This window comes from Eublepharis macularius, chromosome 1 (assembly GCF_028583425.1).
Source record: "Eublepharis macularius isolate TG4126 chromosome 1, MPM_Emac_v1.0, whole genome shotgun sequence".
Lineage (NCBI taxonomy): Eukaryota > Metazoa > Chordata > Lepidosauria > Squamata > Eublepharidae > Eublepharis > Eublepharis macularius.
In genome coordinates this window covers 234,886,260-234,955,951 of record NC_072790.1, presented here as the reverse complement: position 1 = coordinate 234,955,951, position 69,692 = coordinate 234,886,260, and the positions used below count along the sequence as shown (strand labels likewise).

At 49.3% G+C, this 69,692-nt stretch overlaps 3 protein-coding genes and 1 non-coding gene across 6 annotated transcripts in view; 1 reads left to right on the top strand and 3 right to left on the bottom strand.

Annotated features, from left to right (window-relative positions):
• The window catches only part of ZFTA (zinc finger translocation associated), a 10,980-nt gene extending 8 nt beyond the window's left edge, over positions 1 to 10,972 (bottom strand). Inside the window, exons 1-5 of the mRNA XM_054973090.1 lie at positions 10,773 to 10,972; positions 8,676 to 9,164; positions 7,359 to 7,751; positions 4,902 to 5,327; positions 1 to 1,700 (exon numbers count right to left, since the gene is read on the bottom strand). The exon at positions 1 to 1,700 is cut by the window's left edge and continues 8 nt beyond it. Coding sequence (XP_054829065.1) covers positions 1,183 to 1,700; positions 4,902 to 5,327; positions 7,359 to 7,751; positions 8,676 to 9,164; positions 10,773 to 10,818 — 1,872 coding nt within the window. The 5' untranslated portion in view covers positions 10,819 to 10,972 and the 3' untranslated portion in view covers positions 1 to 1,182. The remainder of the gene's footprint in view (positions 1,701 to 4,901; positions 5,328 to 7,358; positions 7,752 to 8,675; positions 9,165 to 10,772) is intronic.
• A 6,226-nt stretch (positions 10,973 to 17,198) lies between these two features.
• On the top strand, positions 17,199 to 32,940 carry SPINDOC (spindlin interactor and repressor of chromatin binding). 3 transcript variants are annotated; one of them, XM_054999810.1, is made up of 8 exons: positions 17,199 to 17,251; positions 18,056 to 19,631; positions 21,808 to 22,092; positions 23,721 to 23,822; positions 23,911 to 24,015; positions 29,659 to 29,778; positions 30,592 to 30,651; positions 31,701 to 32,940. In XM_054999810.1, the coding sequence occupies exons 2-8, from the start codon at positions 19,481 to 19,483 to the stop codon at positions 32,123 to 32,125; spliced, it is 1,248 nt and encodes a 415-aa protein (XP_054855785.1). In that variant the 5' UTR covers positions 17,199 to 17,251; positions 18,056 to 19,480; the 3' UTR covers positions 32,126 to 32,940. The 3 variants fall into 3 exon arrangements, with proteins under 3 accessions (XP_054855785.1, XP_054855792.1, XP_054855777.1); XM_054999817.1 differs by lacking the exon at positions 17,199 to 17,251 and having other exon boundaries at positions 17,880 to 18,158; positions 19,493 to 19,631; XM_054999802.1 differs by lacking the exon at positions 17,199 to 17,251 and having other exon boundaries at positions 17,880 to 18,158; positions 19,447 to 19,631.
• Positions 32,941 to 37,806: 4,866 nt separating this feature from the next.
• Positions 37,807 to 56,833, bottom strand: LOC129333631 (dual specificity protein phosphatase 10-like). The gene is made up of 4 exons (XM_054985430.1): positions 56,645 to 56,833; positions 45,047 to 46,239; positions 40,389 to 40,688; positions 37,807 to 38,548 (listed from the first exon to the last, which is right to left on the bottom strand). Exons 2-4 carry the CDS (start codon positions 46,224 to 46,226, stop codon positions 38,283 to 38,285), a joined length of 1,746 nt encoding a protein of 581 aa, XP_054841405.1. The 5' UTR covers positions 46,227 to 46,239; positions 56,645 to 56,833; the 3' UTR covers positions 37,807 to 38,282.
• Positions 56,834 to 60,131: 3,298 nt separating this feature from the next.
• Positions 60,132 to 60,203, bottom strand: TRNAT-GGU (transfer RNA threonine (anticodon GGU)). The gene has a single exon. It is a non-coding gene; the product is annotated as a tRNA-Thr (tRNA).
• Positions 60,204 to 69,692: the final 9,489 nt, after the last annotated feature.

The window sequence follows — 69,692 nt, the reverse complement described above, 5'->3', positions numbered from 1 at the left end:
CTTACCTAGAACAAGGATTCTGTGAGCAACCACGAGGACAAGGTTCTCCTTTCCTATCTTTCCAGGCAGTCTCTTGGGCTGCTGGCTGGGGCCTTTGGCCAGGTGCTCCTGTTCAAATGAGTTGATAAATATCCATTCACGTTGCTCTGTCGATTCTCACACAGAGCAAGAGAATTCCCACTGGCCCTATGTACAAGAATTGGATGGTTGGTATAGTATTCTAGAAGGTAGCTTCTAGAGAAGGGGAATTCTTCTCAATTGAGGTGAGGGAATCTGTTGTTTAGATGCAAGCATACAGCTTGCCATAAGGATAAAGAGAGTATACCCCTTCATACAGCAGCCAAGGGGCTAAAACCTACCATAAGAGTAGGCCATGTTTGATCAAAGTCAGGTTGCAGTGCAGGGGATCTCTGTGTGCAAATGCAATGGTGGTTCACCCAGGAATCCCCAGTCTGGCTACCATTGTACCCATATACCAGACCAGGCCATTCATCTATCAAGGAGCAGTACTGGGAGGTCTTTCACGTCACACATTGGCTGACATTTTAATGGGAGATGCTAGAGATTGAACCTTGGACATTTTGGGCCGCCGTCACAAGCCCTTCTGTTTTTGTTGGACTAACCAGTACCTACACTGAGGTGGCTAGTCCAGGCTAGCCTAATCTTGTCAGATCTCAGAAACTAAGCTGGGTCACCCTTCGTTGGGGAAACCACCAAGGAAGTCTAGGGTTGCTAGGCAGAGGCAGGTGATGGCAGACCATCTCTGAACCTTTCTTGCCTTGGAAACTGTACCGGGTCACCATATGTTGAGTGTTTTTTGATGGTCCCCCCCGCCAAAAAATCATTCAGGACCACCTTGGACTGATATGACTTCATCACTCTTAACAGCTCCCTTTTCCTGTACCCCCCCCCCAATTCTTGGGGCAAGCAAACAATTTCTAACTTCCTCCCTAAATTTGTTATAATTGGAACAGAATATGCAAATTAAACCCACATTTTGCAAAAACAAAAACACAAAACTGTTCCTGGCTTCTGCACCACTTGATCCAGCTGCCCAGCTTTTGAAATATAGAACTGCAGGGGCCCCTCTCGAGTTCATGACAAGGGGTGGAGGTGGGGAAGGGAGACAGCCCTGCTACTTGTTCAGCAAAGCTTCCACTGCAAGGTGGCGACAGTTTGCGGCTACGCCGTACACACAGGCCGATTGTAACCAAATCCCATTTTCCCCGATCCTTTGATATTCGGCTTGACGTCCTGGTTCTCAGAGTCAAGACCGGGTTCAGGCCGGGGGCCTAGCTGGCCAGGATTCAGGGCCTGGTCATTTTCAGCATAAGCTTCGAGGATCGTTTGTTTTTCCAGGGCCGTGTACTCCAGTGAGAAACGATGGACCTGAAGGATGTGCCGTTTGATGGTGCTGACCTTTAGAGTAGCCAGCGTGCCTCCACAAACCATGCAGATCAGCCCGTGCCGCTGCTCGTCGTAGTCCATCAAGTACTCCACACGCCAGCGGGGCTGGTAGTTCCGACGCTGCCCCCGGCGGGATGGGGTACTGGTTGGTGGAGAGAGAGCTTCCATGGGTTGTTGCGAATGAGCCAGTCTCGCTCTTCCCGATTCCTCCTCCTCTTCCTCCTCTTCGTCTCCTGCAGCCGTTGCTCCATCCTCCGGGGACGCCTTTGGGGACAATGGCATCTTGAGGGCAGCTGGAAAGACAAAAACAGGCGCCTGCAAGTCACCCAAGGATAATCAGACGTTCGAGCAGCTCTACCAGCAATTTATATGCTTAATATGGGCAGGGAACCCACTTAAATGCCACTTTTCATAGCACAGAAGTCTGCAATCTGTATGAAAGCTGCAGCTTTAACTTGCACGCTTTCTCTTAAAACAACCAGCTTCTGGGCCAGAATCCTCATATAGAAGGAGGCAGAAAGCCACCTCTGAAAAAGTCATTCCGCTGCTTCTCCGTAGCAGGTAGACAACAGGAATAGGAGAGACGAGATCCCAGAAAGTAAGCTGGGTCAGCCTTTGGAGGGGAAAGCCCCAAGGAAGTCTAGTGTTGCTATACAGAGGCAGGCGATGGCAGACCACCTCTGAACTAAGCAATAATTCATGCAGAGGTGCAGCAGGCCACCTCCTCTGTGAGCCCAGAGTACCTATTTGCAGAAACCTTCTAATATTACTTAAAATTTTATATTATTTTATTTATTATTTTATTATTTCTGAATAAACGGTTTGGATTCCTTGGATCCATCACATTATTCGTGCATGCAAGGAAATTTCTTTTCCTTGACAAAAATACACACTTGGAACCTTTATTCTGATGGGAATTTGATATTGTGGCCACCTGATTTTTTTAAAGAACAAGTTTTCAGTTGTTATGATGGTGGAGAGGAAAAAACGATAAATCTCCAAGTCTTTCATAATTTTCTATTCCTAGACCTCCCTTCAGGAAGAAACCCCAACGATGTTTAAAAATGTTATTCAGGAAAACACAACAGTGTTACACACAAGTTAAGGCAGCTGCAAAAAAACGCTTACTACAATCTCACTCTAGCCTGGAAAACGGCTTCTTATCTTGACACGGCCGACCTGGATCCATGCTATGGTAACATCAAAACTTAACTATTGCAATGCATTATACATTGGTCTCCCATCTAAGTTAACTAGGAGGCTTCAATTGGTGCAAAATACTGTGGCTCGACTATTATCAGCAGGAGCTTGAACATCACTCCCATCCTACAGTCACTCCATGGGCTACCTATCAGTTACCGTGCTCAGTTCAAGGTAATGGTTATTACATACAAACCCCTTCACGGCCTTGGTCCAGCATACCTACGGGACTGCCTCTCTCCCTATATCCCTCCACAGCAGCTTCACTCATCTGAACAGGGTCTCTTGCAGGTGCCAGCCTGTACATGGGTGAAATCAACAGCAGCCTGTACACAGGCTTTCTCTGTGGTGGCCCCTACCCTGTGGAACGGCCTGCCTGAGGAGGTCAGGAGAGCCCCCACCCTCCTGACTTTCCACAAACAATGCAAAACGGAATTATTCAAAAAGGCCTTTTTCTCAGCTAAGAGGGGTGGTATTGTAGGAAAGGGATCCCAGATGTTTCGCGAATGAGTTAGAAACCATAGATTTCACCATTATTGTTGCCTTACATATTATCTATTGCTTTAAATATGTACTCCTATATCCTACCTGTGCTTTATGTTACTCAGAGTAAGTCCTAGAATTGATTATGTTCTGTATCAGCAACTCCTCAACCCCGTACTGGATCCTTGCTAATACTACATCTTTGTAAACTTACATTCTTTTACCCCGTGACATTGTTTATGGAAATGTTCTTGACACTGTATGGAAATGCCTGCCCTTGTCCTTGCCGCTAATTGTACTAATCTCACACTTGCCTTGAGTCTCAGTGAGAAAGGCGGAATATAAATAACTTAAATATATGCCAGTAGAGAATTTAGGCTGCCTGGGTCATAAACAATTTTGTGTGCCCGTACATTCTAAAGATCTTCTGTCATAACAAGGCTCTCTCTGTGCACCTGCAATGTCACCGAAACACACAAAAAAGAGCATGGAATGTCACTCTGCTGAAATCATCCTGCTGCGAATCTCAATTTTCACTTAAGGAGCAAGTTTCTAGTCCTGATGGTTATATTCATATGCTTGAAAGAGAGCGGACTATGAGTCCAATAATAAATAAATAAAAGGGTTGCCTATTTCCTGCTGTGGGCGAAGGATATCCTCCTCCCAGCTCCCATTGCCACTCAGTTAGGAGGTGGAAGGAGAGCTAGTTTGGTGTAGTGGTTAAGAGCACGGAACGCTAATCTGGAGAGCTGGGTTTGATTCCCCAATCCTCCACTTGAAGCCAGCTGGGTGACCTTGAGTCTAGGGTTGCCAAGTCCCTTTAGTCACCCGGTGGGAACCTGGCACTCACCCTCCGCGGTGATCAGCATCCCTGCGCACACTTGGCATGCGTAATTATGTCACTTCCAGGAAGTGACGTCACCACGCAGGTCAAAGGGCAGTTTGGCGTGCACTCCTGCACTCGCCAAAGGGTGAATCCCCCCCCCAGGCCCAATTCAGCCTGAAATGGGCCTGTAGCAGGACGTGGGGGCACGCCGCACCACCTAGGGATGGGCGCCCCAGGGGACACGCCCCCCCCCGCTGGCCAGGTAAGTGGGGTGCGGGGAAGGAGGTGGGAACGGGGGTTAGCAGCCCTACTTGAGTCAGTCACAGCTTCTAGGAGCTCTCTCAGCCCCACCCACCTCACAGGGTGTTTGCTGTTGTGGAGATAATAATGACATACTTTGTAAACCGCTCTGAGTGGGTCATAAATTGAATGTTGTTGTTGTTATAATAATAAACGCCTGGGTGAAAGGGAGGAGGGTGACTGGGTCACATTGGAAGCAACATCATCACACGGGAGATGCCAGTCCCTCTCCCAAAAGAGGTTCCTCCCTCACCTCCCACTAGAAACAGAGCCCACGAAAATCTCAGTCTGCTGTCGCCTCCAGGCACCCGTCACTACTGGTGCAAACCATTGTCCAGGTCGGGCATTTCCTGGAGATTTAGGAGCAGATCCTGGGTAGGGTTAAGGAGGAAGGAGATCAGCAGGGATGTGATGCCATGCAGTGCACCCTCCAAAGCTGCCATTTTTCTCCAGGGGAACTGATCTCTGTAGTCTGGAGGTCAGTTGTCCTTCTGGGAGAACTCCAAGCCCCATCTGGGCACTGGCAACCTTAATTCCAGCTCCCATTAGCCCTGCCGGCAGTCATATAATTAAAGGAGCACTAAAGGAGTCACGCTCCTCCTACGTCAACGTGCCTTGTGGCAGTGGTGCTGATTTCAATCATACCATTTCCCGCCACACTCGCTGCAGTACCACACCCCCTCACCTTTGTCTAGCTCAGCATCCCTTTCCGGCAGGGAGTCTTCCGCATCTGCCAGACGGGACGCTTTCCGGTTCCACTCCTGCACAATGAGGGCCTTGACCTGGTGGCTGAGCCGCATGGAGTCCGGGTGCTTCTGCTGGATGTGGCGCTTGATGGTGCTCATCTTGAGGGTGGCCAGGGCACTACCGCAAACCATGCAGACCAGCCCGTGGCGCAAACCATTGTAGTCCATCAGATACTCCACCCGCCAGTGCTCTTGGAAGTAGCGCCGGTGGTCCCTGCCACGGGGTGGGACGGGTGGGCTGCTCCCTTCCGTGTCCCAGGGACCGGCCTCTTCAGACCCTTCCTCGCCAGCGGGGTGGTCAGGAGACAGAGACGGATCCGCTTCCTTCACGCTCAGGTCCTGTGGGGTTGCTTCAGCTTCAGACTCTGGGTTGGGGGGACAGGGCAGATGTTACATCCTAGATACTCAGGTGTCATTTCGTGGGAAAAGAGGTGGAGGAACTTATTAGCATAACTCATTCACATAACTTATTAGCATATGCCACGCCCCTTAACATCACCAGAAGTGTGTCACTAGCATAGCTGATTTGCATATGGCACACCCCCTGACATCACCTATCCTGGCTGTTTTGGACCCAATCCTGGCCATTCAGGACTGAAATTGGGCTCAAAATGGCAAAAAGGGGCTGAAAAGGGGCCCAAAATGGTCAGGATCGGGCCGCTGCTGAGTGGGAGAGTGATCCACCACCCATCAGAGGCCCGATCTGGGCCATTTCGGCTCCAATCCAGGCTGAAACGGGCCCAAAATGGCCGAGAGTCAGGTGGACGGGGCCACCTGACGTGACCTCTATGGGGAACTACCGGAACTGCGTTCCTGCACGTTCCCCCTCAAAATGAGCCCTGTAGATACTACAGAGGTCTTCCATAGCTTTCAAAATTATGAGTAGATGAGAAGAAAGAGACTGGGAACCTTGAATAAAACCCAGGATCTGCACCCTTTGTCTCCCTGCCAATAGACTGTGGCTGCTGTGTGCTGCATGGTGCCTTAGTCTGCATGCACATGCATTTATATGGCTGTGCGCATGATAGAGGATGTATCCATTCATCACTCAGAGATTTAGATTCTAAATGTCCAGGGAGAGGGAGCAGAAATTTGGAATATGCTGGTGTGCACAACTTGCAAAATGTGAAAGCAGTTTGGTGTAGCGGTTAGGAGCAGGAGGACTCCAATCTGAGTGGGTCTGATTCTCCATTGCTCTACTTGTAACCAGCTGGGTGACCTTGGGTCAGTCCCAGCTTCTTGGAGCTCACTCAGCCCCACCCACCTCACAGGGTGATTATTGTGGGGATAATAATAACATACTTTGTAAACCACTCTGAGTGGGTGTTAAGTTGCCCTAAAGGGCGGTATATAAATCAAATGTTGTTGTTGTTCCCTGAAATGCAAAAACAAGGACCGTGATTTTTTTAGGAACAGGGACCAGGAAAGCACTTTTAGGACTAACCAACTTTATTCTAGCATAAGCTTTCGAGAACCACACCTTTCTGACGAAGACCTTTAAGACTAACCAACTTTATTGTAGCATAAGCTTTTTGAGAACCTGTTCTCAAAGGCTGTTCTCGTAAGCTGTTCTCAAAAGCTTATGCTACAATAAAGTTGGTTAGTCTTAAAGGTGCTACTGTACTCTTTACTATTTTGGGATTTCTAGTATTCTAAAAGAGGAGGAAAGAAAGTCCTCTCTCTCCACTGAGAGAGCATATACTTCTATCCCATCTTCCCTTTTAAAAAAATCCAAAAGGCCCACCCTCTTAACCAGTCCTTGTACAACAACTGTACTGGGTGGGCTGGTGGTGTTCTCCCTACACTGGAGGTGAGATGAGGCTGGCAGACTGTGTTTTTTTTTAAAATAAAATCTAAAGAGAGAATCTCGTGTAGTGGTTAGAGTGTCAGGCTAGAATCTGGGAGACACAGGTTCAAATCCCAGCTCTGCCGTGGAAGTTTGCTGGGTGAATCACACACTCAACGTAACCTTCCTTACAAAGGAAGGAGTGAATATAAGCCGCTTTGGGTCCCCGTTGGGGAGAAAGATGGGGTGTAATGGTGGAGAGTGCCCTCAAGTCAGAGTTAACTTATGGCCACCCCTGGTGGGGTTTTCATGGCAAGAGACTAACAGAGATGGTTTACCATTGCCTGCCTCTGCAACCCTGGTCTTCGTTGGAGGTCTCCCATCCATTTACTAACCAAGGTCGACCCTGCTTAGCTTCTGAGATCTGACGAGGTCAAGCTCACCTAGGCTACCCAGGTCAGGGCACATAACTTAAATAAACAAAGAAAAATTCTCCTGTGCAGAAACCAATATAACAAACTTTAAAATGGCATCTCGAACGTCAACCAACCACCTTCCAAGCCCGTTCCTTCCCTTGATAACTTCCGCTTTGCCTCCCTCCCCATCTCACCCATGGCGGCTTCCTCTCCTCTTGTGCCCTCAGCGTCCAGTGCTGGCACATGAGAGTTCCACGCCTCAAGAATCGTGGCTTTCTCAGCGGGGCTGAAGCCGAGCGAACTCGGGTGAGCCTCCATCACGTGCCGCTTAATGTCGTCCAAGTTGAGACTGGGCAAGGAGGAGCCGCACATCATACAGAAGAGACGGTTGCCCTGCGGATCGTAGTCCATGAGGAATTCGGACTGGAACCAGCTCTGCAGGGATTCCTTCAGGTACCGCTCCAGGTTCCGGGTCTCCCCCACAGAAGTGCCTTTCAAGGCCAAGCCAGAAGATCGACAGGCCCCGTGAGAAGAAAGGGGGCCCGGACCACGCCGCCTCCTGCGACCTACACCCAACGGTAATTCTCCTGTAGGGAAGGCAAGTGAAGACAGGGTTAATCTTCCCCTTGAAGGGACTGTGCATGCTGCTATTCCGGAAGAACACAGAAAACCTACAAAAAGTTGCCCTAAGCTTCCACAGAGACACTTTTTTAAAAAAAGTTTCTAGTCCACATGGTTGTAAATGCCTGTAGAAATGTGTGACTCCTAGGAAAACACTGAATTGGATTTCCAAGGAGAGAGACTTCAAGGCCCTCATCTCATTCTCATGATTAACAAAGCCAGAATAAATTACACAAAGGGTTCATCCTAAAAAATTACAGAATTATGCAGAACACAAGAAATCTGGACAGTGGCTGTTGTGGGTTTTCCGGGCTGTATTGCTGTGGTCTTGGCATTGTAGTTCCTGACGTTTCGCCAGCAGCTGTGGCTGGCATCTTCAGAGGTGTAGCACCAAAAGACAGAGATCAGAAACCCCACCCTCCCCAGGCTCCACCTTCAGATTTCCAAAAATTTCCCAACTTGGAGTTGGTAACTCTAGGCCTACTTTTAATCTGAACTGACCGTCTGGAACCCACTTCAGTTTTTTAGCCTTAGAATTCCTTCTTCCGTTATCACATCTGTCTCTCTGAACTCCTCCCCTCTCTTTCTCTGGGGGGGGGGGGAAGTATCACTAGTAGCATTAAAAGCCAGAACGACGTACACAACTGCATAGAGGAGAAAAGGTCTATCAGTGGCTATTCGTCAGCCTGGCATGTACAGAGGCAGCGTACCACTGAATACCAGTTGCTGGGGGAGCAACACCTGGAGAGGGTATTTCCTTTCATGCCCGAGACTGTGAGCTTCTCGGAGATACCAGGATGCTCAGCTGGCTGAAACTGGTTCAGCAGGGCTCTCTGTATGCTGTGAATGGGATCCACCCACGGAAGACCCAGAAAGCTAAGCCACCCTACCTCGGCCCCCTTGCTGGCCACCGGATCCACTGGTAGGATCTCTGGCTCCGTCTGTCTCTGCCTCCAGCCCCAAGTGGGCATCCCAGCTGTTCATGATGACCTCCTTCTCGCGGGCACTCCAGGCCAGGGAATACGGGTGCTTCTGCCGGATGTGTCTTTTGATGGTGCTGAGCTTGAGCGTGGCCAGGGAGCTGCCGCAAACCATACAGATCATGCCGTGCCGGGCGGCATTGAAATCCATCAGGTACTCGGCCCTCCAGTGCTCGTGGTAGTAGCGGCGATGGTCCCGCCCGGGGATGCGGCTCTTGCCGGGCCTCGAGGCCCGTTCTTCGCAATGGTCCGAGTACTTCCGCCCTCCAGAAAGAAGGAGAGCCGGATCTTTGGAGGATCCTCGCAGCAAGCCATTCCCAGCGGGACGGAAGGGACTGCCTGCGCTCAGCTCAGCACCGTTCTGAGAATCAGCTGCCTCTCCCAGGAATGGGGACTCTCCTGGTAAGGCACAAACACACACAAAAAAATAACAATAAAAATAACAATACCATGAAAACTGGACAAATAATTCTTAGCATTTTTATCATGCTTCAGAGTGTTCAGAGCAACATATGTACGCTATTATTATTATTTATATTTCTAATCTGCTCTCCCCGCAAATGGGCTGAGAGCAGAATACAACATATATAAAATACATAAACATATTACTTTAAATCCAGATAAAAACATGAATAAATATATTATATTATCTTATCCAGTCTTTGCAAAGCCCTGTAAGGCCAGTCAGTTGAATTATCCCCAAATTGCAGAAGGAAAAGTTGAGGCTGAGATAGAATGACATGTAAGGCCATCTCCCGTGTTCAAGTGATAGGGGAGAGTTGAACCCAGGACTTCTGGATTTGAAGCCCAGTCAATAGAGAGCGGGTCTAGGGTAGCAGTTGGAAAGACATGGGTTCAAATCCCCATTCAGACACACAGTTCCCTGGGGGAGTTTGTGTTTGTTTATTTTGGACAGTCTCTCTTTTCCAGTCCAACTGACCTACCTCACAGGGTGGTTGTAAGAATAATAGGAAAAAGAAAATCTGTACATGCTTCTTTAGAGGAAGAACAGGATTAAAAAGTAACAAATCAACAAGGCAACAGCCCTCATGGAGGACTGGTCTATCTCCACCAAAAGCCTTCAAAGCTAAATGGAACCTCCAAGAACAGAGGCACTCTATCTCTGAAGATTAGAGCTCAAACCGCTTATCACTAAGCTGAAAACAGAAGGCTGGACTAAACAGTTGAACTTCTTGACCTGATCCAGCAATTAATAACATGCTTCTCTTTAGACAACTTGCTGGAATATTGCAAAGAAGATGCTGCTCGCCTCCTTTAAGAAACCTGAGCTAAGGTTGGAAATTGAGGGGGAGGAGGACAGTCTTAAAGGGGCATGCGGGGGAGAAAGGGGGACTCTTAAAGGGGCAGGAATTAAACCGGCGAGCCTTTACCATCCGGTAGGGGAAAATGAAAGAGCCATTGGGGACGGGAGGGGGTTTGGTTGGGGAAGCCAGCAGAGGGAGGGGGAAGAAAGAGACCTCCAGAACAGGCATTGCAGACAGGAGATGGCTTTAAGAAACCTGCTACTCGGTGGGGAGGAAAAATTAATCTTAAAGGGGCATTGTGGGGGGGGGGGTCTTAAAGCAGCACAGCACTGGAGAGGCACCTTCAAAGGGCCCTAAGAATACAGACCCACCAAACCACATCTGGCTACAGGGTAGGGGGAAAGAAGGGTGGGCAGCGGATCTCCTGCGCTACACACAAGGAGACCGCTTCCCTCCTCCCTCCCATGCAGAATGCGCATGGGGCATTCTGGTGCCTCCGGGGGGGGGAACAGGGCTTATTTTTTGAATGGGATGTCATCTGCGCGGCTCCTGCGGACAGGAAGATGGCAGAGGGGAGAGGAGGGGGGGCGCCTTAAAGGGCCCTCGCTCTTCTTCCCCCTCCCCCTCCCCAGATGTGCCAGCCTCCCCCCACCCCCTCCTTTCGGCGGCCGCTTTCCGCCCACCTAAGGCCGGCAGGTGGCGTTGGGGGGGGGAGCGGGCGGGGGCGGCCTTTTGTCCTCACCTGGGTCGCGGGGCTCCTGCTTGACGGGGCGGCTGGGGGGCTCCATGCCTGCGGCGGCTCTCCAGACATCCGCGCCCCCCCCCCTGCACCCGGAGACCTCGGCTGGCCGCCGCTCGCCCCAGCCCCGCGCCGCGGACCGCTTCTCTAGCCGCACGGCCGGGGGATTCTCGGATCTGGCGTGAGCTTCATCTCCAAGGGACCTCGGGCGGCTTTGCGGCTCGGCCGGGGCCTCCGGCGCGCCCCTGTCAGTCGCCTGGCAGAAGGGCCCCCGCCGCGGCCGAGGAACCAGGCAGGCTCCGGCGAGCCAGGGTGGGGATGCCTTTCCCCCCGGGGCCCCTGGGGCTCCTTTAAGGGCTCCTGGGTAAATTTAAAGGGGCCGCACTCCATTTTTGCAAGGGAGGAGAAAGAAGGGGGGGGGAGTGGGCGGGTGGGGGAAGGGGGCCAACAATTTGAACCTCCCTCCAAATAAGCATCCCCCTCCAGCCCTCGCCAGATTCTTTCCCCTGGAGCTGCAAGTCCATCTCTGGGGTTCTAGCTCCCTTCCCACCATATTTTAATCCCCCCCTCCCCAGCCTCTGGTGTGTTTCAGAGGAAAGGGAGGGGGGCCTGCGCCGCTCTCCCCACGCAATTCAATTCGACTCTTTCCCCTCAGGGACTCCCAAAACCCAAAATCAAAAAGAGTCCAGTAGCACCTTTAAGACTAACCAATTTTATTTTAGCATAAGCTTTCGAGAATCAAGTTCTCTTCGTCAGATGCAAACATGTAACAGGGATAGTTTCAGGTGGGTGGCCTTATTGGAGTAGAAGAGCAAGATTTGGGTCCAGTAGCACCTTAAAGACCAGCTGGATTTCCAAGATTTTCGTGCCTTGGAGCTCTAGTTGGCCTTTAAGGTGTTTCTGGACCCGGATCTTCCTCTTTGACCACAGACCGACACGGCTACCCACCCAAAACTAGATTTCCGAGTCATGAGCTTTTGAGAGTCAAAGCTTTGACTCTCGAAAGCTAGTTGGCCTTTAAGGTGCTACTAAACCTGAATATTGCTGTTATGTAACAGTGAGGTGAGGAGGGAGATCCAGTTTGGGGTGTGGTGATGGCTGCATTTGTCATTCCTACATTCCCCTCCTGGCAGGGGTCCTCTATGTTTGAAAGTTGTGCAATGGAGAGAAATTCGGGCATGGAACTTCCAAATGCAACAGCTGGGAGGGAAGCTTTCCTTGTTGGATTTCTGCCTGTCAAAGGCAATGACCCTAAGCTAAGAGAGGAGAGACTGTCCTATTTAGAGCCCTTGTGCATAACAGAATGTTGGTGAGAAAGAAAGGATTCACGCCATCCAGAGGGTGCCCAATATGGCCAACTGACCAGAGGCAGCCTGGCCTGTTTTTGTGCCTTTAAGAGAGGCCTGGCCTGCAGAAATTGGCAGGTGAGGCTTTTCACAGCCCCAGGAACAAGCTATTTTCTCCAGATCAAGTTGCCACAGAATGCACATGAGCACTGGCTCCTGAAACAGTGAACAAGGTTGACTGGGACCTGTGCAGATTTTTGGCATGGAGTGATCTTGCGACTGATTCGACACATTTGTGCCAACCTGCTCCTGGACGGCTGCGTTTTGTTTTCAGCCAGGCACATTTGGGTTACAAACACACGATTGCTGTGTTCTCACCTAGCAAAACTCCTGTGACTCTGGGGGGTCAGCTAGAAATTGATGTGTACAGCTTGGCCTGGAACAGCATCCCAACAGTGGGGAGAAATGTTACATGCTAAATTTCTGCACAAAGATACCTACCTGCCAGCCCAGATTGGCATCAGAGATCTTTCTCCAAGTACGCCCTCAACTAGAAGAGAGGCAATCGCTTTTAGATGCAGGGCGTTTTCTGTGGTTGCACCCTACAAATGAGAATTCTGCCTAAAGAATGTTCACCTGGCAGCATGCTTGTTGCCATTAAGATGCCAGGTGAAGTCGGCCCTTTGGGGATTATGATTTTTGTTTATTTTTGTTCACAATAGTCCTTTATTGGACTGCATTTTGATGTTGTTATTTTAAGACTGCTGGGTTTTTTTATTTTATTGTTGCTGTTTAGTGTGTTTTTGATGAACTGCATGTTGCCAAGATAAATATGCCTGTGTTTTGTTAAGAACATGATAATATCAGGAAATCCCTGCTAGATCTGACCTACGATCCATCTAGTCCAGCATCCTTTTTCACATAGTTATCAACCACTTGCCACAGGAGAGCCAACAATCAGGCCACCTTCTTAGCACTGGGTTTCAGAGGTTGACTGCCTCTGAATATGGAGATTCACTTGGCACATCTAATCTTGCCAGATCCGAAAGAGTTGGCCAGATTTTTACAGAAATCATTCAACAAGAAGGGCAGTGGGCTGGCAAAGGAATGTAAGGGTGAGACTAGCCCCCCCCCCCCCGATAATCCAAGCTGAGCCCCACCCTTGCCTGCTGGGAATGGCACATAAAGGCACAAAGGATCTCTAGAAGACTCCTGGGAAGCAGACATAGGTGAGCACAGAGGGCATAGCTATTACGTTGTAGATTTTGATCCAATCGCACTCTCTGAGCCACAGTCTAGGGACAGGCTCCTTTCATACCAAAGCTTCCATCACCACCAGTTCCTGTTCAAGCCGACTAATCAAGCCTCTTTCAAGTGTCCCAACCCTCCCTTCCTTCTGTGTTTGGAGGGTGTGGCCGGCCTCCATCTCACCCTGAGATCCCTTTTTACACCAACCAAAAATGCTAGTCCCTTTCCACGTTCCTCCTCCTACTGGCAAACCTGCTGAAGTCGGAATTTTGTTGTCTGTTGCGCTGGATGTCTATCACTGAGTTCCCTTCCCAGGGTGCAATTGCACATTGCCAGTACATGCATGCACACCTTGCCAACTGGCACGTGTGCCAACGGGCTTACCCTAGGGTTGCCAGCTCCAAGTTGAGAAATTCCTGGAGATCTGGGGGTGAAACCTGGAGAAAGTGGACTTTGGGGAGGGAAAGAACCTTGACATGGCATAATTCCATAGAGTCCACCCCCCAAAGTAGCCATTTTCTCCAGGTGAACTGAACTCTGTGGCCTGGAGACCAGTTGTAATTCCGGGAGATCTCCAGCCACTACCTGGAGGCTGGCAACCCTAGCTTACCCTCTTACTTGCCTCCTGCGTGCCTGGGGTTCTGACACATGGATCATACCCAACCTCGCTCCCACCTTCTGGATAGATTGCCTGGAATTCTACTGGGTATTCCCCTTGGCACCTCCCAACCCACCCAGCCTTCCTCTGCCAAATATCTTTCCTTGGTCCTCTTGCCAGGATCTGAGGATCAACAAAACTCAGCGACTTGGATGATTCCTCAACACAAAATACGCAATACTTTCCTCCTTCTCTGCCTCCTTTCCCTCCTCTGAGATATGTACTGCTCTGGGGGGGTGACTACTGCGTGGGGCTCAGAACCAGGTACTGGTATATTGACACTGCTTGCCTGTAATCTTGATTCTCCGTAATAAAGAGTCCTCAGTTACTCCACCGTATTACAGACTTTGTTTTCCTAGAGACCACCGAGGAAGACCAGGAATGCTATGCAGAGGCAGGCAACAACAAACCCCCCCTGCTCATCTCTTGCCTTGAAAACCCTTTGAGGGGGGGTCACCATGTGTCAGTTGTGACTTCGTGACATGTAATTATTAATTATTGTTTTCTTCGTTGGCCTGCTTTTCATTTCGATCCCAGACCGCCAGGCTTGTCATATTTATTTGTTTGTTTCATTTCTAACAATGCCATAGGGTAAATAAACACAATTTTATGAAGACTTAGCATTAGCAAGAATCCAATACAGAGTTGAAGAAACGCTGAAACAGGACAGAAGCAATTCTAGGACTGACATTAGACCACATAAAGCACAAGTAGCTCATAGGAGCACTTATTTAAGACAACAGGTAGTACGTAAAGAAACACAGTGGTGAAATCTATGGTCCCTAACTCATTAGTGAAGCATCTGAGACCCCCCCCCACTCCCTACAATACAAAAGCCTTTTTGAATAATTCAGTTTTGCATAGTTTGTGGAAAGCTAGGAGAGTGGAGGCTCTCCTGACCTCCTCAGGCAAGCTGTTCCACAGGGGCCAGAGAAAAAAATATGTATTCCCTTCCACTGAAGCCTGGACACAACTAACAGTGCCATCCTAAGAACACTTCCCTGGGAGTAAGCCTCATTTAATAGACCTGTGTAGGATCCTGAGTAGACCTTCTTAGGATTGCTCTCTGAGTAAATAGTGCTGAAGAACTTCTCTGTCCTGCCCAGTTGTGAAGGTCTTGGGGGGGGGGGGCTCATCTTCTGGCGTCCGCATCTTTGGGAGCGATGTGCATCCAAGGGGGCCTCTCCCATGGTGGCCCCTTCCAAAAAGTTTGTCTGACACCAAACCATTTTAAGCACCAGGTGAAAACATTTTCTCCCTCTTGTTCTAATGGGTTCTTACAAAATAAATTTTACTTCATTTATACCCTGCCTTCCTCCCCAGTGGGGGACCCAAAGCATTTCACACTGTTCTCCATTTTATGTTCACAAAACCCCCAGTGTGGTAGGTTAGGCTCACTGCACAATACCCTAGATCCCAGACAATTTAGGTCAAAAGCAGCACTTTGAATTGCACCAAGAAACAAACTGCCTGCTGGTACAGCTCTGGCAAAATCTAATCATTCCTCCTTGTTCCAGCAGGCTTGTGGCCATATTCCGTATAAGTTGATGTTTCTGAACAGTCGAGGACTCGATTCTCTCCCCTCCACAAAAAAATGGGGTCCAGAGTAACTAGGAAATCTCATCTACAGACAATGGAATGCTCGGTCTGTTACATTTAAAAATTGCAGCTATTCGCTTTGGTTTTCTCATGCAGAATGAGGGGACGGAGGCCTTAGGCCATAGAAAAGATTGCAGTGCATGTTTCTTCGCATTAACAAAAAATGTGAACAGAAAACTAGCAGAGCATGAGGAAAGGTTCTAACCGTCTGTGGAGTTGAGCCTGAAAATGCTTTAAAACAATCCTGTAAAGTAGTCCAGTGTTGTTATTGAGTATTTAGCAGAGTTTTATTCCAGCTTTCCTCCAAGGTACATACGTAGTTCTCCATTTTGTCCTCCAAACAACCTAGTGAAGTAGGTTAGGCTGAGAAAGAGAGAAACTGCGTTAGGCCTCATGGCAAACAGAGATTTGAACTTGGGTCTCCCCGGACATAGTCCAACACTCTAACCACACCAGCTCACAATATTACCCTCATACTGCAAGAATGATGCCAATTTCTTTTTATGTATTTTTAAATCCTCTTTCTCACTGACACTCAAGGCAGATTGCACAGTGTAAGGCAATGCGACCAACGGCTGGGACAATCAATACACAATACAATTGAGTATGGATTGCAAAAATTTGAAAAGAAGCAGAAATCCAAATGCGGAGCTGAAACTTTGCTGAAATCAAACACAAACAGTTTCAAGCTGGTATTATTATTTCCCATATTGCGGGAATATGCTTAAGCCTATGAAGGGTATATTTCCCATGTTGTATATACAACAACTGTGCAATGTATCCTGATATTCTTATCCCCAGTTTTGTGGGTTGTGTGTTTGAGGCTGCAACAAATCTTGAGGTCAACAGGTGGCCCTGAGTAAGTCACTTCACTCAGCCCTAGCTGGATTGTAGGGATAATAATATACTGACATTGTTCACCCTTCTGAGTGGAGCACTAATCTAGCTGGAAGAGCACAGTTAATATTAAATATGCAACAACAATCCTGCAATGTAGCCCCAGGGTCATTCCATCCCTTAGCCAATATGCCCCTCTCTGGACTTCACTCAAGATTGCTAATTTAGGGCTGCCAACCTCCTTGTGGAACTTGGCGATCACCCTATTTTATTCGTGTCATTTATAGTCCGCCTTTCTCACTGAGCCTCAAGGCGGATTACATAGTGTGAAATTAGTACAATCAGTATCAAGGGCATTTCCATAATGCCATAGGGTATTTCCTGGAGAAAAAATGGCAGCTTTGGAGGGCAGAAGCTGTTGTATCATACCCCCCTCCCCAAACTCTGCCCTCCCCCAGGCTGCAACCCCCCAAATCCCCAGGAATTTCTCAACCTGACCCAAACGAAGTGAAAGCCAAAACAGTTTCTACCAGACGCATCTGACGAACAGAGCTGTGATTCTCGAAAGCTTATGCTACAGTAAAGTCGGTTAGTCTTAAAGGTGCTACTGGACTCTTTTCGATTTTACCAGAAACTGTTTCGCACGTTGCTTGGAGCTGCGCCCCCCTCCCTGAAAAATGCCGCCAACCCTCCCCACTTCCCTAAAACAGGAAGAGAGGGCGTGCCACTCTAGCGTCCAGCTCTATGGCCAGGCCCACCTATCGGACAATGAAACCATAGAGTGGACAAGAGGAGAGGAGCGACGCGTCGGCTGGAGGAGCCGCTCTGCCTCGCTGAGAGAAGGGGCCTCTATGGTGCGAGGGGGACCAGTCCGGCCAGCAGCTGCAGCAGCAGAGCCGGGAAGGGCGCCCAGCAGCTGTGCAAGGGGTGGGGAGGGGGCTTGAGGGGTAGGGAGGAAGGGGCTGGCCTGGTCCCCTCACCTGGGCTGAGGGAGGGGCCGGCTGCCGTCCAGGTGGGGGTCCAGCCAGCAGCTGAAGGGGGGGGAGAAGAAAGGAGGAGATTGGCTTGGGGGGGGGGGGTGCAGTGGGGCAAGTGTGGCTGGAAGGGGCTGGTGAGCCAAGGCCTGGGGGGACCTTATGGAGAGGGGGGGCAGATCAGGTGGTCATTGGCCTGTGGTGTATTATGGGATGGAGGCGGGGTCACTGGGTGGGCGTGCAGATGGGGCCCTGAGGTGGGGGGAGGAATACCTGAGCTGAGGAATACCTGAGGGGAGGGAAGTTCAGTTGGCCCGGAGCCAGGTGGGAATGTGGAGGGGGGCAGGGGGGAAGCACCTGAATGGAATTCAAAATGGTGTTTTGGGGGGGGGGGTAAAGGAGAACGTGGGTCTCTCTGGCTTTGAGGAGGGAGGCTGAGGGCATGGAGGGGATGGACCCAGGTGTGTGGCGGTGGGGGGCTTGAATGTAGGAAGGATGGAGAGAGGAAATGCTGGGGGTGGGAAGAGGTGAGAATATAGACTTAGGGCCGTAAGGGATAGGAAGGGGGGTTGGAGACTCGAAAGGTGTGGGTTTCTTTGGGTTTGGCATGAGGAAGGCAGGACTCCATAGCTAAGAAAATGATTTTTCTTCTCTCCCTCTTTTTGTTTGTTTGTTTTGTTTTAGCAGTGGTTGTGACCCCCCCCCCACTCCTTGTTCAGCCAACCTTGAGTGGATTCTGTCCTCTGCTACAGTGAGATTCTCCCCCCCCCCACATACCTACACAAAGGTAAGAGATTTTAACAGTTAAGGTAAAATACCAGCCTCCGTTTATGTTTTTATATGTATTTTAGCTCTGGTTTTAATGTTGTGGGGTTTTTTTACTGGTTTTAATGGATTTTACTGTGTATATTTTTAATTTGTTAGTGCCTTGGTGGCCCTTGTGAAGGCAGAAAGGCACAGTATAAATTTGGTAAAATAAAATAATTCCTTCTGGAGTGGAGTAGTTGCACTGAGTACAGAAGAGCAACCTCAATATTTTTATTGAAAAGGAGTAACTTCAGCCACCCTGAGGGCTAGACGCTTAAGTTTCAAAGATATGAAGCCAACTTCTTTAAAACGTTTCCTTGATGGAATAGCAAAAAATAAGGAAGCAGTTTATTTTGACTTTTTGAACTCTTATGATCAGTAAAGGGGGGCGGGTGTCTGCTGCCTTCCCCCTTTCTCAAACTCATAGTATTTGATCAACTTTGATCTCTTTTTTTTCCCAACGGGTAGTGGATGGGTCAGGCATGCAAACTGGCTCTGTCCCTCTGCCTTGTGGTAGAGGTTCCAGTCTCACCCAGTTGGTGGCCCAGGATCTCTGCCCACACCCTGGATTCTGCGGTCTGAAGAGAAAAATGTTTTTATGAGTAGAGATAATTGCTTTGATGGAGAAAAAGAGAGACAAATCTGACTGGAAACAGGATGTGTCTCCGGGATCCCAAGATTTGCATTTATTTTTAACCCAAACGTCCTCCGAGGCATCCTGGGAGTGACTTACAGCATTCCCTTGTCCATTTTTGTCCTCACAACATCCCTGCGAGGACTGCCTGGCCTGTGGTCACCCAGTTAGCTTTATATCTCAGTGGGGATTTGAACGCACATCTTTTCAATCCAGTACTCTAACCATTACATCAGACTGGCTCTTGGTGGTCTCTCCTTCTACGAATGGATTTTGTTTTTTAAACTATCAATTCTTTTTAGAGTGTTGCAGTAGGGACTGGAAGACCAGGTTCGAATCCCTGCTCAGCTTTCTGAGTGACTTTAGGACAGTCACACTCTCAGTTTAACCTACCACACAGGGTTGTTGTTGTGAGAATAAAATGGAGGAAGGGAGAATGATGCTGTAATCCTCTTTGAGGAGAAAAGCAGAGTATAAATATCTTGAGGGATTCCATTCCGGTGAGCTAAGAGTGCACTTCCCTTGTATACTCTCAAGCTCATTCATTCTAATCTCAGAGCAATTAGGGCTGGCAATGGGGCGCCAGGCTGCATTGGGGAGGGGGGTTGCTTTGATGCTTTTCATTCTTTTGCAGCTGGGCTTCTGACCCCTCCCTTTTCAAATTGCTCATGGCATTAAAGGCAGAACGTCCCCTGCTGGATTACATTGAGGTATCTCTGAAGTGCAAAAGAGAGGAAGAGAAAATGGTTGCTGATCGTCTTGTCCCAGTCCGGGACCCCGTTATCCAGGATGGAGCCAACACGGGCCTTACGGGCAGAGGTAGAGAGTGTGCCTCGCAGAAAGGGACCCTTCCCCCTTTTTTACACACCTCCATGGGACTCCTAAATAGATGGCTCTATAAAGACAGTGGGAACTAGTGGTTACAGAGACCAGTCTAAGGAAACAGAACAAGTGTGGGTACCATTACCAGCTATGAGGAAATGTTAGACCTGTAGCAGAGAGACTCTTGATAATGTTGGATGGGGAACAAGCTCTGAATTTCTATTCCCAGCTGTGTGATGTGAGTTTGGAGCGACGGTTAGGGTGGTTTAAAGAGCTGGTGTTTATTCTCAATTTTGGGGAAGGAGCAAATGGCAATGGAGACCAGAGTCCCTCCATTCGCAATGACGGTTTCCGTGGGGCCACTGTTCCTTTTGTGCTGGTGTCATAAAATATCTGCAAAGTCCATGCACAAATTCTATCCTTAGATCTGGTTTCTAGCAGCTTCGGTATTTTATTAAAAAATAAAATTAAAAGTTATGGCTGAAGGACAGGAGGAATTTTTAAAAAATATTTTTATTAATTTTCCAAATTTTTAAATATAACAATAGGAACATATAACAAACAGCAAGTGACTAAAGAATCTACAATTACAACTTGTAACTTTTAAAGATTTGATAAAACTCCATACATTGGCATTTTGGTAAACCACAACTTACATTGTGTTGTTTGGCTTCTTCATGAGTTATCATAAGCCTAACATTCTCAAATTGCAAATTGCTTGTTGAGGAATTTTTGTGACCAAAAATTCATTTCTAGAGAGAAATTCCAAAAAGGGTTCCCATTTAGTGTAAAATTCTGTTCTCATAGAATCATAGAGTTGGAAGGGGCCATACAGACCATCTAGTCCAACCCTCTGCCCAGTGCAGGATTCTCATCGGATTCGTTTGAAAGCATATTTTTTCTGTTATTTTTTCGAAGGGCAGGAGGAATTTAATGGAGAGAAAATAAAGTCAGCCCCAGACTTGGTTCCCTTCACCCGAAATTCATGATATAAATTAGACTGTAGGCTTCAAAACATTTGTCATTATTAACATGGAACCTCTATGCCAAGGGATTACTTTGATAGGAAACAAGAAGAACTTTCACGTGCTAGTCTCAGTTATACTGGGCTGGCTCTGCATCCAGAATTACCTGGTAAATGGCCTATTCCACATCAGCCAGTAAATAAATAATCTTGTAAGGATTATTGATCACAGTGGGGGAAAAAACTTTTAGCAGTTTCATAAGGACTCAGTCATCAGAATTCCCTTATTAGCAGGTTCGGCCAACAAAGCTTTGAGTCTCCATTGAGGAGGAAGGCAGGTTATAAATTAAGTGACCTGGACAGCCCAGGAGAACCTGATCTCATCAGATCCAAAAAGCTAAGCAGGATCGGCCTTGGTTATAAACTGGATGGGAGACCTTGAACAAAGACCAGGGTGGCAGAGGCTGGCAGTGGCAAACCACCTCTGTGAGTCTCTTGCCGTGAAAGCCCCATCAGGGGGTGCTATAAGTCAAGTATGACCTGAGGACAGGATTTTATTCATTTCAAATAAATATAGCATGTGCACATATATATATATATAAATGTATGAAGCTGCTTTATATCGAGTCAGGCCATTGAGCTCAGTATAGTTTCCCCTGGTTGGCAGCAACCGTCGTGGATTTTGTGCAAAGGACATTAGAGGAAGGCACTGGAGGGATAATGGAGCAGCGAGAACTGTGAACCAAGTCTGTGGGAAGGGAAACTCAAAAGGGACTAGTTCAATGAGGGATTGGGGCCAAAGCTGTGGTGTTGGGATGAGGAGCTGCGTCTGCTGCATATCTTGATTCAGGAAGAGAAGTGGTAACTAGAGGGCAGTCCAGGAGTTGGGGAGGGGCTGAGGCTCAATGGAAGACCCCCCTGCTTTGCATTCAGAAGTCCCAGGTTCAATCCCCGGCATCTCCAGTTAGAAGGACCTGGCAATAGGTGCCAGAGACCCTGGAGAGCCCCTCCCTTTCTGAGTAGACAATACTGGCCTTGATGGACTGATGGTTTGATTGAATATAAGGCAGCTTCATGTATGTTCATGTGAGAAGATCGTAAGGACTGATGGCTGGAGAAGAATGGAAGGGACCAGGACTATGGAACAGTATCTGTGGACTCTTTCATCTTAATGTGCCTCGTTCTCCTCTCCCTCCCCCCCCCCCTTAGGGGAGCAGTCCGTTCCAAACTTGGCGACCGGGGACAGTCAAGCTAAGCCAGGCAGCTCCTGGAGAGAGGAGTACCTGATAGCCAAAAGCGCGGGACACGGCCAGCCCCTGTGCATGGTGTGTGGCGGAGTCCTGAGTGCCTCCACTCCTGCAGTGGCGCGGGAGCACATTCTGCAGCATCACGCCCACTCCTTGGACTTCAGCCCGGAAGAGAAGCAAAACATCCTGGAGGCCTGGAGCGAAGGAGTAACGCTCGTGGATGGAGGAATGCAGCCTGCCCCTGAAGGTACAGTGTGCGCGCGCGCATGTGTTAAAATTTTGGCTTCATTTCTTGGAGCTGAGCAGTGTTGGGAAAGCTCAGCGGTCTGAAAGAGCCGCAGCCGGCTCTGTTGAAAGGCTCGGAGATCAAAGGAGATAGTTACAGAAACGCTCTGCGCTTTTATCTCCCTCCCTTTCCTTAGCCGCCACCCCCTCCCCACTTGCACCTGCCTTTTGAATGGGAAGGGAATGTGATGTTGGCAATGCTTCGGTGTGGGGGTTGGCTCAAGGCTAAGGGTGGAACGGGCAGTGCTTGCTTTGGAGGCACGTGATGGACGGGGAACGTGTAGATTGAAATGAGCCACCTGGACTATAAACCTTTTGTTCTGTACACCCTTGCATAATCCCGCTGTGCATCTCCGTGTGTGTGTGTGTGCGCGCGCATGTCATAACATGACCCCAAAAAGCTACAGGACTCACTATCTGAAGAAGTTTGCTGCTTTCTCCGACCCAGCTCCCACCAAGTTACGACTGTCTACAACCTTATTAAGATTAGAGCCCTACAACCCTATTACGATTAGAGCTGATATTTAATGAGTGAGTGTCTCTGAGGGGCTCTCGCACTGGCTCTCTGTGATCTCTGGCATCTTTCTGTCAGTTCTTTTCTCTGGAGAGGCTGGGGAATTGAACCTGGGTCCCTTCTGGTGCAAAGGAGATGCTCTGCCACTGAGCCATAATCACTTCCCTAGGACCTCTGAAGCTGAGAAACGGTCTTTTACCTGTAATAATAATATCGTTTGATTTATATACCACCCTTCAGGACAACTTAACATCCACTCAGAGCGGTTTACAAAGTATGTTGTTATTATCCCCACAACAACAATCGCCCTGTGAGGAGGGTGGGGCTGAGAGAGCTCTGAGAGAGCTGTGACTGACCCAAGGTCACTCCACTGGCTTCAAGTGGAGGAGTGGGGAATCAAACCCGGCTCTCCAGATTAGAGTCCTGCTGTTCTTAACAACTACACCAAACTGGCTGTACCTAGTATTCTCTTCTCTACCTGCAAGTAGCTAGCCAGGGTCTTGGGTGAAGAAGGGTCTCTCCCACCCCTCACTGCCTACCGTCCTTCAAAGCAGGGGCTTTCTGCATAGGGCACTGCTGCAAGAGCCAAATTGCATTGTAGAAATTAATTAGACCGGGCGTATTTGCGTCTGTGTTTTGATAAGCTGCTGACTACCTTTCTCAGCTCCTGATATATGTGCCGTGATTTCGTCAGGGTTTGCCCCACATATGGTGAAGCGTTCCCTTTAAACAGAAACGGAGATTCGTCAGATGCTAAATTGTGTGCCTGCTTTCTGTACTAAACCAGTGCATTTATGAAATGCCATGGGGGGGGGGGGCATGGCTCGGTGGTAGATTGTGTGCTCTGCAATCAGAAGGTCCCAGTTTCAATCTCCAGTTAAAAAGGTCCAGGCAGTAGCGGATGTGAACAACCTCTTGAGACCCTGGAGAGCTGCCGCCAGTCTGAACAGGCGACACTGTCCGTAATGGCCCGACGGCAGCTTCGTGTGTGTGTATGTGAAATAATGCGCTGCTCAGTGCACGGCGTCAAGTTCCTTTTTCCATTTTTCAAGACTTCCTTCCTTCCCCTACACCAGACAACTGCAGGAAGCAAGAGGAGCCGGCAGAGATCGAAGTGTCCATCGATTCAGAGGAGCAGCCAGCAAGTCGGAAGCACGGGCCGCTGAAAACACGCTGTGGTGGGTGCTGAAGTTCGGGGCAGAGGGTGGGAGGGAGGATGGCCTTCTAGACCCCGGGCTCACCTGATCCTACAATCTTTTGTGGCAGAGACGGTACGCTCAGATGCTGGACAGCGAGCACAAGTTCTGCGAAGGCCGCACAACTCAGACAATGCCAAAGACGTCCGGAACGAACAGCTTGGCAAGGTCACAGGTGTGTGTGTGTGTGGGGGGGGGCTACCGTTGTGTTTGTGACCAGCTACAAGAGGGTCTCCCCTGTCTCTCTGGCCCCTTTCCCATCTGCACAAGCTAAGATTCCAGGCTTCATGTTTAAGCATTTCACATTCTGTGGAAGCTCAGGAAAAAGCATTTAACAGCCCAAAGACCTGCTCCTCTCCTCCTCTTAAAAAAACCACCAAGTTTCTAGATCTTATGGTGGCCGCCAAGACTTCATTTTGGATGTCCCCCAAGCAACTCTTGACTTTTGCGGGTAAGAAGAGAAAGGTGTTCTTCAGGACCACATCCTTGCCTGAGAAGACCCCAGCTGGTTTCAGTGCAACTTCTGATGATTGGGTTGGGGGGAAGACTGTGATGACGGCTCAGGTGAGGATAGCTCTGGGGTGGGAGTTAAAAGCTACGTCCAAAATCATGTGTGACAATGAAACGGAAGCAAAGCCAAGACCAGGATAAATTGTGAAAGGCAGAAATAAGAAAACTTAACGTGGGACATCCAGTTCCAGGTAAAACAGCACTGCATAATACATGAAGACAATAATAATATAATAATAATAAGAGTTAAGAGTCCCGCCACTCTTAACCACTACACTACAAAGGGGGAAGGGGTGCTCTCCTGTTTGGTGTAGTACAATTTGTACTTTTGAGGTGGAATGGCCAAATTTTATTGCAAACACATTATTTTGTAAACCCTCGTGCCAGTTGCCAACAGCATGAAATATATTTGCGATATACTTCGGCCATTTCACCTCAAAAGTGCACATTTTCATCACGTATTAGGTGGAATTAGATATTTCTCATCTGTTGTGAGATGCGGTCTGGTGGAGGGGTGAGGATATCAGACTAGGATCTGGAAGACCCAGGTTCGATTCGCCACTCTGCCATAGAGGCTTCCGGGATGCCTCTGGGCCAGTGACACATTCTCAGCGTAAACTACCTCACGGGGTTGTTGCAAGGATAAAATGGAGGAATGCTGTAAGCCGCATTGGGTCCCTATTGGAGACAAAGGCGGGGTACAAACGAAGGAAAAATAAAAGTCATTCCAGCCCTTCATCATTCGTATTGGTCTTGGCATTGCCTCTGCTTTGTTGTCAAAATCATGTGTGATGGCAGAGATGCAGATGAAGGAGGACTTCAGGCATCCGCTCCGAAAATTCTCCAGCAGCTACAAAGCAGGTCTAAATTTTCCTTTGCGTGCTGGCAATGTGCTGGCGTGTGCTGGCAGTGGCTTTCCGGGATCTTGGGAAGAGAGAGGTCTTTATCAGCACCTGCTTCTGGATCAAGCCTTCTGCATGCAAAGCCGGTTCACCAAACAGGAAGTTGTCTGCGGTCTTTGTGACCCAAAACACCTTTCCCACTGGGGTCTTTCCCAGCCTTCCCACCAGAGGCTATTTTAACTGGAGATGCCGTGGACTGAATGTGGGCCCCGCATGTGCCCTGCCGCTGAGCCACGGGCCCTTCCTTGCACAGCAGGCAGGGGTTGGAGGACTTCCAAACTATAGCACTTTTTGTCTGGAGCATCCACACGACGTTCTGGTGTGATCGTCCAGGTTTTCCTTGTCTATAACGTGCTCTTTCCAAAACCCGCTTTACTCTGAACTTACTGGAAAGAACATAGTCTGAGCGTGGTGTTATGCTGTCTGGAAGGAACGCTGATGAAGTGAGTTGTGACTCACGAAAGCTCATACCCTACTGGAAGGAATACTGTGCATTTCCCTATCTTGCAAAGGCTTCGTCCATGCTGCACTGTTCTCCCACTATTGGCCCCACATAGGTGCCATTTTGCCACCCAATTTTTGTGTGCGCCACGCTCTCATAAGTCCTTTTGAGGGCTTTTAACAACAACAAAATCTGGGAGATCTGAAACCTGGGAAAGATTCTCTGATCTGTTTAAGATAGATCAGAGAACCCTGGATTTCTTTGGCCATTATTCACTATAATAACAACAACAACAACAACAACATTCAATTTATACACCGCCCTTCAGGATGACATAAAACCACTCAGAGCGGTTTACAAAGTATGTCATTATTATCCCCACAACAAAACACCCTGTGAGGTGGGTGGGGCTGAGAGAGCTCTGAGAGAGCTGTGACTGACCCAAGGTCACCCAGCTGGCTTCAAGCGGAGGAGTGGGGAATCAAACCCAGCTCTCCCGATTAGAGTCCCACCACTCTTAACCACTACACCAAACTGACTATGGGGCAAGCTAACCATGGGAATGAGCCGGGGGTCATTTTTCAAACAAATCCCACCAAATTCTGTGGGTCCCTAAAGAAGGTACTCCCGTTCACTCTCCGTTATGAGGAAAACTATCTGCTGGCTATATTGGGGGGGGGGGGGCTGGGGACATTGTTCAAGAAAACAGCTCCAGATTTGCAGGGGACCTCCTCCTTACTGTCCTCTAAGAACCACCCAAATTTTAGGAAGATTGGCTCCTCGGGTCCAATTCTGCGGGCCGCTGAAGATGTCTCCAGCCACTCTCCATTCTTTGCTGTGGGGGGAAACATTTCCAAGCAGGCTGTCAGTGGCCAAAGGCACACCCTCAAATACAGAAGGAAGCCCATCAGAACCAAACTGAAGCAAGGGGATGGATGGAACCCCCCCCTCCCCAGAACCGAAGTGAATGAAAGGGACCGACATCAGAGAATCATGTCAAAACAGAGAATTCCACCCAAGCCAAACTGAAGCAAGGGACACTATTGCAACTTAGCCCAACTAAACCAGTGTGACTCACAAGAGCCAGGCAGGCAAGGAGAGATCTCGCATGGATTGGCCACTCAGCCCCCACCCCCACCTTCCTGCCTCACTTCCCCCTCCCAGGAAGGAGCCAGGCAGAGGCTGAAGCCACATTTCCTGGATTTATCCCTGTTCCCGTATTGCCTCCTGGATTCTCTGATCTGATTTGGGAAAGCTGGGTTGACCCAGATCAGCAAAACTCTTGGCTTTTTTTCCTGAATCCCAGATCCAGATTGCACACCCCTGTCCGTAATCACTCGTGCCCTGTAACAGTTTACAACTGCACAAATCTATGTTTCTAGTTTTAATAGAATCGTTATATAGGTGTAGCTTATACTCAAAGGGGCAGCCAACCAAAATCGGGGTTGGTAATCTCAGGGTCAGTCTCTCCAAGGCCCCCGTACCCTGCTTCTCGGGGGAGCCCATTTTATGCCATCCATCCATCACAAAGTTCCATTTTTCTGAGAGCTTTACACCTTCCTCTTGAAGAATTCTTCCCTATTAAACCTTTGTCGTTCTTGTTTGTTCATTTAATCTGCATTTTTCTGAAGCAATTTCTTTTCCAATTTTTTTCAATCACGCCAGCTGGCAGTTGGGGAGGGGGGGCTTCATGAAAGCACACAGAGACTCCGGATCCTGTTTGCCCTTTGGGGGGAACAGAAGGTGCAAGAGTCTCACCAGAGCTGCCGGAAGAACACTGACTCATTCAATATGATCTGTCCAGGGCTGCGATTGCTTAGCTGTGGAGTGCCGTGCCAAGGCTCGGGCTTTGTGGTTTGACGACAAGTTGGTGCTGCAATTATCTTGTCCCATAAAGATTTCATAGACTCAGGGCTTTTTTTCAGGGGGAACGGAGTTCCGGAACCTCTTGAAAATGGTCACATGGCTGGTGGCCCTGCCCCCTGATCTCCAGACAGAGGGGAGTTGAGATTGCCCTCCGTGGAGGGCAATCTCAACTCCCCTCTGTCTGGAGATCAGGGGGCGGGGCCACCAGTCATGTGACCATTTTCGCCGAGGGCAACCCACTGAGTTCCACCACGTCTTTTCCCAGAAAAAAAGCCCTGCATAGACTGGTGCTTTTTCTCCTTCAGCGTATCTTTATATTCCCTTCTGGCTCGTATCGGTGAATGCCTTGTGAAGGTTATTTTACTGCATCTAAGAAGTTTGTAGTTCTGTTTAACCTCTCAAGCTTTTGACTAAGATCAAGTGTCGTGTGTGCATGTAGTACAAGTGGGTGGCTGGCCAGAACTGCCATTCTGGGAACAGCTGCCCGTATTTCAATGAGCGCCACTGCATTTTCCGCATGACGCCGAAACAGGTAGTGCCACATTTAAACTCCCCACTGCAAGCATGGTTGCCACTCAAGTCCACCTCTGCACTAGAAGAACTTATTGCAAATGATCTTCCTACGATCGACACAGACGATGTGCACTGCTCCAACCCGGGACCTTCCGGTAATACTAATAACAGTGCTGCTGTGTCTCCAGTTATTAGCATGCTTATCCTTCTTATTTCCTTAATAAATATTGCCAGTTTCCTTCTTAAGGAACCTTCGCTCTGGATCCATCAGGCAGCCTCCCTTCCTCCTCCCGAGGAACATGGTGGTGAGATATGGCTAAAGGAGCCACACACACCCCGCCCGCCATAGGTAGATGATACATTCCCTTAAGATTGCCCCCCTGCAATACAACCATTCAGTGTGATACCATCTCGTGACATGCTTTAGAGTGTGTGGTCTTTTTCACAAACGACGATGTCCCTTTCCGGCTTGCGCATCTGGAGACCGGGAATGGACCAGAACCCATGCAAGTCCACAATTGGACCCAAGAGGGGAGTGTGAGGCCTTGTTCTGGGGTGCTTCGGAGTTCACAGGTCATTGAGCCTGTCTCCCCATCACAGTCGTCCTCTTTCATCATCTGCAGAAGTGCGGACAGCCCCGTCCGGCACAGCTCTCCCCCAACACATGCCTGGCAGATGCAAGCACCCAGAGGTGATACGTGTCCTCTCTGCAGTGTGGAGGAGCACATGACGGAACTGTCCAGCAGGGAGCACACAGCAAAAATGGAGAAGAGCCGCAGGCAGTATGTGGAGATGCATGCCGACAAGGAAGAAGCAAGAAAGAGCAGGAGGGTGCTAGAAAACAACTCCTGGAGCACAGTTTCCGCATCATAGACATCAAAGTGTGGAGTTTGGTCAGAGTGGGGGAGGCCATTATTCAGAAACGCCGAGGCTCATCCCACCCCCCAAGCTGCACCTCCTGTTCTGCCCTGACCTATCCACTACCACAGCAGACATCTGCCCTTCAAAGCCAGTCTAAGGAGAATAGGGTCTTGGTGACTTGCCAGATTTCTGCTCCCCGAGCCTCCCCCGTTCTGTGATGGGGGAACCCTCTCCTAGAAAGTCACCCCATGTTGAAATCTCCTTTGTTTCCTGCTGGATACCACCCAACTGTATTTCTAGGCGTTCTAAATAAAACCTCAGAATTTAGAATCCGTCTCGCTTTGTTTTGCTTGGTGCCTTTGCCTAACTTGTGTCCTTCTGTCTATCTGGATGCTTAAGGTGAAGCACCGGACGGGTCCAGAGGCATCTCTGTGTGTCTGGACTCATTAGAAAAGAGTGGAAGGTGCTCCCGGCTTGGGTCTTCCCCTGCCAGCTTTCTCTGCTGCAGCAGAAGCCAGGGGCGAAGGAGGTCATTTCTCACCCTTCCTATTGCCCTTCCTGTTGTAGTTGAATAAGTCGTTCCTATCCTGACGATTTCTGGGGGTTTCTAGCTGCAGAGCGATGTGGGAAAGGAGTCAGAGTCGAATTCTAGAGGGTTGCTTTTGGGTTCCGAGGTGGGTGAGAATCTAGCCGCACTACTTCATGCCGTTTCTTTGCTTCGCAGGGAAAGAGTGGCCGTCAGAATGTGGGGTCCCGGGTTCAGCGCCCGCCGAAATACGGATCTTCACCGACGGCAGCTTCCCTGCTGGCTTTGCCTTAAAGCTGTACTGCCGGACTCAGCCAGGTGGGGAGCCTCTCTTGCGTATGTTTTTGGGTTGTCATTTAAGAAAACAGAACGGGGAGCAGGAGCACGGAGCAGGTTAAATTGTACTTGTGAGCAGGCCAGTGTGTGCTGCAGAATGAGAAGGGTAACAGATGCTACCCACTTTGGAAAATCTCCCTGCAGCTAGAAAGTTTGCAGCAGAGAGCCGTACCCAGTGAAGCTGATAGGTCATCTGTTCAGGATGGGCAAAAGGGAGCACATCTGTCTGCAGCAGGTATAAGGTGTGACGTTTACTGGAATGACAACCGTAAGTGTAGATGGCTTTACAAGAGGGCTGGGCGGATGCGTGGAGGAGAGATTCATCAATAGCTGCTAGCCAGGGTGAATAAAGGGAACCTCCATGCACAGAGGCAGAAATCCTGTGTATCCCAATGCTAGGGGGAGGACTTGGCGTCTACACCCTGTTCGTTGCCCCTCCAGAGTAACTGGCCGGCCACGGTTTGAAACCGAATACTGGACCAGATGGACTATGGGTCTGATCCGGCAGGGCTTATTTTATGTTCCTTGATGCGTTCGGGCTTGTTTATCTTTGTTTTTCAGTGCAAAGGAGCGTTCAAAGGTGGGCTGAACCGCCTACAGGCTGAAGTGGTACAGTCTGTTCCGGCCACCTTAGGCCTCTGCTGCCTCGTTCTGCCGCCTGTGTTAACTGGAAGATCATGTTGCGGATCTTCAGCTTGCTGCTCACAATGAAATTTGGGGGTGGATGTGTGGGAGGAACGGGGCTTTCTGACAGCGCTGCAGAAGAGGACAGGCATACAATCCTTCTCGTTTCAGAACCACCCCAGGACTCAGGAGCAAAGCCGGCTACCAAGAAGAGAACGGGGGATAAGCCTTGTAAGTTGCCGTCTTCTGTCTTGTATTTTATTATAAGGAAGCCTTACAGTTGGTGTATGCTGGGAGCTGCATCTCTGTTAAGTTACCCTGGAGCTTCCTAATGTTTCTGTGTAGCCACCCGCCAATACTTCCCCTGGCACCTACCAAGCTTTTCAGAAAGTTGGTGGGTGAATTGTAAGGCAGGGCTGCCATTATTCAAAAGAAAAGAGTTTCTACAACTGCAGTAGCTGCCCCTGGAAGATGAGGACTGCTAAGCATTCTCCCTTCAGGCTTTCCTTCTTTTTACTCCTCTTTCTTCTGTCCTCTGCCTGGGCTTTGCTTCTTTCCTTTTTATTCCCCTTCTGTGATTCATTGGCAAAGCAAGGAGGGCGGTACTAGTTTTGGCTTTGCTTCCTGTAGCAGCCATTTTAGGTTGGGCTCCACCAGCTGTGGCAGCCATTTTGGGGTGGAGCTCACCACACTAAAAACTCCAAAGGCGCCCACGGGCTCAAAAAGGTTGGGGAGCCCTGAGTTAGAGGGTCCTCTCTGGTCCCCAAACCTCTCAAATGTTTGTTTTTGGAAATTTAGCACACAATCTTCCTAAACTTTTTTTTAAGAATGCTTCTAATCCTCATAGTTTTGGAGAAATAAATAACTTAGAACCCACTGTAAAATCTGGCACCTCTTTGAAGGGGGAAAAGTAGAATCTGTCTAGTGTGTTTTTATCCCTTTCTTCCTCCCTAGAGTTCAGAGGGGCCTGTACAATCCCCCTTTCTCCATTTTTCCCTCTCAACGACAATCCTGTAGGTTATGCTGAGGGAATATGACTATGAGCTTCATAGCAGTTTGCGGATTTGAACTCAGACCTCCTCAATTCCAGTGACACACTTTTAACCACTACACCACATGGATTTTGTTTATGTCTTTGGAAAAAGGGAATTTCGGCATTTGGGAAATATTTTTTTTAAACTGCGTTCATGTGCTGGGAGCTTCTTAAGCGGAATCTCTGCCCCAAGGGCTTGTGGGTATTGGCTGTTAAATTACTCCCGGTCTCGCTCCCTTCTTTCCAGATCGCGACTGCTCCGTCTCTTTGCTGCGGCTTCACTCCACGGACTCTTCCCTCCATCTAGGCCTGAGGCAGCCCGACACCCCACGCCCCCTCAGCAACTCCATCGCCCGTGGCAACGTCAAAGACTGTGGTGCCAAACCAGGCCAACGAAAAGCCCCGGAGGCCAAGGGGGATCCCTCACTCCTGGCCAAGAGCTTCGACCCTGCCTGGCGAGCCCGCTTCCTCATGGACTTCGACGCGGTCACCGGCCGGCTGGTGTGCATGGTTTGTGAGAATGCCCTGCGCCAAGTGTGCCTGGCTACTGTCAAGCAGCACATCCTCCAGTGCCATGCCGAGACCCTCCACCTGCCCCGCGAGGTCCGCCGCACTATCCGGGAAGTCTGGGAGTCCCGGGCACAGTCTCCCACTCCAACCCTGAGGAAATGAAGGGCCGATCAGACTCTTTCCTACCCCGCCGGCCTCTGGGATGTGGGGAAAGGAATTGGCTATCCCAAATACTACAGTTTGAGGGCTGGAGGGGGAGGTGACGCCACCCGCCGTTAAACTGGGTGGACAAACTTTTTGGATTCCTATGAAGCTGTCGGGTTTCCCGCACGTAGGTTTCCAGGTTCTCTCTATCTCTCTCTTTTTTTTTTAATCGCTGCAGAATTATGAGATGAGGCAGTAGCGGCTTCCCTTATCCCTTTTTTTCACCCCGTGTTCTCCCCCCCCCCCCGCCCTTCCTCCCCTTGTTCTTCTAGTCCAGTAGACAGGGCAAGTCCTGCCGCCTGGAGAAGCCAGACCTGCCTCATAGCCCACGTGGAGGCGAATTTAAAACCACGGGTGAATTTCTTTGCTCTGTGCTTCGGCCCCCCTCGCCTCAATCTGAAAAATTCATTGTGCTTCTGTGTCTCCTGGGAACAAGAAAGCAGGCCGAGGGGCTGAGGCCAGCGCCGGTTAAGAGTGGCCTTTCGAGCCGTTTTGTCATAACCCGCCGGTTTAGCAAACGTCCCGCAGGGAGAGTCGGCCAGTGGTTCCCATTCTCCTGCATCAAGCAATAACCAATCTCTTGCACTGGCAATAATCGAGCTCTCTTTTGTCTTCCCTTCCCCAATGTTCCACTGATCCCACAGCTAGCGCCACGCACCATTTTGTAGCCGTGACTGGGCACCGTGTTTTGTGTCCAACTGTGAACCTTCCTTTCGTAGACCCTTCACCGGGCTGACTTGTACTAAGCGGACAATAAATTATTTTTTATGATATATCGTGGGATCGCGTTAGGTTTTTGTTTCTGGGCTGCATGCTCTCTCTGTTTTTCCCCATTCCAAGCACAGAAGCCCCGTGTAGCCTTTTTCTGGGTGGAGTGAGGGAGGGGGGAGATGAGATCAGGGGTTCCAGCCTGATACTGGCCGGAGCGATGCTCAATTGAACGGGCTTGGAGAGCTCCCATCTGCAGGACATTTGGACCAACTTCTAGGTTAGTGCTGGATGTTAGAAAGGACGTGACAGTCTGGAGGTGGTGGGCAAGTACACACGAACTTAATTGTTGTCGCTCCATACCTTGTCTGTCTGTGGTTTGGATTCAACGGAGTATTTGTGCAGACGGGAGAATTCCCATCCCTGGAGCATGACTTTCTCATCTCCAGCTGCAGCCCAAAATCCCGCCCCCCCCCCCCAATGCTGCTTCTGGAGGAAACAGCATTTCTGGCTGGAAGGCGAGGAACTCAAGCTTTGCCAGCAGGAATCGTGTGACCTCTCAAGTGCTCCATTGGTGGAACCCCTGCTGGATCAAACCCTGTGTCTTGTTCCGCCATTGGACAGGGAGAGGTTGAACAGGTACAAGCGTTCCTTGGTATATGTAGGAAGGAAAATGGAATCGCCTGTGGAATTTCTCGCTGCTGTAGAGATGGAAAGGACCCATTTGCTCTGGTCAAGAAAGAAATGGCAGAACCAGGCCAGACAAAACATGAAATGAATGGCAAGGCTATTTCGTGGAGGCTTTAGAGATTCCCTGGTGTAACAGCAACCTCAGACCCAAGGAAGGAAGAAAATGACGCAGAGCGAACAGCGACACAGTATCCAGTTGAAAGCTGCTGTTTGTAAAGAGGGAACACAACTTCAGTGCAGAAGCAGATCAAGTTTAGAGGGCTGGCACCCTGTGGATCTGCAATCTCTAACTTCCCCTACCCTTGTTGGCTGCCAGCAGGGGGCCTTCTTCACCGCAGGACATCAGAGCGGAGTCTTGAATGGATGGCAAAATTTTGAGCAAGGGCCACAGTCTACTTCAACGTAAACACAGCTCTGCTTGGTATAGCTTGAATCTGTTCCATGAAGCTTTCTCCTAAGACAAGACAGCTGCAAGAGGGTCGCCGTGGTCTGCAGTGTTGCATTCAGTTGCACCTCAAAGCCCAACAAGATTTCCAAAAGTATAAGCCTTCTGACAAAAGGAGCTCGACTCTCGAAAACTTATACCCTGGAAATCTTGTTGCTCTTTAAAGTGCAACTTGGACTCAAATCGTGCCCTGAGACAAGGCGCTTGGAGCTTTGTCAGAAGGCTGTTTGTGCCAAGGAAAGTATGAACCATGAGACCCAGCCCATAAAGTCCAGTGCCAAACGCACCACCTCTGGCATTGGTTCCAATGTCAAGAACAACTCTCACAGAGTTAAAAAATCTTGGTTGAAAGGGATGTCAGTAGATGCGACCCTTTGTGGATTCCTGTGCAAGGGTTCCGGTCCAAGAACATAGATCCAGAGGAGTTAGCCGTGTTAGTCTGTAGTAGCAAAACAGAAAAGAGTCCAGTAGCACCTTTAAGACCTTGGTTAGTCTTAAAGGTGCTACTGGACTCTTTTTTGGTCCAAGAACAGAACTCTTGCATGGGGACTGCCTTGAGATCTGAGAAATGCGGTGGTCAGCGCCGGTGTAGATGTCTTTGCTGACCAGGTGGCCGGTGATCCGACACAGATTACTAGAGAGTCACACATACCCCTCCCCATGTCTCTTGCACAGTAGTGAAGGGATTATGTATGGACAATCTAGCAAATGAATGTTTTGATATATTTGTTTCATTTGCAAGGCTGCTTCAATGGAGATGCCCCTGTAGCTCTGCCGGTGTGTTCCGGTTTTTGGACCCCTCCCTCTTCTTCCCCAGTGCCTGCCCCATCCCTGAGAAAGAGAGAGACCACTTTGTTACAAAAGAGAGAGATCACATTTAATAAATTACAGCGGAGGCCTCACGAGTGGGCCCAATAAATAACAAAGACAAGAGCCAAAAAGAAACTGCTGGAAGGGGAAGAAAACCCCCGATGGGCTCAACTTCTGACCATGGCTGATTCCGCACACGTTGGATAATGCACTTCCAATCCTCTTTATAGATCATTTGGAATGGATTTTTTTGTGTGCGGAACAAAAAATCCACCTCAAGCGATTGATAAAGTGCATTGAAAGTGCGTTATCCAACGTGTGCGGAATCAGCCCGTGTCTGCTTCCTGCCCAGTTGCCTGGGAGGAGGATTTTCCAGTTATTTGAAGGACAAACATTTTTAAGGGAGAGGGAAGACGTTGTACACTCACTGTTGCCACTGCTGCTGATCAGCAATGGGTTGAGGTTTGGTGAAAGGGTGGCTGGGTGGCAGAGGAGACGGGGATACACCAAAGTTTGGATCCTGGCTACCAATTTTATGGCTGCAACTTCTGCTTGCACGGCCTGATTTTTAGTGGTGGCATGTGGAGGGGAATTTCTTTTTCCCGAATTTACTCTTTTAGATACAGCCACTGAGTCATCTCCCTCTTTTAAATAGGGGCATCCATAGACCTTTTCCGCGTTCAGCTTTTGAAGTTGTTTTATGTGAAACACTCATGGTGGTGCTGTAATAGGGTAAGTTTGGGAAGACATCTACAGAATGAAGTTCTGAAATCGGGCGCAAACTCCTTTCCCTTCCTCTCCCTGAATTTCATTTTGATTAAAAAAAGAACTGATCTGATACTGAATCCAAATTCATGAGAAGAGATGGTGGGGTTTCAGAGAGAAAGAGGTTAAGACGAATTAAGAGGATCTCTCTTAACAACAGTCCTTTTCCAGCCTATGTAGCCCAGCCTAGCCTGATCTGGTCAGATCTCAGAAGCTTAAGTAGGGGCCAGCTGTGGTTAGTGCTTGGATGAGAGGCCACCAAGGAAGACCAACGTTGCTACATGGAGGAAGGCAATGGCAAACCACCTCTGTTCATCTCGTGCCCTGAAAACCCAAGATGGGGTTGCCGTTAAGTCAGCTGCAACGTGATGGCAACCCGCCCCTTGGGCAGCAGCCCCAAACGGCCCCTGAAATGCTATTTCTGGGGGAAAGTTGGTCTCCAGGAACAGGATTCCAGGGAACATTTTGGACTGCCGCAGAATGAGGAGGGAAGCAAAATCACAGTCTGTGAGTGGGTTATTGCATCCACAGACAGACTAGTTGGGAACCAACCCCATCTTGTGCAAGCAGGCCCGATGTGATGGAAGTCTCCGCAAGGTGAGCGTGGAGTTGTCCCTCTGCTGGGATGTGCGTATTTCTAGGACAGCTGTAAAATTTTTGTGGTTGGAAACTACGGGTCGAGCCTGCAAATCTGTTCCATTAGCAGCAGTGCTTTCCTTCCGGACACAAGAGGAAGGGTCCAATGTACCGGTTTTAGCTGAACAAATCCAGCCCTTCACTACCACCTCGTCAATTTTGGGAACTGAATTTTGTAATTTTAGGCGGTGTGGGGTTCTCCCCCCCCCCCCATGTTCAAGTTTTTAGATCTGGGATTTAGAAGGCCAGCATCAAGTGCAGGAGAGAGGGAGGACACAGCGTCCCTACACTGCCTACAAGGTGGATTATTTTTAAATGCTTTTTTGTTGTGGTCCGCTTTTCAGACGTGGCCCTAGATGAATCAGGGTGCATATTAGGTAATCTCATCACAACCAATTTACACTATAGTTTTCCATCAAGCTGACTACAGCAAATGCCCTCTAGTATGGTTGCGGGGCAGGGAGGGATAGAGGGACTTCATAGAAGTACAGGCGGCTCTAATGAATTGCACTGTAGGTTTTCCAGACCAGAGAATGCGAGGTTGTTGAGATTCAGAGCTGATGCAGAAGTGTGCTGGTAGGATTCTGGCGGTGTCTGGAGGAATTAGGCAACTCCACTCATGTTTGACAAAGCAAATGGGAGCCGGGGGGGGGGGGGCTATGCTAGTTATGATCAACTGACGGTACTTTTTCTATAGGGAGGCACCTCTTTCCTCCAAGTTCTCACAGCTTTGCCTCACTTTAGGCAGTGTTTGATGAGGTCACCAGGGAGAAGAAACAGGGAAAGGAAGGCCTGCACCAATCCCACCCAGAAGTCCATGCCGGTGATGGGTTCAAACGTCACAAGGGGAAACAACGGGACTGCCTGGAAGACTAACAAAATAAGGGAACCCGCCAGCCGATGAGACACACACACACCCAGCCTTCCAGCAGCAGGCAGCAAGGAAGAACAAAGTGAAAAGCCACCCCCAATACATACAAGTATATTGCATCTCCAGATAAATCAAAAAGCTCTCTCCCGTACAGAATTCCCCCAGTTCTTTGCTCCAGGAAATCGAGAGCAAACCCCAGAGGAAGAAGATCTTTCCTTGCTCCTGCCCCCACCCCTCTTCTCCCCCGCCCACAAAAAGAGTTCCAATGTTCCTACTCTATAGCCTTATAGTGGAAGACTTGTCCTTATATTGTATTGTCCTGAGAAGCGGGACAGAGGGAAGTGTCTAAAGGGACAGAGGAAAGAGATGCCCAGTGATCCCCCCCCAATCTTAGACCCCCCCTCCCAATATTATCAATTTTATTAATAGGTTGGGGGTTATAAATGAACCTCAAAATAAAAGACCAGCAGCGCAGTTCCAATAAATAAATAGCGGAGGAGGAGACTGTGAAGCATCCTCCCCAACTAGGAAAGTTGCAGGGGGACGGTGTTATAATTCGCCTCTCCCCCTCCAGTCCTTTCATACGAAAATGTTTCTCCAAAAGAAATAACGTGATCCTGTAGAAAAGGGGGAGGGGGGGTCTTGGGTCTATGCTTCCTGTCTCCTCCCCCCACCCCCCACCCCGCCCTCTGAATCCTTAAAGGGGCCCCAGCCCTCAGTTCTGCCTCCAAAACGGTGGAAAAGGAAATAAAAGCAGCATTCGGATCAAAAGGGAGAGGGGGAAAAGGCACCCCAAAATGGCACACACTCCCCGCCCCAATAAATTAAACCCAGCAGCATCACACGCGCACACACAAACCCCACCCTTTCCCCCATCCCAACCGCCCCAGTAAGAAAGTTTCGAGAAGCCGACGCCAGCGCAGAAGTCCTCCCAGTTTCAGGCCTTGCCTATGAAATCCAGCTTTTGCAGTAGCTTGACCACCTGAATGCCTGAAGGCGTTTGAGGATTATCTTGATGTTGCAAAGCTTGTGGTCAGGTGGCCGTGAAGGTCCCTGGCCACGCAACCCATGCGCCTTGCTTTGGTTGGCCTGGCATCCGTTGCGGCGCTGTCCGTCGGTCCCTTATTGCACAACCCACCCACCTTCCCCAGTCCTGAGATCGACGGCGGCTGCTCCCCCTCCCATCGCGCTCACACCTCGGTCTCCACCCCGGCCAGCTTGGGCCTGAGGATACGGGGCGTGACCCCGGCGTTGAGGTCCGTTTCAAACTCCAGCAATTGGCCCATGAAGTTGAGGTTGGGGGAAATGACGGGGCGCCGGCCCTTCACATACTTGTACGCATCGCCCATGGTCATGAGTGTGTGCTTCATCAGGTAGGCGATGACGATGGTGGCCGAGCGCGAGACGCCCGCCTGGCAGTGGATGAGGACTCCCTTGCCACTCTGGTGAGCCTCCTCTGGAATAGCAGTAGGGAGAAAACGGGGCAGGGTTAATGCAGGAGACTGAACCACTGGGCCTCACCCTACGTTGCCCCAGATGTTGCTTCACCCAGATTTTGCTAAGCTATCGCTTCCATCTTCACCTGGGGTGAGCAGTGACTGCCTCCAGGTGAGTAGCCAAGGAAACACATGATCTGCTTTCTACCAAATCAGGACACTGATCTATTAAGTTCAGTATTATCTCCTCTGAACAACAGGGACTCGACATGGTAAAGGACTTCCGCATCACCTCCTACCCGATCCTTTAAATTGGAGACGGTAGGGATTGAACCTGGGACGTTCTACATGCAAAGCAGGTGCTCTACCACTGAGCTACCCAGCCCCTACCTGTGAAAGGTCTTTTTTTAAATCTTAGAATGCTTGCTGTCTGTCAATGGTGTTTTAAATTTAATAAGAGTGTATTCACTCAGTCACGTCGAAAATTAAAAAATGCAAATAGCTCAGTAAATTAAAATACAACTGAGCAAAGGAGCTGATCGGACATCATGCCCAATTACAAAGGATCCTCCTCCTCTCCTGTAGGGATCTGCCTGGCATTTGAGATGATCCCCATGGGCGTTTTTCTGGGATTCTCCACCACGTCTACTGGCACACCCTGCTTATGGAACTTCCTCCCCGGGGAAGTCCATGTGGTGCCATCAGTGTCCTATTTCTGGATTAGGATATGGCTCAGTGGAATAGCCTCTGCCTTCCATGCAACAGGAATCAGATTCAGTCCTTGTGGCCTCCGGTTAAATCTCGGGCAGCAAAGTTGGGGAGAGGCCGTCGGTTGGGTTCTGATCCCAGCTCAGCCCTAAAGCTTATAGCAGAGCAAGAATCGGGTCCCGTAGCACCTTAGGGACCAATTAGATTTCCAGGGTATGAATTTTCGAGTCAAAGCTCCCTTCTTCAGATACTCTTGAAAGCTCGTCCCCTGGAAATCTGGTTGGTCTCTAAGGTGCTACTGGACCTGATTCCTACTTTCCTACTACAGACCAACACAGTTACTTACTTGAAACAAAATTTAAAGCATGGCCTTGGGTCAGTCTCAGCATCTGCCTACTTCACAGGGTCATTGGGAAGATAAAACACACCCTTCTGCGAGCTCCGTGGAAGCAGGGCAAAGAGAAATACATAATCTATAATTAGGTGGAGTGTGTGGAAAGTGATTTGTAAAACTGTTGTGTATTTAAATGTGCATTTCCTTGAAGAAATTTTCAGGTGTGCAGCTGTGTTGGTCTGCAGGAGTATAGCAGGATTCGAGTCCAGTGGCACCTTAGAGACCAACAAGATTTTCAGGGTATACCCTTTTGAAAGTCACAGTATCTGAAGAAGGGAGCTCTGACTCTCAAAAGTTTATCCCCTGAACATCTTGTTGGGCTCTAAGGGGCTGCTGGACTCAAATCTTGCTAAGTATGCACTGTCTCCCCTATCGTGAACCATGCATTCTCTATGGTAGAGTTACCATACCGACTCATTTTCTATGGTAGAGTTGGGAAATCCTTGGAGATTTGGCAATGGAGCCTGGAAAGGACAGGGCCTCACAGCCACAAAATTCACCCTCCAAAGCAGCCGTTTTTCCCAGTGGCTCCATTGTAATTCCAGATCTCCAGGCCCCAACAGGGGATTGGCAGTCCTACTCTACAGGTTTCCACAATTATCTGAACTTCGCGTATCGCCTTCCCTACTCCCCTCCTCCTCCATGAGTTGCCACCTAAGTGGGACTCTCATCTGCAAACCGCTCCCTCGCACCCAAAGCCACAATATGTTTGTGGCACTGACCGTGGCCCCCTTGCCCACCCCCCAAACAGGCCGTACCGATGAATTCAAAGGCCTCCTCGAAGTACTGGCGCAGATCCTGGCGGTTGTTATCGGTGGCAGGCAGACGCTTGTAGCGGAGGCGCCCGCTCTCGGCATGGTACAGGGGCAGGTGGGTGGTGACGTTGAGGACGTGACCCACATTGAGGCTCAGCATTCGTTCCAGGTCCTGAGCGTCTCTTTCATTGCCCAGGAAGAGGAAGGGCAGGATGGGGCTCAGCTCAGCGTTCTCCAGGTCAGGCGTGAGTGGTGGGCCCAAATCATCCGGGCCGTCAGTGATCTCCGGCGCAACCAGGCTGCCTGCAGATAAAACAACAGCTGGCATGTTAGAGAACGCTTTGGAGCATTCAAAGTGCATCTCATACATCTGTTTATTCGTACTCCACTTTTCTCCATGGAGGGATGCAAAGCAGTTGAGAACATCGTTCTCCCCTTTTATCAACAAGATTCAATTTATAGACCACCCTTCAGGACAACTTAACACCCATTCAGAGCAGTTTACAAAGTGTGTTATTATTATCCTCACAACAACCACGCTGTGAGGTGGGTGGGGCTGAGCTGAGAGAGCTCCGAGAAGTTGTGACTGACCCAAGGTCACCCAGTTGGGGAATCAAACCCAGTTCTCCAGATTAGACTCCTGCCTCTCTTAACCACTACACCAAACTGACTCTCCCCTCATCTACCTGATGAAGCACAACAACCATCTTTTGAGGTAGGTTAGGCAGAGAGGAGGAGGAATTGGCCCAAGGTCACCCAGCGAGCTTCCAGGGCAGAGTCAGGATCCGAACCTGGGTCTCTGATACTCTAAACACTAAACCACACCGGCTGTCAACAGTATCATGCTGTCAACCCCTGTAAGGAAGGCCAGCACTATCACCATATTGTTGAAGGCAGGAATGCTTAAGGCATGCATGGGTGGGAGAGACCAGTACACCTTAGAATCATAGGGTTGGAAGGGACCTCCAGAGTCATCTAGTCCAACCCCTTGCACAATGCAGGAAATTCACAACTACCTCCCCTTCCCCTCGACACACCCCAGTGACCCCTGCTTCATGCCCAGAAGATGGCAAAACACCATCAGGATCCCCACCCAAACTGGCCAGGGGGAAATTGCTTCCTGACCCCAAAGTGGCAATCAGCATTACCCTGGGCATGGGAGAAGGGGCCATGAGAACTAAGCACTGATGTGACCCTTCCTGCCCTCCCTCTCGTGATCTGCCCAGGTTCACAGAAGCAGCATGGCTGTCAGATGGCCGTCTAGCCTCTGCTTAAAAACCTCCAAAGAAGGAGAGCCCACCACCTTCCGAGGAAGCCTGTTCTACTGAGGGACTGCTCTAACCTTACACTACACCTTTTCTGTTCCGGAATGGCTGCCCCTAAATGTGTACTTCCTTGCCCCCCAAATCACCTTTGAGTTAAACGTCGCCCAGTGCAACGAAAGCAGCTAAGAATTTACAGGGCTCGGAGGCCTGGCTGGGAAAAACACAACCACCCTCTTTCTTGCTGGTCTCCTGACAAAACAGATCACCCTTGCGAATCACCAGCAGGGCTTCATTGCAAAAACAGTGTCATAGCATGGGGCGTATTCAGGCCAAAGCAATTAAAATCATCAGCCCAGCCGATCCAAGTAAACCTGTAGACATGATGCCAATGACCGGTTTATCCTGTTCTAACTGCCTATAAAAATACAAGCCATTACTTTGCACAGGGGGACGAGAAAGAGCGCGCCTCTTGAAGCAGGATCTGGCTTAAAGAAATAAAAGATGGGTTGGATCTAAGAGGTTTGTTTCATTAAGGGAGGCGACTCCCCCAGCCCAAGAAAACTTTCCCTCAATGCAACTGAGGTCCTGACCTGGATGGCCCAAGGTAGCTCAATCTCGTCAGATCTCAGAAGCTGAGCAGGGCTGGCCCTGGTGACTATTTGGATGGAGGCCACCAAGGAAGGCTAGGGCTGCAACAAGAGTTCCCGGGGGTTTCCGCTGACCTGCCAGTGGTCAGCAGGAGGTGGCCAGCTCCCAGAGGTTGCCCACCACCAGCAGGCACCCCGGAACACGCGCCAACATGCGCCATGCGTGTGCTCCCAAGGGGTGTGACGTCCTCCCCTGGAAGTGACATCATTGCGCTTCTTGTGCATTGTTTGGGGCCGACGCAACAACACTTCCAGGGGGGACGTTACCTGGAGCGCGCGTGCATGAAGAAGTCCTTGCTGCCAGCACAAGGTAAGTGCCAGGTGCCCCCTCCCAGGAGGAGGGCATAGGGACCTGGAAACCCTAGTTGCAATGCAGAGGCGGGCAGTAGCAAACCGCCTCTTGCCTTGAAAACCCTATGGGGTTACTCTAAGTTGGTTGTGACTTAATGGCACTTTACACACACACACAGTGCAGTTAAGGAAACAGACCTGCAAGATCCAAGCCACCTATTCTGCTAGGGTGGCCAACTCTGGGTTGTGAAATTCCTGGAGATTTGCAGGGGGGGGATTGGAGATGGTGGCTTTTGGGGAAGGAAGGTAACTTAGTGCGGGATATGCCATAGAGTCCATCCTCCAAAGCAGTCATTTTCTTCAGGGAAATGATCAGGAGATCGGTTGTAATTCAGGGAGATGACCAGGCTCCTCCTGGATGTTGGCAACCCTATATTCTGCCTACCTGGCTCACCCAATCAGACACTTAATTCTACTCCCCCCCCCCATTCTCTGTGCTACAATATTCATGAAAAGTTCCAGGGAATCACAGAATCCACAAATGGAGAGAGCATCGGCTCCGCCTCCTAGCCTGTAGAAGCCCCACCCATGAAGCCCGAGACGGCACAAAAAGTTCCACCCCTAAAATGGAGCTTCATCTGGAACCTTTTCTGGAGATAGTATGGCGTAGTGGTTAAAGTGTTGGATTAGTATCTGGGAGAACCAGGTTCAAATCACCACTCTGCCTTGGAAGCCTGCTGAGTGACCTTGGGCCAATCACACCCTCTCGGCCTAACCTACCTCACAGGGTTGTTGTGAAGCTAATGTGGAGGAGGGGAGACTGATGTAAGCGGCTTTGGGTCTCCATTGAGAAGAAAGGGAGGGTAAGAATGAAGAAAATAAATCTTGCCTGTATCAGCAGAGACCTAGTGATCTTTCCTCTCTCTCTGCCAAAGAGCTCTGTGTATCTCCAGAGCTGCTCAACTTGTTGAAAACTGTCTGCTTTTGTTTTGTATAGCGTGTTCTCTTCTCCTTTCTCCTCCCCTCTGTGATCTTTCCACTCTCCCTGCCAAAGAGCTCTGCGTTTCTCCAAAGCTGCTCAACTTGGCGAAAATTGTCTCTTTCTGTTTCGTATAGTGTTCTCTTCCCCTCCCCTCTGTGATCTTTCCCTCTCCCTGCCAAAGAGCTCTGCGTATCTCCAAAGCTGCTCAACTTGGCGAAAATTGTCTTTCTGTTTCGTATAGCGTGTTCTCTTCCCCCTTCCCCCTCCCCTCCCGTTGCAACGGTCTCAACCAAATGTTCTCGGAGCATTTATCTTGCTGCTTGCAGGCCTTGTCAAGGCAGGGGAGGGCCTCCCCTTTTCCTGCCCTGAAACATCTGCTAGGTAAAATGATACCACAACCCCCTGTGTCTCCGAGTTCTAGGAAGAGGTGGGGAGAATAAAGGAACTGGGGTGGCTCAACAACTGTGCAAGAAGGTCAGAGAAATGATGTCATGGTACCAGCTGGGCAGAGTTCCTTTCAGTTCAATAGGCTCAGAGCAGGTGCTAAAGGGGAGGGGAGGGTTATGTTCAGCAGGGAGGGTGAAGTTGGTCTCCCCCTCCTGCCATCTGGTCACCCAGTTGGGATGAGGTCACCAAAAAGAAGGGGAGAGAAACGTTAACCCCAAAGGGCTCCTCAGTTTTTAGAATGCAACCTGATTTACAAACAATGAAGATGTGCTTTGAAAAATGTTGTGCCTTTGGCTTTTTGTTCCACTTCTGTGCCTTGCTGCTCTCTTCCTATGATGGTTGTGGATTGGACTAAACATTTCTCTAGTCCCATGCCCTGTTTCCAACGGAGGGCAGCCAAGAAGCCCACCAGCAAGGCAACAAGGAAACAGGTCTCTGTTGTCATTGGTCCCCTGTGTTTAATATTCAAAGGTAGATTGCCTCTATACAGGGAGGTTCCATTCAGATGTCACTGCAGTCAATAAAAAATGATCCTCTGCTAAACTTTTCAGTCCCTTTTAAAAAAAAATAACAATGATATAAGAGCGCTACTGGATCGGACCAAGGGTTCATGTCCACATAGTCCAGAATCCTGCTTCGGATAATAAGCAGCCAGGTGGTCCAAGAAACCTACAAGATGACATGCAGGTTACACCTTAATTCTGGTTCTCAGAGGTATACTGCCTCTGTTCGTGGAGGTTCCATTATCGCAGAAAACGTCCCCCTCTTGAGGCTTTATTTGCCTTCTCTTAATTCTTCTTCGAGTTCACCCAAGCCAATGAACATTGCCACATCTCATGTAAAGGAGCCCTAGAGCATGGCTCAACTTTGGCTGATCCTGATCCGTAAAGTTTCACCCCACTGCCTTGACTGCTTCCTCCCCACAACTGCCCCAAGCAGCAAACACAATTCCTTCCCACAATTGCCCCCAGCAGCAAACACAATTCCTTCCCACAACTGCCCCCAGCAGCAAACACAACCCCTGCTTACCTCTCCTGCCTGACCCTTCCTGTCCATCTTTGTTGAGCAGATCTAGAACCAGGTGTAGATTCGGGGAGGGCTGCGTTTTTGAGGGTTTGGGGATGCCGGCAGGAAGCGTCTCTGTGCCGGCACAGCCGTTCTGCTCCTTGGGCCAGAGGCGCTGCAGGGAGGAGTCTCTGCCGTCACCGACCCCCCGCGAGGTAATGAAATCCAGCATGGCCAGCTTGCCCTGGTGCAGCCGTCGCCGCCCTGCAGCATCCGCCACTCCGAAGTGCATGGCACTCTGCAGCTGGCTCTTGGTGTACTCCATCAGGTTACGGCAGTCCAAGATCAAGGGGGACGAGGGCTGCTGGGCCCGCGACTTGGTCATCTTCTTGGCCAGCTCGTCTGGCCAGATGGTGCGGACGCTGTAGTCGTCATCATCGTCCCCGCCGTAGCAGCTGGGGGCCGGAGAAGAACCCCCCCGGGGGTCATAGGCCACGATGGGATCGCTGCTGCAGAAGCTGCAAGAAGAGCTGACTGACTTGATCGAGGGGTTGCAAGCCAGGCAGGCCAGGGACCGCAAGGCCGCAGGCGCGCAGGGCAGGCACCCCAGTTTTTTGACCGATGGGGGGCTGGAGCAGCTCAAGGAACGCAAGCTGGAATGGCAAGAGAAGCAGCCCAGAGAGCGCAAGCCAGATTTGGGGTTGCCGTCGTCACAGCGCATCAGCCGCCAGCAGCCCCGGCAGCCGCATTTCAAGGGGTGCATGGTGCTGGCAGGGCTGGAAAGGCAGGAGGAGCTGGCGGATGTGTCCAGAACCGGCTTGGAGTTCTCCTTGAAGCACCGTTTCTTCAGCTTGGATTGGGGCAAAAAGACCTTCAGCGGGGGACCCAGCACCCCTTTCTTCTCACCCAGCTTCAGATCCGGCTGCAGGGAGGGGTTCTTCTCTGGCGCCCAGCCTTGCGTCCCCCCCACCGTCAACTTGATGTCAACGGGGTGAGAATGATTGGGTTGGAGGATGCTCTTGCGGGCCTCTTCGCAGGGCCCCTTCGGACCAGGCAGGGCCGGGCCTGACGGCTTGCAGACCGGAGACGGCTGTGTCTGCTTTTCGCCGCCACTGTTGTGGGAGAAGCTGTGGTTGAGGCGCAAGGCCAACGTCTTGGGTCTCTGCAACACGCCGATCCGTTCTTCCAGGGGCGAGGGAGGCATTGGGAAAGGTAAGCTGCAGATAAAAAAAGGGGCAAGAGGAGATACTTTGGTCAGAAAAGCAGACTTTATTCTTCTAAGAGCTGTCTGTGAAATCTTTACGTTTCTAGTTGGGGTTGTGGGGGAAGGAAGCTTAGAAACACGTGCAGCGGAAACCTTGCTGCTCTGTCCATGTTGGAACCATCAATTGGGACTAATACCTCTGAAAACTCTTTTTTTAAAACCTAAGCCCACAGCCACTCAGCATTCTGGGTCTGCATGCCGATACATCACATCCTTTAAGATCAAGTGGACTGATCCTAGAATTTACTGACAAGTCCACGGTGGGATACTTCCTGGAGAGCCCTGGCAGTCAGGAGTTAACTGTGAGCCAAGCTACAAGTGACGCCTGACACAGGTTGGACACTTGTCAGCTTCCCTCAAGTTTTGGCGGGAAATGTAGGCATCCTGGTCTGGCAGCTTGGCTCTCCGTTTAATTGAAGTTTACAGAGTGGCAGTCTGTGGGAGGGAGAACATGCAGTCGGGAGGGGATTGCAGGCGTCGGGCTCCCGCCAGGTGCCCCCTTCCCTTCCACTGTGTGTGGGTGTATGTGTGGGTTTCTGTAAACTTCAATTAAATGGAGAGCCACGCTGTAAAACCAGTACGCCGACATTTCCCATCAAAACTTGAGGGAAGCTGACAAGTGTCCAACCTGTGTCAGGCATCACTTGTAGCTTGGCTCTGAGTCAAACGGCCGCTATAGGGTTGGAAACGCTGCAAGGGCAGCTCGGCTCAGTGAGGCCATCTACCCCCATTGTCATCGTTGCCGTGACCTGGATCTAAGCCAAATGACCCCTGGGGCACGCCCAGCCCCCTCAGCCAACTTGCTTTATTGTTTCGCTCTGCCCCTGCTTAAGAGGCAACGGATGAAGCTGCCATATACTGAGACAGACCACTGGTCCCTCCACATTAGCTGTGGCTTTCAGCATCTTTCCAGGACGCCCAGCAAATAAGGATCTTTTCCTAATGAAAGAAACCAAGGAGTGAACCGGCAGCCGCTATCTACCTCTAAGCTGCACCTTCTGACTCCAAGCTGCTCTCTCCGCCCCTGCCCTTCTGCTTCTCAGTGACGGAACTGGAGAAGCTCATTCAGTAGCCCCAGGGAAAGCACTCTGCACATGTTCACAAGGCAGGGCTTCCTTGACATTCCACACCACTTCCTCTAGCATGAAATCCTGGCTCAAGTTACATAAAAACAGACTTAATAGATTCTATGCTGTCAGTAGCACATTCAGAGGGGAGGGAGGAGGCATAACCTTTCCACCATTTACAGTTCTTGGATTGTGTTCCTTCAGGACCTGATTGGCTCTTTGCTTCCAGATTCCTGATTGGCTGAAACGTCTATATAAGCTTCCTGTCTCTGACAGAGACTCATTTTTTGTTCCTCTGGCACTCATGCCGAACATCTCAGTGCTCTTTCCCTGACTATGGAACCTGCTTTATACTGCAGTCTGACCCCTACAATTATTTTTCCTGACCACTGCAATTATTGCTTTAATTTATTTAATTCATATATATCCCTCCTTTCTCCCCAGGTGGTTCTCAAAAGCAGCTTACATTGTCTTTTCTGCGTTTTATCCTCACAACAACCCTGCGAGGTAGGTTAGGCTGGGTGTGTTGAGTGGCCCAAGGTCATCGAGCAAGCTTCCATACAGAGTGAGGATCCGAACCCGGGTCTCTCAAATCCTAGTCCAACATTGTAACCCCTACATACCAGTGATTCTCTTTGAGAGCCAGTGTAGTGAGTCCTGGACATTGAGTAGGAAGATACGAGTTCAAATCCCCACACAGACCTAGAGCTCGCTCAAAGCCTAACTTAGGTTTGCTGGGAAGATTAAAGCAAGGAGGCTGTATGCTGCCTTCAGGTCCTTGGAAGGCAAGGCAGGACAAAAATGTTGTGAGATCGTCATGACGATAATGGAATCCAAAATGATTCAGGTGAGCTGCATCCAGTTGAGTTTCTGCCTGTTAGCCAATATCAAGATAGCCAGCTCCGCATGTGTTTGTTTACTCTGGGCTCAAGTAATAATTATTGCCAAATTCCGCCTCAGGAAAAAGAAACCTGAATTCTGGCGGTGGCAGTTTAGAACGCTTGCGTCATATTGAACTTTTTTCGGTTCCTGCCAAGCTGGAGGAAGAGTAAAGAGTCCTAACCCTGACAACAAGAAACTATAGCGAGCCCGTTGGGCTCTAGAGATTTTACCAGCCACTGCTGAAGACTCTTTCAGGCTTACTGTCGCACCCATGAGGGCTAGAAGCCTGCTTGTTTATTTAAAAGGAAGCCACAGCATTGAGACGCCTGGGATGAATATCACACCTAGTTGTGCGCTTGCATAGAGTTTGAGAGTTGGTCGTTTGCTCTGCGCACTGCTTGCTTGGCTGGACAGCCCTACTATCTTAAGACCCTCTTAAGGTACCTTTCGGCAGTTCTAAGCCAGTACAAAGAGGAAAAGACGGCAGCCAGGCAGATCACAGCCCGGCAGAGAAACTCTATCCCCCGTAACTCCTGTTTGCTTCCAGGTTTTTTGTGGGGGGGCATCAGGGTGGAGGAGACTACCCAACGAGAACTGAATATATGAAACTGCCTTATACCTACCAGTGGGCCTTCTTGTTCCATACTACTACTCCAATTGGTCCTCCAGGGGAGGACTACTTAGACCTCCTCAAGGAAGTCTGGGGAGTTGCACAGCCGCGCTGAGGACGTGGGCACCTTCCTCCTCATTGGTGCACACTGCCTTTTACCTCTAGACCATACTTGCTCTTTCAGAGGGGTATATTATTCCAGAGCCTAAAAGGGAGACTCCAGCATGAAAGGGCTGGTTTCGAATTTATCAGGAAGTTCAAGACTATCCAATTACTCCTCAGTTGTGATCTCAGCTTCCTCTCAAACTACAGGTGTTAAATTAGTTGACCTAGGACAGGTTATCACCTCGGACTTGCGATGAAAGGATCATTGGGTTCAGTGTGTGTTCAGCTTCACTGCCATTTGATTCCCCTGTTCGCTGTTTTTCTGCTCTACAGCTGTGTATGTAAGTCAGTCAACAGAGGCTACACTTCACGCATCAAAGGAAATGGGCTTCTCCCATAACACGTCTTCTGGGCAAGTGGCTGAACTTCAAATTAAGAGGTCCCAGATCTAAATATTGCCTTTGATGAGAACTTACTTTGACAGTTTTACATATACTGCAATCTCTCAGCCTCATCTGGTATAGAAAGATAATATTGATCAACCTTACAGGGCTGTTGCAAAGATTTGCAGGAAGAGACGCCTTCTGACTTACATCATGGGAATAACCATTCTTGACCTGCTTTACATGGTTGTAAAGGGATTACACAATAGAGTAAGCGGGAGGTGTTTCGAACAGTTAAAAACACTCAACATTGTATTAAAATAAATATCCACAAGTTCTTTTTGTGGCCAGAAGGCTTTTTTTTACATTAAGAATAAACCGTGTACATTAGCAACACAACAGCTGCAATTCTAAGGACACTTTCCTTAGAGGAAGCCCCAGCAATTAACATGGGAATTACTTCTGAGTAGGTCTGCTTAGAGTTGCTCCCATAGCTGCATAGAGACATACACAGAAAGAGTAGCTCGGCACCTATTTACACAGGGCTCAGAATCCAGCATTTCTCAGCCTGGAACTGGCACCGCTCTGACCTAGATTAATTTTAGTTTGGGATGTTCATACGGCCCTGCGTTCTGTGTTGTTTGTGTTTTGTCCTCGCAAAAGCAAAAATGCTGGGTCAGTTAGTGTGGTGTGGTGGAGAGTGCCCGCAAGTCATAGCTGACTTATGGCGACCCCTGGTGGCGTTTTCATGGCAAGAGACTAACAGGTGGTTTGCCATTGCCTGCCTCTGCAACCATGGTCTTTGTTGGAGGTCTCCCAGCCAATTACTAACCGAGGCTGACCCTGCTTAGCTTCTGAGATCGGATGAAATCAGGCTCACCTGGGCTACCCAGGTCAGGGTGGGTCAGTTAATACTAGGAGCTTAGTGTGCCTAAGAGAATGAGCCATGATCTTACATCTGCCACAAACTCACAGGTAGTCTTTGGCAAACCACTCGGCCTCAAGCACTCTGCTCTGCAATATGGAAACAGTAATACTGGCCTCCTATACAAAGCTGTTGGAAAGACTATGAGACCGGACCCTGAAAATGCTATCTGGTACGATTTCATCCCATTTTACAGACTGGAAGATGTGAGCTACCAGATGGTGATCTGGGTTGCTCAGAACCTCACATAAACCCCTTAACGGAAGCAGGACTTGAATGAAATATGGCTCTTAAGGAGATCCTGTCTTCTCATAAGTTTACACCCTTCTATTTTAATTCCATCTCTTTATAAATGCATGACTTGCTTTTTTTAAAAAAAATGTATTATAATGCCGGCACGGAATCTGATTTTTTGCTAAGGAATAATTTCCTAATTTCCATATCCTCCCTATGTTTTAAATCTTTTCCTTTTTTAAGCCACATTCTGGGTAGAAATTGATGGAATAGAACCATGGCAGGGTTTCCTAAGGTCTTGATGGCAGCCTCGCTGGAGAAAGACAGGAAGACTGGCCTCCCACCCAACGCCAGCTTCCTCGAAGCATTTCCTCCCACCCTCTCTCCTGTCCCTATTAACACTGCTGAATTTATCAAGTCCCTCTCCACACTTGCCTACAGGGTTCTGGAGGAAAGTTCAAAGGCATTCATTTCGCACCCAGTTGCGTGCCAAGGAGAGATTAAAAAATTCTCTTTCAAAATTGGCTCATCCAAAAAGCTGTGTGCATGTGTGCGAGAGAAAGAGAGAGAGAGAGGCCTTTGAACATATGGGCCTGCCTGTGTTAGGGAGAGAGTGTTAGGGAGATTCAGGCTTTTTACATGATCTGCACCCAGGAGCAGGGCCAAAACTGATCAAAAACACATCTCTGGCAGAGACGTAGCCACAGTGCAGTCGCAATGCTAGATGGAAACTTAAAACCCTCGCCCTTGTGCCTGGGGAGGGGGACGGAGGTGGAGGAGCCAGAACGGATGCTGATATTTATGGGTGTGTGGCTAATGGCATTAAAACCACAGCGCGAAAATTCCCAAACGCACATCCACAACCTAGCAGAGCCCTCTGCGTTAAGAGAGCTTTCTCCTGTCCTGCACCTCCAACACAGAGACAGCAAACGCATGTTTGCATCAATTGCCTCTTGTCTTCTTCACATCACACCTTATTTGTCCCCATGGGGTCTCAGGTGGCACCAGAGGGAGGGGGAATCAACTGTCCACCCTAGACCAAATTCATGCCCAGCTTCTCTGCTGTAAGAGTTACCAACCTCCAGGTGTGGCCTGGAATCTCCCAGAATTACAGCTGAACTCCACAAATCAGCTCCCCTGGAGAAAATGGAGGTTTTGGAGGGTGGATTCTATGGCATTATACCTCGCTGAGGTCCCTCCCCTCCCCAAACCCCGCTCTCCCCAGGCTTCATATCCAATGCAGCCATTTTCTCAAGAGGAACTGATCTCTGTTGCCTGGAGATCAGTTGCAATTTCAAGAAACTGCCAGCCACCACCTGGAGGTTGGCAACCCTGCCCCGGATCTCTTGCTCTCGCCCAGCTGCCTCCCCCCTCTCCTGATACTCCCCCCCCCATTTCCCCTGCCTGCGTTCTCCCCCCACCACTGCCTACAAGCCTCTCCCCTCCCTCACCCGGCCTCCCCAGCTCCCTTCTCGGCCTCCTCCTCCTCCCCCCTCCCAAATCACCTCAGCCTCCCGTCTCCCTCCCCACCCACTGATTCAGCCAGCGTGCAAAAGCGCCTTCTCCTCCACGGGATTTTTGCTTAGCAGGCTCTCCGACACTAACAAGGGGTGACAGCGCTCTTCTCCCCCTCAACGGTATACTGCAAGCAAAGGGGGGGGGGTCATGCAACAGACCGCAGCCTCACGGGAAGGGGGAAGGAGCGTGGGACAGCTCTCAAACGGGGAAGGGTCACCTTAACCCAGCATCTTCCCCCCCACCACCCCATCCATCTCCTCACAGCCTCTGAGGTAAATCTGTGCAAACATTCAGGCTGTTTCCTCCCTCAAGATGTACCACAGATCCAGTCAAAAGTCCCCCCCCCCCGCTGCCCCTTTCCAGAGCTGTCTGCCTTCACAGACTCTAATATCTGAGGAGATGGGGGTGAGATTCTGGAAGCCTTCGTTAAGCTGCGCACATTTTCTTTCTCCCCTTCCCTGCCACTCAAAAACAATATAATGCACGCTCACACTTATATGCTCCCCCACATAAAACCACTATCAACATTTGTACTGTAAGTTCTGTGGGGCAGAGAATGGACTGTCTGGCTTGGGAAACTCAGTGAAGCAACCTCTTCGTTGATGAGGGCTGTGAATAGAATATTAATATATAGGACATACGTGTAGCCCCCCTTCCCAATGGAATACGAAGTCCCTCTTGTTCATATACACACATGTGCAAAACCTCTTTCCGCCCTGTACCACAGCAACCGTCAGGACGATACACTGCTGCTCATGCACGTGAATGCATGCATGCAAGCTAGCATGCACATTCTCTCCAGCCTGTTCCATGTACATCTACACCTTTGTGTTCCTCTGTACATTTAACCCCCAAAGTGTACTAGCAGGGATTCAAATCCCCTCTCCCTCAGCCCAGAAACAAACTGCTATCCCTCAGTTTGACCTACCTTGCAGGACTCTTGTGAAGGGAAATGCACAAACAGTTGCAAGGCTCAAAAATGCTACACACATGACACATTTGTGCCTTACTGCACTCGCACACACAAGGATGTTTTCTCCTCTGCGGATGTCACACAGAAATGCACCAATATCTGCAAAAGGGTTCTTGCACACACACACATATATACTTCCCCTGAACTTCCACACAGATCTCCTTGTTCACACGTACCCCTCTCAGGCTCAGATCAGCAGAACCTTTAAACTTCATGCACAGACATACACACTCGCTCACCCCAAGGCACGCGGTGGCCCTGTTGACTCCTTGTTTCTTTTTGGGCTGCCGTTCCGCTCTTCCCCGAACCAAGTGAAGTGGTATTGCCTCTAAAAATACCATCCTGAGCTCATGGCATGGCAGCGCCGCCCAATGAGGGCATCTGCTCCTCAAGTTTCACCCCATGAGCTCACCATTTGGCCCCAGATGTGCTGCGTCGGTTAAGGGAAAGGTGAGTGGGAGGCCAAGGGGCTTTCCGCAGCCTCTGAGCCTAAAGAGGTGGGGCAGGGAACCACTCTCCATAGGCATTTTTTTAATATCAAGGGCAGTGTCGTCGCTCTAATGGCTGTGCAAATGTTAGGCAGTTTTACTGCTTTATTTATTGTGTGTCATTATATACTGTTTTATTGCATTCTTTAAAAAAAAAAATTGTCATCTCCCTGGAGTCTCAGAGAGAAAGGCGGCCTATAAATGAAGTAAATCAAACAGTCTTTCCAAACCTGCTGATGGGCAAAACGCATGAGCTATAATCATACACACAACCCAACTGGACGCAATGGTGGTTGTGGGTGAATCAGTGCACATAGGTCTGGTGCATCCCAGTAAAGAGTATCGACTATGAGCCAGCAGCCACAGTTTGAATCTCAGCTCAGCTATGGATCACTGGCTCAGTTCAGTTAAGGAGACAAGAGAGTAAAAAATATGGTTTGCAATCTGTCAGAAACCATGCTTTAAAGTGTGTTTGCAAACCATGGTTTAGGCTAACCGTGGTTTGATATGACATGAACTGACAAACCAGAGTATCACTCTACCACCTGAGGTCTCTATACTTAAAAACTGGAGTGCTCAGCAGATGGAAAACAGAAGGCAAATAGCAGCTCTAAACCACGTCTCGCTTGCTTTGTTTGTGTCTGGAAGCTCCAAACATGGCTTGGAGTTCTCAACTACAGACAGTGCAAACCATGGCTTGACATGATGTTGGAACTAAACAAATGATACTATTTTCATGGTGCGATTATCTGTAGTTCACCCCCTTGGGAATCCTATTTTCGGGCAGAAGGCAGCATATCAGTGTTTTAAATAAATAAGCCAGCTGGGAGCCACCATCTCTGGATAGTATGCTCTCTTGTTACTTCTAGATAGCTGCGGAATGGGTATGCGACGGATGCACTTTACAGGGGTGTTGTAAAGATCGCTAAGATGATATACCTGAAGTACTTTCTGCAGGGGGAAGAGTCAGGACTTCCAACCCAAGCACACACCTGCCAAGCCAAAGGTGGCATATTTGGGTCAGTATCTCTCTGTTTAGAAGGGCTTAGATCCCCAAAAGCTTAGAGCTCGTGAACCATCTTCCACAATCTTTCTCACTCCTTAATACTGTGGAATGGAGTTTGGAGAGCAATTGGCTGGACAGAGGTTGCAATACTGGGCTAGATAATAATCCAGTGATCTAAATCTATATAAGGTTTCTTTATGAGCATTTTGCACACCCATTCTACCCACTTATGGTATTTCATTTTCATACACACCCTTTCCCCCTCGCAAGGACCTTGTGGTAGCTGTAGATTCACACATGCAGATACAGTACGCAGTTTCTCAATATTGCATGTGGAGCCCTGCAACAGGGCAAGTAGGCACCCTGCCCCCACGCCATGGGAGGGAAGACCGAAGCTCCTCCCCCACCTGTGCAGAAGTCCAAACTCCCCCCCCCACACACACACACACTTCATGTCTGGAAAGAGTAGAACTGGGCTGGAGAAACCCCAACCTGATTCATGCCAGATGTAACATTTATATTGGGCGTAAGGGGATATGGTGGCACTACCCGTCCAGCTTGATCCACATGGGTATATTCTCACATGCAAAGTGCTTGTACTCCTCAAGTGATCAATGAACTTCTGTGTGCACACAACCTGGCCCTTTGCTAAAAGAGGAAATCCAGCCCAGAGATAATGGTAGCCTATAGCAATGGACCTGAGAGGTCATGTGGGGAGCCTTCCCAGTAAAAACCAGAGAATCTGCAAAAATATGCATGTACAAGCAGCTGTTGTTTCCTACAAAACATCTCTCGAACCCAGCTCCCAAGATCTACCCCTTTTTAAAGAAGTAAATGCAATAAATGAGCAGGCAAGAACACGCTGGTAAAACTTTCTAACTGCAGGTAATCTGTTTTGATCACAGCAATATTTGCATTTATGCAGAGGCTATTTTGCACGCTCAAAGCTCTACATGTATTTTGTAATCCAGACAACACCCCTGTTAGGAAGGCTGGTATTGTTACCAACCACCACCTGTGGAGGAGGGATTGTGAGTCATCTCAGGCCAATCTACTAAACTCATGATAGCGCCAATGTATTTTTCAAAGGCAGGATATACATTTTATGAATAACAACAACTACAAAATGGCATTCATCGCTTGCAGAAGGAGTTTGTAAATGTTGATGACATACAGAGAAGCATGTGCACGTGTGCATGCAAGGACTTGAGCATGTGTATTGTACACAACTGTGGCAACACGGGCACACACATGTATGCCTTTTGTGCACCCCCTGGGTCTATAAAGTTTACAGATCCTAAAGGTATCCTATAAAGTTCACAAATCCTAGTCTGGGACTCGGTATCTGCCTGCCCGTTGAAATACCCGCTTGTTTCTTCACACTGGTGTTACCCATAGTGGTGGGTGCATGTATGTAAAAACACATACGTGTAAACGCCTGTCTAAATGACGGCTGCAGTTTGCACCCAGTTCTATATAAAGCCTCTGCTCTGGTGTCCCCAGAATCGGCGTGGCATCACCAACCTAAAATAAGCCCCCGATGTCATCTCAGCATTCAGGAGGCATAAAGATATCTGTAAGCGGAGAACTGAACAACCTCTCATTCCCTCTTTTAACCTCTTGTGTTTATACCTACAAGAGAAACAGAATTTTCCTTCTCCCTCTACCCCCCCCCCCATGCCATCTCCACCCTCCTGGCAGCCTGGCACCGGTGCCCTCCCCCTTTCCACCTCCCACGCGCCCCAAAAGAATAATCTGTCACAACAAACTAAGACGACAGCCACCACAAACAAACACCCACTCGTTGCCACCTTAGGAAAAAGCGGAATCCCGGCTCCTTCCCCCCTTGCCCCCCTCTTGCAATCCCCCATCTTTGACGTTGCAGCTGTCATTCTCAAAACCTGAAAGACCCAAGCCCCCCCCCCCCACCTTCCACAGACAGGTCAACCTGCCCCCTTGCACATATAACACCCCCCAAACTAACAAGCAATGCTGTCATTGCAAATGCATATATCCCGATAGTGGAGACACAGTCACTCCCCCCCCACCCCCCTACACACACAATTAAAAATTCCCAGGTGTTTGCAATTGCAATGTCACCTCTCCCACCTCCACCTTGCACTGCACGCACAAACACACACACTCCCCCCCCCCCCAGCACACTCACCTGCATCAGATTCTATGGCTGAAATCCATGAGGGTTTGGCTGGCCAGGAACGGGGGGATTGCTGAAATGGGGCAAAGGTCTGACCTGGGAGGTCGTCGCTTCTGACACCCTCCAAGCGCCCAAGTTCGGGACTCCCCTCCTCCCAGTTGTCTTCCCTTGTCGTCGCTGATCTTTTCCTCCTTGGCTTTAGGACTGGGGAAGCTTTTGGATGGGAGAAGAAGAGGGAAACAGAACGGGGGGGGGCAGGGTTGTAGGGTGACATCATCGGCAGCCAATAGGAAGCCGGCCCGGCTCTCTGGGTGAATGTTACGCAGGAGGGCGTCACGTGGCCAGTGCAAGCGCCTCCATTCATTGGGAAAGAGGCAGTTTTGCTTAGCAGCAGTCCCGAGCAAAAGGGGGTGGGTGGGATGGAGGCGAGCGGGGCCCCGGCTGCGCCTAAGGGGCTGGATGCGGGGGCCAGGGGGCTGCCACCCTCTTTTTCTGGTGTCGCGCTTGTGCCTTCAGACTGATACGCTGAACTTTTTTATCAACATGATTTGAGATAATGATGATTACGAGAACGAGAACAACAACAATAACAATAGTAATAAATCATGGGAAGCCATGTTAGTCTGTATCAATAGAAAAAAGCAAGAGTCCAGTAGTACCTATAAGATTGCTTGATTGATAACATTTGTAGCCCGCTTTCTCCAGAAACAGGCTCAGAGTGGATAACATCAAAAATTACATTTAGATTAAAACTGTAACATTATAAGCAAAATTTGTGGTAGGGTCTGTACTTTCGTGAGTCACAGGTCACTTCTTCAATAATAATAATAATAATAATAATAATAAAAAATAATATCTGAAGAAGTGAACAGTGACTCATGAAAGCTCATACCCTACCACAAATTTTGCTAGTCTTAATAGGTGCTACTGAACTCTTGATCTTTTCTACTGCTACATACGAACTAACGCAGCCACCCATCCTGAATAATAATAATGTAATCATTTTTAAATAATTAGTTTATTTGTGGAGAAAAATGAGATTTCGATCATAATAATTTCAATACCATGAAGATAGTTTTAAGTGGGTAGACATGTTGGTCTAAGGTAGAACAAAAAGGTTTGAAAAGATGTCTTGGCATCTGACAAGATTTACAGTGCCGTCCTAAACCTAGTTACTCCAGTCTAAACCCAATGGGCTTAGACTGGAGTTACTTTGCTTAGGAAATCAGTGGGCTTGGACTAGAGTAACTTGGCTTCGGATTGCAGCGTTACATCGTGTTAATCTCTTAAGGTGCCACAGGACTCAAATCCTGCCAATTTAATATCAGAATCACAATTGTAATTAACAATTATGATCATTTTTAAAATTATCTTGTGTTATTTAATTGTTTGAGGAGAATAAGATTGCCGCTTTATTGCCACCCACACCCAAATTGTCAACAGCGTTTTTTTTTAAAAAAACGAAGCAGGTAATGCTTTGTCCTGTCGCCTTCTTGCCATGCCAGGAAAAGCTCTGACCCACAACATTTCAATGTGAGGCATTTCAGCTGGGGGAGTAAAGCAGAGAGAGAGATCTCAATGAGAGGAGAAGCGAGATTTTTCAGTATGAGTCAAAGGCCTCCTGTTGTTCAAGATTCAATTGCAAACCAAGCCCACAATAATGATATGTGTTGTGCTCACTTTATTACACCTAATAACAACTAAAGATATAGCCCTCCTTTTAAAGGCAGATGAGACAAATTTAATATGAACATATGTAAGCCTTGATAGCTGAATGGAACTTCCATATTCAAAGGCAGTATATCTCTAAATTTCAATTGTTGGGGAATAGCCACTGAAAGAAGGTCCTCTTGTCCTGCTTGAAGGTTTTTTTGCGTGTCTATTGTTGAAAACAGGACGCTGACTCTTAGCTTGGTCCAGCAGTGCTCTTATTCCTACAGAGATTCTTCTCTACTTTAATTATATTTCGTCTGAAACATAGAAAAGGAAGTCATGGCCTTACATGGCACCCTTGTTTCCCATAAAGGGTGAGGAGCAGGGTCAGAAGGAGAAAAAAACCAGGAATATCTCACCTAAACACTGATAATAACAATAATAACAATAACACCTTTAAGACTTAACCAACTTTATTGTAGCATAAGCTTTCGAGAACCACAGATGCATCTGACGAAGAGAACTGTGGTTAATGGTGCTACTGGACTCTTTACTATTTTGCGACTACAGACTAACACAGCTAACTCCTCTGGATCAATAACAATAACAACATTCGATTTATATACTGTCCTTCAAGACAACTTAACATCCACTCACAGCTGTTTACTAAGTGTGTTATTACCTTCTTCTCCTTGGTATTAATCACACACACACCCAGCATACCTTCCCCCTTTGTAGTGTAGTGGTTAAGAGTGTGGGGTTTGATTCCTGACTCCTCCACTTGAAGCCAGCTGGGTGACCTTGGGTCAGTCACAGCTTCTCGGAGCTCTCTCAGCCCCTCCCACCTCACAGGGTGATTATTGTTGTGGGGATAATAATAACATACTTGTAAACCACTCTGAGTGGGTGTTAAGTTGCCCTAAAGGGCGGTATATAAATCGAATGTTATTATTATTATGTTATTATTATTGCAAGCCACTTTAGAAAAAGCTTGTTCTCCAATGTTTATGGTGAATTGTTTTTTAATGATTATTTTACTGGCTTATGACCAACCTTGGCCGTTTGGCACTGTGCCTGCTGGCTTAGATCTTAAGAGAATTCCATTTTGGTGCACGGAACTCTTAAGTAACTACTTTGAATCCCATAAGCCTGAATTATTTATCTTAAATTTGGGGTTTAAAAAAAGCAAGCAGCCCAGGGCTGCAACATTTAGTCTGTTGTTTGGTTTGTTCAATAGATTAAAAACCTTTCAACTGGTTTTTTTTTAAAGGTGTTCCTAATGAATAGGGCAGCAGAATTTCAATGTTTATTTCTAATATAAGTACATCAATATGGAATTAGACCATTGGTCCATCAGGGCCAGTATGGTCTGCTCTGATTGGCGGTTAGGGTTGCCAACCTCCAGGTGGGGCCGGGAGTTCTCTTGGAATGTTGACCGATCTCCAGATCAGGAAGATAAGTTCCCATGGAGAAAATGGCTGCTTCGTAGGGTGGACTGTATGGGATCACAGAGCTCCCTCCCCTCCCAAAGTATGTCCTCTTCAAGCATTGCCCCCAAATCTGCAGGAATTTCACAAGTCAAAGCTCCAGGCTGGGAAATACCTGGAGATTTGGGGGGTGGAGTCTGGGGAAGGTGGAGTTCGGTGAGAGGTTGGAGCTCAGCAGGTTATAATGCCATAGAGTCCACCCTACAAATAGTTTATTTTCCGCAGGAGAACAGATCTCTGTTATCTACAGATCAGTTGTAATTCCAGGAAATCTCCACGCCCCACCTGGCGGTTGGCAACCCTACTCCAGGGTGTCAGGCTAGAGTCTTTCACATCACCTTCTACTTGATCTTTTGAACTGGAGATGCCGGGGATTGAACCTGGGACCTTCTGCATACCAAGCAGATGCTCTGCCACTGAGCCACAGCCCCTCTCTACATATGCAAATCATAGTTTGAGAGTACCCTCTTCAAAGAGGCATTCCCTCTTTCTTCTTGCACACTTGGAGGAATGCCTCTTCCATTTTTATATTGCAGCAGGATTTAGGGTGAAGTTTTCTCCCTCTGGAATTCTGATTTCAAGGGCAGGTTGGCACGTTCGAACACTTCAAAACCTGCATTTTGCACAGAGAAAGCGAACATGTCAGCAAGAATGGTTTGACCCGGTTTCTTCTCACAGACTGTAGCTGTTCTGTGCCCATGGAACCTTTTCCCCACAGGGCAACACTGCAACGTACCACCTCCTCTTTTCATCCTAAAGTGGCGCAGTCCAGATGAAGCATGAGCATATGAAGTCTGTTTAAAAAACACAGTACATCTAAAACAACTGTGACAGGTGTGTGCGAAGCAAAGAACAAAGGAGAGGTGTGTGTGTGATTCCCTTCCAGAAGGGCTATTTTATATACAAAGTTATGGAGGTGAAATCAATTGAAAAACACACATACACACAGAATTGGGGAGGAGAGAAAAAACGTTGCCTGGCTGCCTGTGTCCTGAATGCCGTGTCCTTTCGCCTTGCATTGCAATACAAAAACATCACTCGTTGTGTGACTCAACAGGCAGGCCTCGCTCGGGCCTCCTACAATAGGATGAGTGTGTGTGTTGGTCACTGGAGTTGTTTATGTCATCCCAGGTGTGTGTCATGCCAACGTCAGGCAGCCCTGTGGACTGGTGCCTGGCTCTGCGTCCACCCCGGACAGTTTCTGGATGGTGCTACAAATGAACCCTTTGAGGGGCAGGGCCCAATAACAACAACATTCCATTTGTATACCGCCCTTCAGGACAACTTAATGCCACACTCAGAGCGGTTTACAAAGTGTGTTGTTATTATCTTCACTAGCAACAGAGCCCATTGAGAAAATAAATACAACGGGGCCTTGGGAAGGACCTGCAGACGCTGCCCTCTGAAGGCCCTGCAGGCACTGTGGAGGCAACATGAAGGCTGTGCGGGGCGGGGCCTCCCTTGCACTGCACCTCCCCACCGGCTCCGCAGCCCCTCAGAGGCCTGCGGCTGGCAGCACAGAGGCCTGGCATGGACCTCCAACGGCCCCACAGGTGCCACAGAGGGGGCGGGAAGGCCACGGAGGCCTGCCGGCTCACAATAGACTTTTTATCTTGGTGCAGGTGCACCCTCAGTGTGCCTGTGCCGGGATAAGAGGTAGGGTTGCTTGGTTCCTCAAGTCCCCCGGCAGGGGACTGGGACCCTTGCACTCACCCTCTGCATTCCTTGTTGAGCGCGCGCGCTCCTGGTGTGCGTGATGACATCACTTCCAGGAACTGATGTCATCACACGGGTCAAAGGGCGGCCCAGCATGCGCTCCCGCGCTTGACAAAGGACACACCCCAGGGGGTGCGTCCTTCTGCTGGCCAGGTAAGTGGGGTCGGGGGGGGGGAGGAGGTGGGAGCAGGGGATCCCCCACCCCGGGCGGGGGAATGGCAGCCCTAATAAGAGGTGAGTTGTCCCCAATATGGCTTGGCTTTTATGTATAGGATGACAATCACCCTGTGAGGTGGGTGGGGCTGAGAGAGCTCTGAGAGAGCTGTGGCTGACCCAAGGTCACCCAGCTGGCTTCAAGCAGAGGAGTGGAGAATGAAACCCAGTTCTTTAGATTAGAATCCTGCCTCTCTTAACCACTACACCAAACAAGCACCCGTCCTCTCCTCACAGGGGCCCCGCATATGCGACATCCGATCAAAATCTCAATATTTTTTGCTTCTGAAATGACATAAACGGACCCGATAATGGAAACAGGCTTGCAGGTCGGAATTTTAATTCCTCTCAGTAAAGAGTGCCTGTTCCCTCATATACTTCGGCCCTGCTGCTTTGGATGGATGCTAAATCTCTAGGCTTGACTTAAAGTAGATTAGACCATTTAACTTCTCAGGAAAATACCCTGTAGGCCACTTCCCTTGAAAGCCGCTGCTGGCCAGGAATAGGCCAAGCTAGCTCCTCCATAGAGGTGGGTACGAATCGAACTACAACCCAAAAAAACGCACAAACTGGGCCGGTTCATGGTTCGTTAGCACACGATTTGTGGAGCCGCATGTTAATGAACCCCCATGATTTTTTAGGCCCGGTTCATGCGGGTCGTGAGCGTTGGTGACCCCAGAGAGGCTGGCACCACTAAGGGGTGTGTGAAATTGACAGCCCCCTTCTCCTGCCGCCATCGAGCAGCGGGAGAAGGGGGCTGTCAGTTTCACACACCCCGCACCGGGTTCAGCCCTTGAGCTGAAGCTGGCACGGGGTCTGTGAAGCTGACAGCCCCCTTCTCCTGCCTCCAGGAAGCAGCAGGAAAACGGGGTTATTAGTTTGACAGACCCGGCGCCAGGTTCAGCCCATGGGCTGAAGCCAGCACGGGGTCTGTGAAACTGACTGCCCCCATTCTCTTTCCGCCCAGGGCGGCAGGAAAACAGGGGCTGTCAGTTTGACAGACCTGGAGCTGGCCTCAGCCCATGGGATGAACTCAGTGCAGGGTCAAACTGACAGCTCTTGTTCTCTTGCTGCCTGGGCGGGAGGAGAGAGCTGTCAGTTTCACAGACCCGGTGCCAGGTTCAGCCCATGGGCTGAAGCCAATGCGGGGTCTGTCAAACTGACAGCTCCCATTCTCCTGCCCCTCGGGTGACAGGAGAACAGGGCTGTCAGATTCACATGCCTCGCACCAGCTTCACTCCATCGGATGAAGCCTGCAGGGGTGTTTTGAAACTGACAGACTTCTCCTGCCGCTTTGAGGCGACAGAAGAAGGGGGCTGTCAGTTTCAAACACCCCACACCAGCTTAATAAGCCGGCGCCGGGCATTTGAATTCCCCGAACTACAAACCACGAACCGATTCGTGAACTGGTACAAGTTCGTGGATTTCATGGCTTGTAGTTCATGGAATAGCAACGAACCACAAATCAGGTAGTTCGGATTTTTTCGGTTCGTGCCCATGTCTACTCCTCAGCCATCGGGAGGCAGTATTCTGTAGTGGTTATAAAGTTGGGTTAGTACCTGGGAGACCCAGGTTCAAACCCCTACTCTGCCATGGAAGCTCGCTGGGTTACCTCTGGCCAGTCACATGCTCTCAGGCTAGCCTACCTCACCGGGTTGTGGAGAGAACAATGTAAGTCAGTTCAGGTCCTTGTTGGGGAGAAAGGCAGGGTATAAATAAAGTAGATCATAATAAATAAATAATAAGAGTACAATCTATCACAGCCTTACCTCTTTTTTAGTGTCTGGGAGAAAGGCTAAAATCGCAGATGAGCAACCAGAATCAAAGGAGGCCAGTCGACCAATTCCTTGGCTTGTGTCCTCCCCGCTCCCCCGCAGCCACTCCCCCACTGAGTGCTTCTAGGTGCCACCCTCTGTGCCCCAGGCTCCAGCGACTGCTCAGTTAGGTTTCAGGATCTTATACTCTGGAGACCCAGCCAATCAAGGAACGAGGGACAGACACTCACCACTTGCTCCTGCACCACTGTTGGCCAAGTCCAAGCAGAATGGGGTCAGCTCTGTCCTGTCTGACAGCAGCACCATTCCAAGGGGTGATGCTAAGAGGGAAGCCAGCATAGCCTCCATAGTGAGTTGGTACCTTCCTCGCTGTGCCATCCAAGCAGTTGCTTAAGTGACTTGACTGGAGATCTGGCCCTGATCCTGGTTGAACCCTGATTTTTGGCTTGACTCCAAACGGGTCATTTCGTAGAAAAAGAGCTGGAGGAACTCATTAGCATAACTCATTAGCAAAACTCATTAGCATATGCCATGCCCCTTGCCGTCACCGGAAGTGTGTCATTAACATAGCTGATTTGCATATGCCACACCCCCTGACATCACCTATCCTGACTGTTTTGGACCCAATCCTGGCCACTCAGGGCCAAAATTGGGCCCAAAATGGCAAAAGGGGGCTGAAAATGGCTGAAATGGGGCCCAAAATTGTCAGGATCTTGCCGCTGCTGAGTGGGAGAGTGATCCACCACCTGTCAGAGGCCCGATCCGGGCCGTTTTGGCCCCAATCCAGGCCGAAACAGGCCCAAAATGGCCGAGAGTCAGGTGGCGGGGCCACCTGCCATGTGACCTCTTTGGGGAACTGCGGGAACTGCGTTCCTGCGCGTTCCCCCTCAAAATGAGCCCTGACTCCAAAGAAGTCTCCGCTGAGCGGAATGACACTTACTCCCAAGTAAGCATTAGACTGCAGCCTTAATGTAAGTTTCTGTGGCCATGCCCCTGCCTAAAAGCATTTGCATGGTGTACAGTTGGCTCAGATCATTCCTACTGTCCGGTTGTCAGCTGCAGAGCGAGGCGCAACTCGAAGAGTGCATAACATACTAGAAACAGTGCCGAAGGGCAAGCCTTCACAAACGGGAGAACTGAAAGTCCATGATGCTGTTGAATTGTGAAATCCAAGCTGGGCTGCTTCCATGCGGGGATTTTCCCCTTGGGTGGTACTGGGATGCTCCACCGTTCTAGGGAGCTTTGACGTTATCTTGTACTCCTTCCAGTCTTGACTCATGAGCCGCCATTTGATCCAGCTCAAAGGAGGAACTGTGTGGTGGCTGGGAGAGAAGCATCCCGGTGCATGCTCTGCCTGCAGCCAATATGGGACGGAGGGCAGAACTGAGCTCTTCCTTCAATATGGCACCACTAACCTCTACACTGCCCCCCAAGCTCACCTTTAGCCCTTTAATGGGCTTTTCCCCTTCCCTGCTGAGCCATGGTGTAGCTTTTCATTATACCTCAATTGGGGTGGGGGTTGCTGGGCCACGGGTTGGGGGGGGCAGCACAATTGTCTTTTTTTAGAGTGGCCAAGCCTACTGTACATCTGACAATCCCAGGAGCATTTGGGGGTGGGGCATTGGGGAAGAGAGTCTCACACAATGCAGTGACATCACTTCAGGGAAGTCTCAGAAGTGATATCACCATGGTGCATGACCCTCTAGGAATTCCCCCAATCTCTATGGTAAAGACCATATGTGTGTGTTTATGTGCCATCAAGTCGCTTGCAATTTATGGGCAACCCTATGAATAAAAGACCTGCAAAAGTCCTATCATTAACAGACTTGCTCAGATCTTGCAAACTGGAGGCCGTGGCTTCTTTTATTGAGTCAAGCCATCTCGTTTTGAGTCTTCCTCTTTTCCTACTGCCTTCCACTTTTCTTAGAATTATCGTTTTCTCCAGTGAATCTTGTCTTCTCATGATGCGACCAAAAAGACCATAGAGATGGGGAAATTCCTAAATAGTTGCAGATGTGGCTACCAAAAGTAACATTGCCGTGTCTATGTGTCACCCCCTCCCCCATTTTTTTCCTGCTGTGAGAGTGAGCAGAGCAGGGAAGAACTGGCAGAGATGGGAGGTGTTGACGTTTCTATGCCCATGCAAGCACAGAAGTGGGGGAAGCCATCAACAGCGGGCACTGCAGGGATGCCGTCTACTCTTGCACCATTCCCTACGTCTTCCACAGCAGGGACACCTTTTCCCACTCCCCCCGTGGAAGCTAGCCCTGGTCTTTGTGGAATCAGTGTCCAGACAGTAAAGAGAAAGGAACTAACTTCTTTAAAAGATGAAAAGCACACCTGGTAGAAGCAACAGGGCATGGAGAATGGAAGAGAATCAGGCTGCTTAACCCTTTCCCAGCTGCCATTTACCTAATCAAAATCACTTTGACCGCAAAGAAGGGCAGACCTCTTTGAAGGAGGGGCGGAAAGCCAGCCGGAAGGTGAAAACTTCAGCAGGCCTGCCCTGCGTCACTCTTCCACTCTGTTACAGCCTCCGAGGATGCTTTTCATTTTTTAAAAGAGCCGGGGACCCTTCACCCGTCTCCTGCATATTGCTTAGTGTTTATCAGCCAATCCAATGTTCTTCTCTCCTTGGAATCTCCAGTTCAAGGGACTCTAATAATCTTTTCTCTGCTGGGGCAGGGAGCAGACAAACAACGCTTCATGAGTTCGTTTTAAAGTTATTTTTCTTTCGCAAATGCACCTGCTGGCACCTCTGTTTCAAAAAGGAGAATTGTATGGGGAGGGGGAGAGGGAGTGAAATGTTAGCCCTTTCCGCTCCTGTTGGGAAAAGAAGCCTCAGAGTGGGACCACAAGTGACGCCTGACACAGGTTGGACACTTGTCAGCTTCCCTCAAGTTTTGATGGGAAATGTAGGCATCCTGGTCTTGCAGCTTGGCTCTCCGACTGCTGTCCAATGGACTTTTCAACTGTCACTTGTCCAACATTCCGCCAAGCTGCCTACATTTCCCATCAAAACTTGAGGGAAGCTGGCAAGTGTCCAACCTGTGTCAGGCGTCACTTGTGGTCCCGCTCTCAGAGCGGAACTACAAGTGACAAAAGGCACAGGTTGGACACTTGTCAGCTTCCCTCAAGTTTTGATGGGAAATGTAGGCAGCTTGGCGGAATGTTGGACAAGTGACAGTTGAAAAGTCCATTGGACAGCAGGCGGAGAACCAAGCTGCAAGACCAGGAGGCCTACATTTCCCATCTAAACTTGAGGGAAGCTGACAAGTGTCCAATCTGTGCCTTTTGTCACTTGTAGTTCCGCTCTCAGGCTGCTTTAACCCAGACAGGGGACCACTTACAGGTACCAGTTATCCTAGAGAACAGCTACTCCGTCCTCAGCAGAAAAAACACTGCACCAGATAGACCAATGGTCTACTTCATGATAAAGACCACTCCCTATATATGCACCTGGGATTCCCCTGAGATACCACACTCCCTTTGCCCTCTGTGTCCAAATGCCCTGGGCTTGCTTGGCTTCTTACAGCACATTTTTCACAATCTGTTTTTAATTTGCTCGGCTGTTGAAGTATATCTAAATAAATGGAGGCGGTTGGGGCCTCTAAGGAGGAGCCCTTCCGAAACCTCAGCGGTGCCTTTACCCTCCTCCCTTCCCAAGGCAACACTGAACTATGTCTCATTCTAGGTACTTGAAAGCAGGTGTTGGCTTTAATTACGCGGTGTGTGTTAGTCACCGGGTTAACGCCCTTGTGCTGGGTTAAACCGGCTCATCTGGAACTAGGAGACAATGGACGGGAGGGGGGTCAAAATCCTCACCCGCCTAGAGTTCAGGTGGGGCAAGGCCCCTTTGCACTTCCTTCCAAAAGCTGGAATTTGGTTCAGCCGTAGTCTAGACCTGTGCATTCGATGCCTGCTGAGGCCGTGCCAGGATCTGGCAAAGATTTTCCCAGTCATGGGAAGGAGCCAGGGCTGGATTTTCCCTTCACTCACATCCGTGCTGATGACATCGGGAGGGAGCGGGAACCGGTGGGAAGAAGGGGGCCATGAGCAAAGGGTTTTTTTTTTGTTTGCTCTCGATGTGATCAGCGTCTGTGTATTTGCATGAATGTATCTATATCCTTAGATCACATTTGCATGGAGAAAGAGAGGCATGTGGGCCTGCAGCCAGAACTGGTGGGAGAGGGGGGTGTTCTGGCCATAAAAACAATAAATAGAACACATTTGCTAGGTTTTTTTAAAAAAAAAGTTTTAAAAGTCAGTGCCAAGGGCTTGTAAAGGGCACCTCTGTGCTATGGACTTCTATCACAAGTTGTACTCTTGAGAGACAGTGTTTCCTAGTGGTTAGAGTGCTCAAGCAATGTGGTCAGCCTCCAGGTGGTGGCTGGAGATCTCCCAAATTTACTGCCGATCTTCACATCCTCACCTACATAGCCCGGGCAAGCCTGATCTCGACAGATCTCAGAAGCTAAGCAGGGCCAACCTTGGTCAGTAATTGGATGGGAGACCTCCAAGGAAGACCAGGGTTACAGAGGCAGGCAACGGCAAGCCCCCTCTGTTAGTCTCTTGCCTTGAAAACCCACTAGGGGTCGCCATAAGTCAGCTATGACTTGACGGCACTCCCCACTCTCCAGGCTATAGAGATTATTTCCCCTGGAGAAAATGACTGCTTTGGAAGGTGGACTCTATGGCATTATACCAAGCTGAGATACCTCTCCTACCCAAACCCCTCCCTCCCCAGGCTCCACCCCCAAATCTCCAAGAATTTCCCATCCTGGAGCTGGCAACCAATGCTGAGCTAGTGTAACTTCTCTTTTCACGGGTTCTATGGGGCCCGTGGTGCAGAGTGGTAAGCCGCAGTACTGCAGCCCAAGCTCTGCTCACGACCTGAGTTCGATCCTGGCAGAAACTGGGTTCAGATAGCCGGCTCAAGGTTGACTCAGCCTTCCATCCTTCTGAGGTCGGTAAAATAAGTACCCGTTTTCCTGGGGGTAAAGTGTAGATGACTGAGGAAGGCAATGGCAAACCACCCCGTAAAAAGTCTGCCGAGAAAATGTTGTGATGCAACATCCCCTCATGGATCAGTAATGACTCGGTGCTTGCACAGGGTGCTTGCACTACCTTTACCTTTTTATGGGGCTTAGGAAGCAACTTTCACACAATTCTAAGAAATCATTTTTTCTTTTTTTTTTCCCTTTTAAACTTTTTAACAATAAAATACAACTTTTTAAAAAACTAACGCATAAGTGCAACCATACAGAAAACTTCAAATCAACAATGTTTTTGAAAAGGTAAAACAGTTCAACATTTCACGAAGTGGTAAGTCCTCTTTCATTAATTCGAAGCAACTGTACCCCAGGCTTCTGTCTTCTTTTTGGGGAATTACAGCCCTGCAAAAATAATACAATCCCAGTAACACCAACCAGACACAATACACAAACACCACTTTAAATTATATTGTTTATATATAACATTTGATTACCTTATTCAACCGCCCAGAGCCCCTGAGGATGGGCAGTTTATAAATCGAATAATAAAAAATAAAATAAAAATAAATAAGAGCATGTGAATTATTAAGCTCCCCAGCAACCAGCCTCTGGCTTCTGACTCCACCCCACTGGGCTAAACCAATTAACCTCATAGGGGTTATACTAGCATTGGGAGAAGCTCGGGACAAAGTCCCCATTTAGAATCGGTGGCCCTAACTACATATCTATTTTGAGTTCCATGCTAGGGAAGTGGGTGTTTTTTGCCCTATTTGAGAAACCTAGATGTACCACAAGAATGCTCATGGAACTTCCAATGGGGCAAATAGCCCCCCCAAGAAATATTTCAGGTTGGGGGAAATGGGGGGTTCGTAAGGCCACTCTTCCCATTTGCCACAGTCTGGGAACTCAGTTCCCAACAGAGAACTCACAATTAGGGTTTCCATCTCCAGGTTGGGAAATTCCTGGAAATTTTGGGGGTGGAACCTGGAGAGGGCGGGGTTTGGGGAGGGGAGGGGCCTCAGCAGGGTATAATGCCATAGAGTTCATCCTCCAAAGCAGCCATTTTCTCCAGGGGAACTGATCTCTGTTGGCTGGAGAGAAGTTGTAATTCCGGGAGATCTCCAGCTGGAGGCTGGCAACCCTACTCACAATACAGATTTGATTGCATGGGCCATAGCTGGCAACCACAGGGAGAGTTGGAGGGAGCAAGAACCATTTTCTC

Coding starts and splice junctions, on each gene's coding strand:
- SPINDOC (XM_054999810.1), top strand. CDS start 19,481: ATGGCATTAAAGGCAGAACGTCCCCTGCTGGATTACATTGAGGTATCT. Junction 23,823..23,910: donor GCCGCTGAAAACACGCTGTG/GTGGGTGCTGAA, acceptor CTTTTGTGGCAG/AGACGGTACGCTCAGATGCT. Junction 24,016..29,658: donor ACAGCTTGGCAAGGTCACAG/GTGTGTGTGTGT, acceptor TTTGCTTCGCAG/GGAAAGAGTGGCCGTCAGAA.
- LOC129333631 (XM_054985430.1), bottom strand. CDS start 46,226: ATGCCTCCCTCGCCCCTGGAAGAACGGATCGGCGTGTTGCAGAGACCC. Junction 40,689..45,046: donor GGAAGGGTCAGGCAGGAGAG/GTAAGCAGGGGT, acceptor TTTTATCTGCAG/GCAGCCTGGTTGCGCCGGAG. Junction 38,549..40,388: donor GGAGGCCTTTGAATTCATCG/GTACGGCCTGTT, acceptor CTGCTATTCCAG/AGGAGGCTCACCAGAGTGGC.